The 60948-nt window shown below is 33.7% G+C and overlaps 3 protein-coding genes across 7 annotated transcripts; 2 read left to right on the forward strand and 1 right to left on the reverse strand.

The window, feature by feature from the left end:
* Positions 1-4682: 4682 nt before the first annotated feature.
* On the reverse strand, positions 4683-11642 carry LOC130623993 (dynein assembly factor with WDR repeat domains 1-like). 3 transcript variants are annotated; one of them, XM_057439551.1, is made up of 6 exons: positions 11436-11642; positions 10049-10361; positions 8218-8469; positions 7821-7984; positions 7106-7206; positions 4683-6421 (listed from the first exon to the last, which is right to left on the reverse strand). In XM_057439551.1, exons 2-6 carry the CDS (start codon positions 10344-10346, stop codon positions 6319-6321), a joined length of 918 nt encoding a protein of 305 aa, XP_057295534.1. In that variant the 5' UTR covers positions 10347-10361; positions 11436-11642; the 3' UTR covers positions 4683-6318. The 3 variants fall into 3 exon arrangements, with proteins under 3 accessions (XP_057295534.1, XP_057295533.1, XP_057295535.1); XM_057439550.1 differs by having other exon boundaries at positions 10049-10460; positions 11312-11445; XM_057439552.1 differs by having other exon boundaries at positions 11312-11436.
* A 9962-nt stretch (positions 11643-21604) lies between these two features.
* On the forward strand, positions 21605-25370 carry LOC130623813 (uncharacterized). Its single transcript, XM_057439335.1, has 4 exons — positions 21605-21764; positions 21998-23548; positions 23732-23822; positions 24342-25370. The coding sequence occupies exons 1-4, from the start codon at positions 21707-21709 to the stop codon at positions 24586-24588; spliced, it is 1947 nt and encodes a 648-aa protein (XP_057295318.1). The 5' UTR covers positions 21605-21706; the 3' UTR covers positions 24589-25370.
* A 6445-nt stretch (positions 25371-31815) lies between these two features.
* Positions 31816-48550, forward strand: LOC130623298 (splicing factor, suppressor of white-apricot homolog). 3 transcript variants are annotated; one of them, XM_057438766.1, is made up of 14 exons: positions 31816-32730; positions 33486-33729; positions 34882-35048; positions 35539-35733; positions 36584-36726; positions 38625-38841; positions 39141-39851; positions 42067-42222; positions 42993-43883; positions 44296-44472; positions 45035-45235; positions 45763-45847; positions 46745-46813; positions 47580-47869. In XM_057438766.1, the coding sequence occupies exons 2-14, from the start codon at positions 33503-33505 to the stop codon at positions 47674-47676; spliced, it is 3336 nt and encodes a 1111-aa protein (XP_057294749.1). In that variant the 5' UTR covers positions 31816-32730; positions 33486-33502; the 3' UTR covers positions 47677-47869. The 3 variants fall into 3 exon arrangements, with proteins under 3 accessions (XP_057294749.1, XP_057294748.1, XP_057294750.1); XM_057438767.1 differs by adding an exon at positions 48211-48550 and having other exon boundaries at positions 31821-33729; positions 47580-47613; XM_057438765.1 differs by having other exon boundaries at positions 31816-33729.
* The last annotated feature ends 12398 nt before the right edge of the window (positions 48551-60948 follow it).

Genomic DNA, 60948 nt, shown 5'->3' on the forward strand with positions numbered 1-60948 from the left:
AAATTTTGCTGACGTCAGCATTGCCCTGTCAAAACACAAAAATTTTTTTAGAAATTTTTATACCTGTTGCCTTCATCGTATAGATCTTGAAACGCTGAGCAAGAAAATGTATAGGATCATGCACTTTTGACAAACGGTTGCAGAGACATATTAGGATATTGTCGTTAAAGTAATGTTATTGACGTCGCGTCGTAACGTCAGAAAACTACATATTAGACATAACTTTTTCGGTGACATCATTTGAAAATGACGATATCCACTTTGCCTGTTACAAACAGACGCAGTCTCTGTATTATTATATAAGACTAGTCGATAAGACCCGTGGAAAAATCCACCCAGGCAGGATAAAAATTTCGATGACGTCAGCAACCCATCCACTAAAATAATTTTTTTTTGCTTTTACGGTGCCTGTATTGTGGATACATTAAAGCATGCAGTGTTACAATTGACCAGTGAAATATATGTGACAGCTTTAAGAAATATATGTTTCCGCTAAGAGTTTTTATTGAACTCTCAAAATCATAAATAAATTTACTGATTTGAAACTTGTAAAATGTGGTGTACCTCAAGGCTCTATTCTTAGACCGCTACTTTTTCTGCTTTATATTAATAACTATGCTTCTAAAATACTTATTTTTATTTCAGAAACGATCGCCGGAATGTACAAAAGGAATACTCACAAATTCATTAGCAAAATCATCGGGGATCTTTTGGTAGGATGAAAAGTCAATTCATAACATTATACGTAGCATATTTTATAAAAATCAAAACTATTCTAATTGTATGCCATACAAATGGATCATCATGAAATCTTTTGCCGCTTTGTCATAGCATGACCTGAAACGGTGATGTATGGAACTGTTATTGAGCCATAATAAACTTTCAGATCGTTTTTGTTTTGATACGAAACTATTCCGGTTCGTACCCCCTTTAAAAGTTGCGTTAATTATGCGAAATTATGACGAAATGAGTAAGCATTGAGCATAATTATAGTAACTAAATATTAAAATTTATGTAAAATGTTCAAAACGCGTCATGAACGACCAGAAAACATTTTTAAATCTATATGGCTTGTCAAAAATGTTAAATATAATACCCTCGCAGAGCATACTCATGGCATCATATTAGTGAATCTTCCTAATCCAAATTCAAAAGAACCAATCAAGAATTTTTTTAAAAAAATTCAAATTCCTAAACAGCCTTTTAAGCTACTTCATATGCAATTAACTGTGGGATTTTCTGCGGGAGGTAAAGCTTGGTTCCCACTGTGGTTTAACTTGGGTTTAAATATAAAACCTAACAGGTTTTAAATGTGTTTTAAAAATTAAAATAAAACCTGAGCATTCCCACGGTGTTTTAAAATCAAAAACATATAGCGTTTCTCTCTTGGTACCCTTTGTGTAATTTATCAAAAATCACTGAATATTGGCGAAAAAGTACGCTAAGATTCTCTTCCTGTACCAAACTAAGTTTTTTTTTTGCCATTTTTTATTCCCTTTTTCTGTCTTAACGTGAAAATGCGCAAAATGTGCCCTAAAATCGTTGAAAACTCCTTCGGCATTTGTCGGCGCCTTTGAACTTTAAACCACAATATCAAAATTTTTTGATCTAAGGTTTTATACACCAATCCGACATGCTGGCTACCATTTTGTATTGCAGCGCGGTCTTGAGACTGGGTACGAAGAAGGGGTGAAAAATTAGTTGAGAGAGGAGCAAACAGAGTTAAAAGAAAGAAGAAAATGATTCATACAAAATAAATATAGCCATAATCAAACTTTTATTTTTAAACCAAAATGCCCATCGTAAATTGTGCTGTTATTGGTTGTACGAATAGCCAGTATAAAATTCGAAAGTGAAAGAAAGAATTGTGTGATATACACAACAATGTTATCAAGGAATTATGTGGATGCGAACGACCATTTTATTTATATTGTTTTCCGAGCATTAAGAACAACAACGAGCAAAGGCGGAATTGGATTAAAGTTACCAAGCGAGAGGGACAGAATAAATCAAAATGGACTCCTGCTGGAAGTGACAGAGTGTGTTCATTTCATTTTGCTGATGGTGTACCCACTGCTGCCAATCCAGATCCAACTTTGAACATGGGTTACGAACTCTTACAAAAACGACCAAGAAGAGAATTATTTCGTTCAGGTGGTGTACGTAACTGTAAGAAAAAAAAATTGTCAAATGAAGAAGTTGACGAAGCAGTTGTTAATGATAATGTTGATAGTGTTGTTAATGATAATGTTAATGATGAATTACCATGTCAATCATCACCATTCTTTTCACCGGTATCGAAACATTCCTATTTTTCATCATCATTAACTCATCAATGTGAGGGATGTAGCTACAAGAAAAATGTTATCAATTCTCTTGTATCAAAAATAAATATGTTAACATTGCAAGTGAAAACTGCCAACAGGGTGAAAGTCTTTAATACTAAAAAAAAGTGTTTTTACATGGTGAAAAATAAAGACAGAACAAAAAATGAATTTTTACACTGACATAGTATCTATTGCCATGTTTGAATCAGTATTTCAACTTTTGAACCCATGCTTATCTAAGATCAAATAGCTACAGCAAATTCAAACGTACTTATTCTAATCCAGCAAGCAAAATCCTTACACATCGTGACGAATTTTTGCTAACTTGCCGACCGCTTCGGAATTTCACCCACTATTATTCGAACACTTTCACGAAATGGATACAGATTTTAAGCAAATTCTAGGCAAACTCTAGTTGTATGGTTACCAAGAGAAGCGATTAGAAACAATTTACCTGATGCCTTTATTAAAACTGGACACTCGAAATGCAGAGTAATTATTGACTGCACTGAGGTGTTTATTGAAAAACCAAATCTTTAATAAACCAAGCAGCTACATGGTCCGATTACAAGCACCACAACACAATAAAATTTTTAATTGGTATATCACCTGCAGGTTTCATAACATTTTTATCTCACTGTTATGGCGGTCGGGCGAGTGATCGATATATAAAAAAGGATAGTGGGTTTTATGAATTGTTAGAACGGGACGACGAAGTAATGACTGATAGAGGGTTTCAAATCAGAGAAGAACTACTGCTAAAGTTTTGTAGGTTGAGTGTTACACCTGGTGCTAGGATTAAAAGTCAGATGACATCAACTGAGTGCAAGAACACTAAGGAAATTGCGAATCTACGAATACATGTGGAACGTTTTACAACAAAAGTCCACTTCTGGTTTCAGTACAGCCGTGAACAAAATACTCTCTGGGGCTATTTCTTGAACAGCATTGGCAATATCGGTAAGCTGCAGCAATTTTGTGTTACAGTCAACAAGTGGATCAAATGTTTTTTTTGGTGTTGACACTAGATTTTTTTTTCCTCGTTGACCAAAGTCGTCACGATTTAACTTCATGTCTTTCACTTTTATGGTAGCTACCCCAACATGATTTGGCAGCCATTCATTAGCTTTGCTAGTACAGGCAGGGTTTGTCAGTCCCATTCTTACTGCTGCCTCAATTCAATACATTGCAGCGGCTACATGATTGCAAGTTTGGCTCATACCTGCCATACACGTACAATAACAACTTTTTATTGTAACAGGTTTTTTTTCAATAATTAGCCACAATTTATGTGGTGGATCATTCAAATTCTCGGACTTCCAGTTAAATCATGGAATAATGGTGGCTTTAACCAACCAGATATATAGTAGCTATAAGCTTTGCAATTTTTATAGTCACTCAAATCCTTGCTTCCCAGTTCTGCAGGATAAAACATTAAATAACTGAAAATGTCAGGGTACAATAATAAAGGCCAAAAGGCCATGCTCTCAGCTTCATCGCACCATCCATGAGGTATCTTGAATGGATCTGGAATAGTTCTGATGTCGAATTTTAATTTGCTTTTATAGTCTTTTTTTAGTTCGAGCTCGATTTCAGCAGCTCCTTTCACAGGCTGAACTTTATTTTCTATAGCAGCAAACACTCATGCAACTAACTCTTTTTTCTTAAGTTTTAAATTAAGTCTTAAAAAGACATTCAATTCTTCAACTTTCATCTTTGCTACCATATCGAAATCCATTCTTAAATATAAATATTGCTGGTTTTGTTAGTGAATGATGTTTATACTTCGTTTGCTCAAGTTAAAATGGCCTACGGTTTTGGAATTTTTCACTCCCTCATGGATCCCAGGCCTCCATATTGAACGCAGTCACGGCAATGTCGGATTGGTGTAGTTTATCTGTGGTTTAAACAGGTTTTATGGCAAAAATTTTAAAACAGGAACACGTTCACATTATGGTTTAACTTTGAAATTTTATTTAAAACACACCTAAAACACACTTAAACCACAGTGGGAACCGAGCTTAAAATTTTCAGACATGCTTAATGAACCATGCAGCCTAATACGATGTGCGGAAATCTTTTTATGCGGAATATTTTTCTTTTAACAGCGCTTGATGGAGCAGGGGATACTAACAAAGAATCTTTTAAAAAAAACAAAAGGCCATTGTTAAAAAAATATGAATGAACAAAAAAAAATTCAGCACAAGCCCAAGGTTTATTTAAAAACAGAAGCTGATGAATATAACGAGATTGTAAAAAGTTGGAGCTCGTAGAAGCTGATATTTTACTTGTTTATAACACATTCTTCAATAAAAATTTCTGCTAACTTAACACTTTTGGTGTTAAGTTAAAATCATTTTATTATGTATTAAGGCCTATATTTTTCGGAAATAGTAAAAAAATGGCATAAATGAACCACTGAGGACAGCTGAAAAAGGGTAACTGCCACCTTAAACAGATACTAACCTTTATTACCTCAAAGTGAAAACGAAAATACTGAATTACCTGTTGCATGATGCAAAAAAAGAAATGCTGCAATCAAGTCAAAAAACACAAATTGCATTATGTTGTTTGATTATCTTCTTGAGTAAAATAATTGTCGTTGACAATTACAAGTGCGTGTGTGTGAATACAATATTTATTATTATTACCCAATCAAAAGTCTTATTAAGCGTCTTTAAGTCGTATCTATATTACTCACTGTCTGTTTGTTAGCCGATTTAAAATAAAGATTTTTTTTCATAAAAAACGCCATTCTAATCGCAGCTACTTTGCTATGACGGCTAACAACTAGTCTACTAGTCTGCAATTCAATTATTTAATACGGAGGTTTTGTAATCAAAAACTGGCACCTATAATCATAGTAGTAACCCCCGTCTGCTTAAATTTCATTACTTCGACTTAAAGGCAAAAAAAAAATACACGAAATAGATAAAAGGTAGCGCTTTTATTGTGTTTTTAATGAAATTTCTAATCTAATAAAAAGTAGGGTTGTCTTTTATTAACGGTCTATATAGACGACAAATTAATCTCCAGCAAATGTACCCTAAACTAGTATTTGGTCCAATACAGCCCGCTACTCAATATTTATTTATTTCTACCCAGGAATGTTTCTGAAGTTTAATCATGCATTGATGTGCCTTGCTTAAATATTGTGGTTATTAAGTAACTGCATTTTATTGCTTTTGATTCCTATATTTTCCCATCAGACCAAGCTGTGTGTAGTAATAGCCGTACTGTTTGGTTGGTTTGACAACTCTAGGGACAAGATTGCCCATCGTGCTTGTCCGCCTGGTCACATTGAGTAAAAAAAATTACTTAAAGGGGGTTATTACAGTGATTATAAGTGCGAGTATAATAACCCCATTTTAAATTGGCTTACAGACCAGTAGACTAATAGTCTAATTGCTAGCCTTAAAAAAGCCACGGAAGTTTTTTTTCGTCCTAGCAAAGTAGATAAAACTATATCGCATTTGTTATTTGCGGCTTTAGAATTTCGTATGTATTTATAACGTTACAAACAAACAGACCTAAAATTACTTAGTTGATTAGTGATAAAACTTGTTTTAGTTGTAGAATGTCTTAACACAAATTCATTCCAGGTAAAACATTGAATTGACGTCATATCATAAGAAAGTTGACATCAACAGTAGTGTCACGTCCCCCCCCCCCCTCTCACCTTACCCTGTCAACCAGCTTTAACTTTAGTATAACCCCCTTCTTTCTTAATAGTTGACGTCATTCGCGGATATCTCCTATTTTCTTTTTCTATTCGTTAAAATATGTTACATTTTACTGTACCATCACAATAAAATTATCAACCAAGCTTGTAATCAGTTGTTGTTTGATTTTGATTAACTTGCGTGGTAGCATTGAGCTTAGTTTCACATACATCTACCATGATACGCCATGCAATATTTTAAAACCGTAACAAATGACAAGAAACTTATATTAGTCAGTTGAACTTCAAACGCACTTCTAAAATTGGAAGTTACTGCCAAACTAAAACTTTTCCATCAACTCCTCCTGTTACTGCCATATTTCCAGATTGTGAGAATTCGCATGCTAAAACAGGTCCTGTATGGTCACTGCCTCTAAAACAAAAGATAACAAATCAAATGCGGCATCGTTTGAGGAGAGAACTAAAGAGAAACGCTGGCTTGCCTATGCAAAACATTTTTCTCTCTGTTTCGACATCAGCGGACATAAAGTTTCTGCGAGGCATATAACCTGAACTACTTATGTTGAAGTTTTGAAACTTGGTGCAGTTATAGAGTGTCTTAATATAATTCATTTCAGGTAAAAAATAATAATTTAGTGACATTATTATAATTAGAGATGATGTCACATATCCCGAAAATAAACTTTTTCGGCTTTTACAATGTAATTTCTCTTGTTACTTAAGCTATGGTCCATGTTTCTTAGCAGACTAACAGAATAATTTCAGACAAAAGATATTTGATGGACTTCATGTTTGGCAGAAAATTTCTTATTTCATCGATAAAAAAATCGTCATTAAACTTTAAATAGCAATAGAGTATTTCATATGAAAGTGCACCAGGTTTGACAAATGATACAGTAAGGTAATTGGTATCAAAAATCAGCCTTACCACCGTCCTAAGACAAAAAATTTCCTTCTTTTTATTAAAAGCTTTAGCAAAAGATTTTTCGCGGTTACATAGCCTGTGAAACCAAGTTTATAGCCTTAGCTTCTTTGAAAAATTATATTTAATGAAAAATTCTATAATTTCGTGATTAAGAATTGAGGAAAAACTTACTTTTTAAATATCCCGGTTTTATTTGTTATGTCATAACCAGCTATCGTTCCATCCATGGAGACAACAATGAATATATTTTCACTCGGATGGCATGAAAGTGACTGTAATGATAAACACATATTCTTGTTACAACTTCTGAATATGATACTGAAGAAAATACACTTCAGACCGAGTAATGGTACGCTCTTATAGGTTAGGGATAAAATCGTTAAAGCAAACCGCACAAGATTAGCACCCAACAACAATTTGTGCAAGTCAAATTATTTAAAAAAGTCATAACGGACTTTCCAAAGTTAATATCCCCTTGTATTCTTTTCACCTAAGATTTTAATATTCTCTATGTTCCATTTCCTTTTTGCCTGTGTCCTACAAAAACAATACGTTGTCTATTTTTCGAATAAAACTAATTTCCTATCATGGAACCCTTAAATCCATTGATTATAGAGCGTATATTACTCGATCGTATATTTAAAATGTGATCGTATGTTTTAAAACTCGATGCAAACGAAGTACTCGATCGTATGTTTGAAACTCGATCGTATGTTTGAAACTCGATCGTATGTTTAAAACTCGTTACAAAATAATTACTCGATCGTATGTTTAAAACTCGATCTAATGTTTAAACTCGATACAAACTAACTACTTGATCGTATCTTTGAAACTCGAACGTATGTTTGAAATTCGATCGTATGTTCAAAACTCGATACAAACTTACTTGCAGTCCTTTATCTTCCTCGATACTCCATATTTTTTTCTTTTTGGAGATATTCCAAACTGAAATGAAGTTGTTTGTCATGGTTACAATATATCTGCCATCAGATGAGAAACGAGCATCTATTACTTTTTGCCCTTCTTCAGATAACATCACCAGACATTCTCCTAAAATATCACAAGAAATTTTCCTCATCAACCTTTCTCATGTCATCGTGTATATCCAGAGTATACACCAAATTTCATAGGTCATTCTTAAAAACTACTTAATTCTTGTGACAAGGAGAGAAAGGGGTCTGAAGACAACTTTCTTTAAGAGTATCTAAATTCTAAAATGGTTAATTAAAGTCTAACACAGAGTTTCTTCAATATATTTTAGGCCAGACATAGTTTGGACATACCTGTCTCAGTATCCCAAATTTTTATACTTCCATCCGTGGATGCTGTAACAATAGCACAACTATCATAAGAAAAACTAATGTCGTTTATTCCGTCTGTGTGACCAAGTAATTCTTTACATTGAGGTCCTTGGATGAACTCTCCATCACCACCACGAATTGTATAAACCCTTGCTGTTTTATCTTCTGATGCAGATGCAAGAAATCGACCGTCTGGTGATATGACGCATGCGTGGATAGCACCAGCGTGTACATCTATTCATTTTTATAAACAAAAGTTAATGTAGCAATATAGAAATGGTTTTTATTTTGAAGCACCATTTAAAATGTCATGAAAGCAAAATGGTTGATTAGTGAATATAGAAATATACACTAGAGTAGTAGGCTAGTAGATAGGTGTTCATAATCCTGTTTGTTTTGTTTTCTGTCATGTATTCAGTAAATATAGCAAGAAGGCCTCCATCTTGCACATTTGTGCAACAGAAAACAACTTTATATTCTTAGTAATAGTTCCTTGGGATTACGAACTACTTTTTTCTAATATTTTGTATTAAAATAAAAAAACACAATGGCTTCGCCTAACTCTCTAAGATCAATTTTTACGTTCCAGATTTCTTAAAAGAAGTAAGCATTCCAAGTAACAGTTGGTCAACTGGAAAAGCTTTAACCTCGCACCAAGGGCAGTTTGACTTTTATTTGGCAATCTAGTTATTCAAAGAGAAAAAACATAAAGGTTTCATGCGATCGAGGCTAGAAAATCGTGGCAGGTGTTGGTAGACTAGTAAAAATATGTTCGACTCATAACTTAACAACCCTCTACTCCTTTCACTGCAAAACGCCGACCGCGACACTAAGCATATTTTTAGACTTAATAATAGAATTCACTGCTAACTAATTTATAATCTACAATCTCAAAAATAAAATGATGAAAAGGAGGTCAAAATTTTGAAGAATGCCGTTTTGATTTTCCGGACCCTTTCAGATCGTGAAATGGGTTACAGTATACTCTGTAATTAGCGGAAACCATCCGTGTATAAATAAAGTATTCGTTAATTGTAAGTGTCCGCCTTTTGGAAAATTTTAAGCTGCAAATTTGAAAATAAAGCCGATTTTTGTATCACGAAGGAAAAATAACAAATGATAATATAATATTACCATAATGATGACGAATTAGATTTTTAATTTTTACAGAACTTTAAAGTCTTTAAAACAAACTTCAACAAGTGATGGACAAATGATTAAAAATCTTATTTTAAAAAGTCTCTCGTTAATGAAAAGAGTTTATAAGTTCATCAAATATTGTTAACGTTGTTAGCGTTGTTAGCGTTGTGGCAATAGAAACTTCTTTTTTTAATAACATAATCATCACCATCATCGTTATATTCCAGCTAATTGGAGAAAAAAAAACATATTTGCTCTTTGGTGCAAAAAATATTGTCCGCTAATTAGAGTGTCCGCTAATTAAGTGTCCGCTTTTTTAAATGTTTTATTAGACTTTGACTAGCTTACACGGTAGAAAGTACAGCTAGCGCTTTCATTTGGCCTACACTTTATACGAGCCAAAGTACAACTATTTGAATCTGTTTGGTTATTTAGGGAAATAGCCAAAAATAGCCATTTCTACAAATATTATATTCACGGTTGTAGATCATCCCAATAAGTACAAAGTGAAATCTTGCAGAGTGTTTACCAGATTTAAGCAAATAATTCATTCATAACGTATTGTGTAACATCAGTTTCACCACATGTTTTATTTGCCAAATAAAAAAAAAGTTCCACAACATCACTTTTCACTTCGGGATTCTTTTAATTTGTTATCAAACATCATACTTACTTATTCTTGATGTTCTTTTCCCTTCTTTGAACTTCCACAAAAATATCATTCCATCAAGTGATCCCGTTGCTAGGAGATTAGCACTAAACGAGCAAGCTGACACATCAGCTTTGTGGCCATCAAGAGATCCCGTGCAACGACCAGATTCAACATCCCACAATAAAACTTTCTTGTTTGTGGAGCAACTGGCAGCCAATTTATCATCGTTTGACAAACCACAGGCCAAAATGGCACCAGCTTGACCAAGATTTAAAGTTCGGTGTACTTTACCATGGAAAATTTCATGTTCTTTGCCCATGCTTGAAATACAATGCTGAAAACAGGTTGTTCAAAATTTAAAAACGTTGTTGATACGTCTTCGCAGTTTACCTCTGATTTTTAAACTGTAAGCTCTCCTCTTCCAGTAGTTGATCTATTGCAGACAATGAATATTACTTGGGATTATCCTTTTAAACACTTGAACAAGATAGATAAACTTCTGTGTCGCTTTTAATCAGAACTTATAGAGTAAACGTGCTTTAAATAATGTTTATTTTGAGTGTTTTTGCTCTTTAAAATTTTCCGAAAAAAAATAGCTGCGGACTTGACGTTTTAAGAGTCACTGATGTTTCTCAAGCAAAAAAGTTTTAATGATGTCTTTTATGTAGAAATACGACATTAATAATTAAAAAATTAAAAAAAAAAATCGCGTTAGAGGGCTTAAATATTTTATGAAAGACGGTTTTTCTATAAATTTGTTTTTCTACATTTCCAATCTCACGTACTGTTGATCACAGTTAATCTTCACTCTGCGAATAACAAATGCGATATACTTTTATCGACTTTGCTGCAACGTTCTATGAATTTCTACTGGTTAAAAGCTATTTAAGATATGATATTTGAAAGATAAGAATGATGCTAAAAAATGTTGGACAGTCTGGACGAAAACCATAATAATGCTGCAATACGAATTAATTTGAACTTTTACTTTAAAAGAGAAAATAATTTCAACAAATCAGTCATTGTTTTCGATTTGGTTCTATTTTAAAATTCAGTAACACTTTAAACAGAAACCCTATCGTGTTTGAACCCTAATTTTAAGGAGGTAATCAGGACCAATAAAATTGGGTCATAGATATATAATAAAGAGTATTGACTAGAACTTATCTAACTAATACTGCCTGTGTTTAGAACCAGACAATTAACTAGCAATTGGACTGAATGTAGTCAACAAATTATCAGTACGTCGCTTTTTAGACTAGCTGTTATATTTAAATCACTCACCAAGGCCACTACTTCATATATGATGCATTAAGTAATGCATGATAGGTGTCCACTTGAGTCAGAATATTTTCTTAATACACGCACGTATTCGGACAGTTGTATGTCAGCAACATCAGGCTTTTACCTGATTTGTCTGCAGTAGAATGAATTTCTTGCATAGATGAATGAGCGAGTTCTTTTTTCAGTCAGTTAGTTCTCTTTAATTGCAAGTAAGTCTGTATTCAGTTTTTATCGCAGATATACTCCTTCTCAGCGTTTCTTCTCCCCACATAAAATAACTTCTGGCGTTAGAAAGAAGTACTCCAGAAGGAGTGTGTTGCTATGATATATTCATTTGTACGATACAAGATCAACAATGTTGTTAGTAAGTAATTAAAATTGGTGGCTTGTTTACTTTTAGTCTGCTACTTTAATAAATAGCGCCCGAGATGTTTTCTTAATCTAAATTGTTTAAATTAATTTCAATAATGTTATCAAACCTTAAGTCATTGAGTTGATCACGTATGGTCTTTTAAAAGTTAATCTCACTACGTTATCGTTACTTATATGGTCTAATCCGGGTAACAATTAAAATCTTTTAAACTTGTTCACCTGTTGATCACACACGCGTGCAAGCCCAAACATCCCTCGTGTAGAAGAACCATGACCCATGTGCAGTCATAAAAAATGATTCTGTAAATCAAAATTGCTTGGTAGTGAACATGTTAGCCTTGAAATTCAATTTCTAGTTATATGATGCAAAGAGGAACTTCAAGATAAGAATTCCAAATTAAAAATTCGTACACGCGATTTAATCACACATCAACTATAAGGGCTGTGACGTGTCATATAAAATAAATAGTGTCACATTAAAAGGAAGTTAAAAGCGACGAGGAAATCATGACGGTAGTAATCAAAATATGTGAGGATTGATGTGTGTGGCGACTTTAACAGGACAAATTCAAAACATGCGTGTCAAAGGCATGACATCTTTTTTTTCAATTGGAATTAGGGTCAGAGTTTATTCAAATTCGGTTTATTAAAATGTACTAGGGAGTCAGTTCATGAATCACTACGTAATAAAAGTGTCGTACAAGTGCTGTACGGAGGAATTTTGTTGCTATTGTTTGTTGTGGTTTTTTGGAGGGAGGGAAGAGGGAAACGTGGTAGGCTAATTTTAGTGTCTCCACGAGGGAAACTATGAAAGATTTTGAAAATTAGCTCCTCTTAAAAACGCATTGAAATCCAACAAAATTGTTCTTGCATCATCTATTTTTACTTTCTTATACCAAATTTATTACAGTATGCCAATTACGCATCTCATGGCTCTCCTTACTCTCATTACTAATTTTGCCATTGGAAATCATATCCAAATAGTTTATCGTTAAAACACTCAAAATACACAAAAAAGCAAAAGTTGGTTGTAACAGATGAGTTTTACAAGGAAGAAAGAGGAAACAATCTCTTTTTTCTTTTTTAAAAAGTTATTGCGGAGGGGGGTGGGCAATGTGCTTTATATACTTCTAACCGAAGACCATTTGACAGAGGAATTCCTGCTAAAACGCATTCCATGTGTTGTCTACATCTAGGATAAAGAGATTACTGGCGGTAAGCGACAAGTGGATGTAGAAATCCGCTTAAAAATGTAATTCGAATAATAGTGTTTTAATAGGATTAACAAACGCTGTTACAGATCAATCATAAACTAATTTAATTCTTTATTGGCTTCTTTAAATATCTTGATTAATTTTATTTTTTGGTACACGAGATAGTTTGAATATTTTACAACTTTGGAAACTAAAAACATATCTGATTCATCTCAATCCTGTTTTTTTTTATTTAAGCTCTTTTCTCCTTTAGAAATGAGAATTCATCTTTATGTCCGTAAGTTAAAGACCTTGAAGATGATGAACAAATAAGTACTGGATTTAGGGTTTCCGTTCTTATGTCAGCTGGGTCCTTCACTTAATAGTGTACTTTTTTGTTTAATCTTGTGGCTAGGGATTACAATTCATAATTTGGCCAATTATATCTTCTAGTGGTTGCAACATCTCCGAAATATCAGGTATTGTTTGAATATAATTTATGCCTGTATCTGGATAGAAAGGCATAATAAGCAACTTGAGGTTGAACTTTTGCAGTTGCTAATAACCTCAGTAGTTCATTCACCCATGTATTGACCAAATCTTCTACGTAACGTCTCTTGTATTCAAGCGAACCAATTAAGGCTCTAAGGTGGTTTCTTTTTTCATATGTTATGTTGACACTACAGCTTTTGAATACTTCTCTAGCCAGTTCTTACTGGCTAGTGAAGTATAATTTAAAATCAGACAAACGAATAACGGATTTATCTAGTAAGTACGCTTTGATTTTTTTACAAAATATATTATATGAATCTGCTCAGGGAAGATTTGATGGTAGATTATTGAATGCTCTTGCTGCTACATATTTGAATGATCTTTTTTTTTAAGAATGTTGCAGGCTGATTTCGCTAGCATTTCTTAGGTTGTTGCGTTTATTTTAGAGAAGATGTGATACCTCGTTCACATCAACAAAACTAGTCTATTTTAGAGAGAATAAACACATCCCAACTGTTAAAGTTTTTAAAAGTTTTAAATTTTGAAAAATGAATATAAAATCATGCATATTGACATCATACGTCCAACAAGCCCAAAACCTTTCTCATCAGCTGTTCATTGGGAAACAAACGTAAATAATGTTGCTGCATAACCTCAATAACTTCACCATATTATGACATAAAATTGAAATTCAACATTTTTGCAACTTTTCTATTTAAATAGATGAATGAATGTGTGACTTGAAGAGTTATACATTCTATTAGCGGATCAGGGTGTGTATCGAATTAATTAAATATGTGTAATTATTACGCCCTAATTAAATATTTTAACTTTACATCAAACTAGGATTGGAAAACAGAAAATGAATGCAAAAGATAGACGAGAATGGTTACTTTATTATATGCTTGTGTAATTTTTCTATTAACAACTATTATTTGCTATTGTAATTATATAATATTTCCTTGTATATCTTGAAACAGCTGCATGGATCGGTGTTGTGGAGTGTCCTGCAGACTGCAAGTTGACAGAAGCAGATCACTTCGATTCAATCAACTAATGGCAATTAAACAACTGCAGAAGCAGAAGCAACAACAGCTTGGGAAATGGTCATTTTAACACAACTTTCGGAATACCCAAAACGTCGAGTATAAAGGGTGGTACAGTGAGTATACATGATGTTCTATAAAATTTGAGGTACCAACCTTTGTGTGATTTTAGATTAGAATGAAATCGTTTCATAATTTGAGGGGAATTAGAATTATTTAACATACGGCTCTGATCTAACAGAATAGAATAGATATATATACAAATACAAATATCTTCTCAAGTGGTGCTATATTGTCAATATGGAACCAGCTAAGAAGATATTGATAAGAGTTTTTTCTTTCTCCCAGGAAGCAATATTTGAAAGTTATTTCAAATTTCTGATACATTTTTTTTTTTCATAAGTAGTTGGATATGAAAAATTATAAAGCAACTTCAATTCTGTAAAAACACAAGCGCAAGCAACACAAGAAACTCATTTGTTGCAAAAACATCCAATAACTTCTTCCTTGCACACTTCAGTGTTTTTTTTAAGAACTTTTTTTATCAAAAACATCCTCTTTTTTTACATAAATTACGAATAAAATTCAGCAACTTAAAGTCTGAACAAAATCCTAAGTTGTTGCTTATAAAAAAATCGTGTAATTGCAAAGATTAATCAACTGTATTCAATTTCGCTGTCCCGGTAAAAGTAGTGCTGCTCTAGATTAATTGAAAAAATGCAAACACTGGTGAAATTCTCTAACAGCAAAAAAGGTTGACTGAACCCAAACATTTGAATATAATGTAAAACATATTTAAGATTTCATGACATCCTCATTACCAGAGTATCTTGTCCCTTTTTGACAACGACATATGGAGACCAGTGAACAAGGCTGTCTCCGGGCCATACATCCAAAACTATTTAAGCTTAAATCCCTATATGTCTACTCACAAAATTTGATTGCAAACCGACTTGCAGATCCTGAGTTATGAGTTCGTCAGCAAAAAATTAAGAGGCCTGGGACGAGCAAACAAGTATCATTTTGGGAAAAAAATTATGTTAATCAATTAACCTTTATAATATCTTTGCATTGATGAAGTTTGAATGCACACCCCTTAACAGGTCTAAAATTCCTGATAAAAAAAATGTCTACATTTGCTATTACTGAAATATGACATCATAATTCATGCAGCATAATTAAATCTGAAATTCTTTAAATGTGAATCTCTTGAGAACGAAAGGAGCTTTTTAAAAATTTAAAAAAGACTTGTAAACTAACTTTTTAAGCTCTATAATATAGGTCCAATATCATTTTATACCTCGGGTTCCCTTTAAGAAGTGGAACGCAACTACTGTTGTAGAACCAACTCATTTCAGGTAAAAAAATAATTTGATGACTTCATAGGGATTAGAAGATATATTTTTTAATTAATATTTATATTTTTAAAACTGATGTTACTAACGACATGGTCTTGACTCTTGGTAAATTCTTGGATTGGATACGAAAAAAAATATTCTCACACACAGAATGTAATCTTTTTCTCGCTCACGACATGAATTCGTCAGTAGTTCATTAACGCAGTTAGCAAGCATTATCATAACATGAATATTACCACTTATCTTAGATATTATCATGTCATAAACAAGCGAGTTTATTCTAGGCTACGCTTTGACAACTACAGCTGTCATCGCCGGGTAATGTTCGTAATCATCTTTGGCTTTTTATTAGTTGAGGAAATAATTAGAGGATCGACATCAACCAATCAGACAACACCAATTAAAGTAATTAACTTTTTCACAGACCCAAAGGGAAGCAATAGATTGACTAAAATATTTTATTTTTACTAAAAGTTCGCTTTCTGTTACGTTTGTCTCCAACCATTTTGCATTTTTTCTAAATTGTTTGCTTTCCGATGTGTAAGTAAACATATTTCTGGAAGATGATAGAAAATACTATTGATATGAGTAATTCTGTCTGTACTATTTTTGGTTTCTTTCACTTTTCTTGCTGTCCAACCGGGCTCTCGGTCTATAATTTTTTTATTGTCCCAGACTATAATACAAATCATTCTTCCGCCTATGGTCCGCAATCTCATTTTTGTCTGTATCTGCGTTGCGCACGGCTCTTTTGTGCTCTTGCACACGTTGTTTAAACATTTGTTTCGTTTCACTGACATAAATAGCATCACAATCCTTACACAGGATTTCGTAGACAATATTATATTGATTCTCTAGACACATTTTTTGCTTCCGAATGCGACAGTATACTACCTAGCGTCTTTTTGGATTGAAACATGATCTTTTAATACCCGGCATATTATGTTACTTGTCACTGTAGCTACTGGTTTATCTTCTGCATCCTCCCTGTCACCGTTCTTAACAGTCCTGTTCCTGACCTTTCAACCTTTTTAATGATTTTTTTTCGAGTACCCGCTTGCAAGTTGTTTATTTTTTCCATTGACTACATTGACTGCTCTGTCCAAAAAATGAGGACACTACACTTTCTTTGCAAGATATTTGGTGATTGAATTTTTCTTATTCGCAATTTTTCTATTTGTTTTTAATACACCTATTATCATGGTAACTAGCTTGTCTATCTTATGACTTGCTGTAATTAAATATTTATTTCATTTATTGCTATTATTTACCCAGTTCTTTAATTACAGCTTCTTTAATTTCTATTGGACCTGTTATCAATCAGGGTCCTGAGAAGAGGGTTCTAGTACATTCAAAGCTCCCATTTCAACTGCAGAAATCGTGAACACAGAGAAATCACTCAACCTTTTGTTAAATTGCTAAGCAGACAGGTTCCACTTGCACTATCTTTGTCTTTGGTATGACCTGGAAGTGATTTAAACCCAAAAGTTCTCGCACTAAAAGCACTTAAAGCTACCCAATCGGTATTTAATGGACCGTATGAGGATTTCAGGCTTAAAGAATTATTGCATCTGTTGATTTTAAAAATATTCTTATTACAAAAACCGTTAGCTCTAAAGGAGGCAAGAAACAGAAAAGTTACTTAGCATGTGATATCAGAATGTTGCTAGTAATGTCAAATCCTATTAGTGTTGTTTAGAAACGTAATTATAAGAAAACGCCTAAATCAGAAATCTGTCCACCTTATCAAAGTTCATTGAGTCTTTAAAACGTGAAGCTCAAATATAATCGCTGCAAGAATTGAATAAAAAACAACTACGTTGATTAAAAAATTAATTATTAAAGAAAATACTACTAAAGTGAATGGAAGTAAAACACAGTAACTTTGATTTGAAGCCTAATTTATTATGTGCATGGTGGAAAACAGAATGGGAAGCGCTAGAAACATCTTTTTCTACAACACGTACCTTTGTCACTTTCAATCTGATTTTCTGTCCTGATCTTAAACTTTTCTTATCTCAAACATGTCCCAGGCCCCTTGAACGCTTCGAGAAAGAGAGATCAGTTCACTGAATGCAAAGTGTACAAATTTTGGGATTCGAAACACGTGAGGTAAACAAGGACAAAGCGTTGTCTCGTTAGATGAACAAAAATGGAGGCGTGTTTGATGCTGAACTGAACAGCTGATTTGGATAGGTAATCCTCACAGATATCAAGGGGTTTAACCTGTATATTATGTCCAGGAGGGGCAATGGCTTGGATGGGGAGTCCTAGAGTATTTAATGCTCATTTTGAGCTACGCAGACCCAATTAGTGTCCGCGCTTACCAACAACTCCCAACGGCTCATACAGTGTCAGTCAGGGTAAACACTTAATTAGGCGACGGTAGGCTAATTAGGGCATACCACCTATTTAGGCGACTCATTGTAGCCTAGTTAGACCATATGTAACCTAGTTAAGACATTACAATATTTATATAATGGCTTTTCACACATTCCTAAGAAAAAATTGCAAAAAATCTTTGTTCAGAATGGATACGCGACCATGATTCCAAAATTGTCACCCGTGCCTATGTTCGTGCAACTAAGAATTATGTTAAAATGAAATATATAACCTAATTAGGTTAAGTGTCGCCTACTTAGGTGACGTTTTCGTCCGCCGTATTTATTTTTTCCCTGCAGCGTGAATGGCTGAAATCCATTATTTAAAACAACAAAGTGCCACACGAGGTTTGAGCCATAAGTTACCAACGTGATGCAAATAAGACGATAATTGGTCAAAAATTATCTGCAAAGTGGACAGATTTGATCCACATAAAAATTGTAGTTGCGAAACGCAATGATTTCGACGTATTTACAACAGAAAGTTTTCGTTTGCCTAGTTAGACTACAGGTAGCCTAATTAAACTACCTCACGTCGCCTAACTAAATGACTCGCCTAATTGGGTCATGCCGCCTAATTAGGTATTTACCCTGACTGACAGTGTGTCATCTCCCTAATTTCCCTCAAATGGCTTGGTTTAACCCGAGGGTATGGTAACACCCACTTGCCCATATTGAATCACTAACAAAGGGTATCAGGTTTGCTTTATTAAAGAAATTACATAGTTTTCAAATTCTGGGGATATATTTATCTTTTGTACTAGCTATACCATGAGGAACCTTTGGACATCCTTAAAAAGCTTAGAATATATTTTAGCTTAGCTAGCGAAACCACTTCTTGTTGGGCATGTGGCCACCGATGGTGCTTTTTGTCTTTTTTTGTTACAAGCATGGACTGGTTATATTAAAAGATATTCGTTTTATTTCAAATTTGCAAGCTGGACCCCTTAATAGGACAGACATGGAAAACTGCTAAGCATGATGGGGTTGCGGCCAGGCAGGCTATAGCTCCAGTCAGCCAGGTACAGTTATAATTGAAAGACCGTGGGATCAAGCTATGCATCAGGCTTTTGTCAAGTTAGGCAGCAATCTCTGGAGGCTGCCGATAAAACACATAGGCTGTAAAAAGTGCAACTGTTTTTTGGGCGAGTTCAGCATTTTAAGTATTTGCTCAAAAAAACATTACATTTTCCGGGCATTAATTGGGGTCTATCAGAGACCCCAATTAATGCCCGGAAAATGTAATGTTTAACTTTATAGTTATTACAAACAACAAAAAGTTACTTACTATGTAGTAGCAAAGTTTTTAAAAATGTTGTTTTTGAAGTTTTTTGATATAATGTACTTGATAAATAACTTATGCGTAAACTTTTTTAACTCCTTTCCCTTCAACCACCTTGTATTTTGGGAGAGTTCATTCATTCGCCTATATCATTATTATTTTAATGATATTTGCAAAAGCTATGTTAAGGGATTCAACAAATGCTTTGCAATAAAAAAATACAGTAATTATATATTTTTCCACAACTGCGAGTAACGCAAAGTAATAAAATTTAACAGCTTGTTAATTACGTAAAAGAAGACAATGAATAGCAATAAATATTTTTATATATTTAAGAAGAAAATACCCTTCCAGATAAAACTTTTTTAACATTATAGTGCTGCAAATTTAATTTTTATATTTTAATTGCTTCTGATTGTTTACAAATTCTATAGACTTCGTGTTTAAAGTATTCTCAACAATGTCACACGCAGATTATTGTTATTTGAACAATAAGATCTTTTTATTTTTAAGAAACAATGGTCTATCATGAAAGTAATTATTTAATGCAAGTTACGCGTACTCGAAGCTTACATTCTGTACTGTACTGTATATAAGTAGTATTATTGAAGTAAATATGTTTAAAATACTAAACTAGATAGGCAAAAACACATTCATAAACCCTAAAATTGCACCTTATTTATATATATCAAATACTCATGTATTGTCATGATCAAAAAATTTTAAAAAAAAAATAAAAAAAGATTCCTAATAAATTACCTTATTTATTGTGGAAAGTAAGCTTTAACACCTATTTTAGCAATTCTTCACCTAAGCAACACAAGCCTGAAACACTTAGAAGACAAAGAATAACAATTCACTAAAATTGGGTTTCGCTAGCCGAAATTCATCTGCATCACTAAATGTTTGTTTACTGATGTGAGCTCTAGCAGAATTTTTTAATTTCTGAAATTATTGGTTTCTCATCTATTTCTCCCTGTGTACTATAATCAAAGAGTTTGCAGATTTGACTTTATCTTAATTTAATCAATGATTATGTTTTTGTGGAGCTTAATTGGGCATCCCTTACCCAAATTATTCAAATTAGCAGTGTTTGCTTAGCAGTTTTTCTTGACTATAGGAGTCAGCAGTATATGAATGATCACAGGCAGATTGTTTCAGTCATTGAAATGACTTTGTTTTATGAAGGACGAAATTTATTTTGAGCAGAAAGTATTCCAACTGCTCTGTTTTGACCAGTATTATCCAGATTTCAGGCATTCTGTCTCTGCATCTTGGATCTACAAATGTCCCATATTCTTTTTTTGTGGGAAGGTTTATATACAAGGATTCTTCTGGCAATGGTGATAAGGGTGTTGATTATCCCCAAATAACTTATATACGTATGTAGCTTAGGATTATTTCGGGTGAATTTTCATATAGCATAAATTATTCCCTAAATGCACAACAGTGCTTTTAATTCCCTTGACCTGCTCTACAAAAGGAACAACCCTCAAAGTAAACATAATTTTTGACATCAGTAACTATTATAATGTTTATGTAGAAAAGTATGCCAAATATATACAGCTTTTTGGAGGACTGTACGCCAATAAACTTTCAACAAGTCTGTTCACTGTGCTATTTAAAGTGTATATTTTTACTATTGTTGTGAAAGTTATGTGCAGAAACATTTTGGATACAAATCTCTTGTCATACCATTACAATTCACACTCCTGTCGCTAAAAAAGACATGTATGATCCATGTATTTCTGGTTGATAGACAAAGAGATAGTGACATAAATTCTGTGTTCTTCTCACTTAAGTTCCTATATTGAAAGAAAGTATTTGGTAAAAAGGAAGGGAAGGTTCTAATGTTTTATCTTTTTTATGTTGCTTTTTTAAAAATATATATATACTTCCCCATACTGAAGTGGTTTATTTTTAACGGAAAAGATAATCATTGTACGTGCCAAACCCATGGGACTACTAAATAAAAGAACCTTAAAAGTAAATGCCATCATAAAAATAAATTCACACTGAAAGTATTTAAATAGTATTTATTGTGATAAAATAGAGTCCTTTATAAAAGTAATTATTCTGTTAATTATTGTATTGTACTAAGTTTTCATAAAACGTAGATCAAAACTGTATGTGAACCATTTGCCTGACGAATGCGTTGCAATAAACTTCAAGTTGCAAATAATATGTAGTTTTACTCTTGTTTAACCTAACATTATATATACCGTTACACAGATTGGTCTTTTATTTTCAGTTTTTATAAGAAAATTAGTTATGGATCATTGGACTCTACTAAAAGCCATTGTAATATGTTGCGTATTGAATACACCAGGTAAAAAAATCTTGTTGCTTTTTTAATATATGGATGGTCCCAAATATAGCTTGTCAAAACTCATCATTGTTTTATATTTCATTATTGTTTTCATTTAAAGCAGCTATTTGTGATGAAGTCCTAATCTATTCTTCTATAAATATACGTTTATTGTTCTGTTAAAAATGCTTTTTAGCATTAACACATACATTTTTAAAATTTATTCCTTAATTTTTATTATCTTTTACGTTTAGAATCATTCCAACTCCATTTGAACTCCACAAATGCTGATCACAAAGAAATCCACCAAAATTGTATTGAATGCGAGAGAGTCACCAGAATAACATTGATGCCTTTGTCTTCCATTTACTTCCATGAAATACGGAAAAACCTTTTTTTACCTCATGTTTTATCTGATCACAGCAAGCTGGAACTTATCGATTTAAAGGAAACTTGCTTGAAACCAGTATTGACAATGAACATAAAGACACATTCTAACAAAATAAAACAAAAGCCAGCAAAAAGAAAATCAATTTTTTATGTGCGTGGTAACCAGTTTAGAAGATGGTTTTCATATTTGAGCGATCTTGTAGGAGAGTATTTACCTAGCAGGAATAGCATTTGTGTTGAGTGCGTTCGGCGAAAGAAAATAATACCTGTTTCTAAACTAAAACGCACCAAGTATGAAGAGTTCAAACTGCTTCTGTATGGCCCATTTGTGAGAAGAAATACTCATTCGTTAACGTGTCAACTGCCACAAAACGGTAAAATATCTTCAAAATTTGTGCAGCAAAATTACAGTAATGTCAATGAAAACGGTTCCTTTAAGCGTGAGGAAAATAAAAGAAATAGTAATTATACTGGCTGGTTTACTGATATTAATAAATACTTTCAAAGTCACCTTTCTAGTAGAAAAGATTCTCAGGAAATTATAGTAGAAACACAAGAAAAGATTACTTCGCAAAGTAGGTTCAGTTTGTTCAAGGATGAAGAGTGGTATTACTGGTTTGGCAGAGTTCTTAGATTAACATGTTTATCGAAAATAGACTACCATCCTCATTTGAAAAAGGAGAAGAAAAGTTTATATCAAAATGAGTCTAGCAATCCAGATGCGAGTAGAAATGATTCTTCGACTTTAAGTCCTATTGCAAGTGCAAATGGAACACTTGAGACTGCACAGATGACGGATGGAGTAAGTAGAGATGTATGGTATGAACATTGGTTTTATCACTTTAATTCTTACTTTAAATCGAAACCTTCTAGAACAGGTGTAAACACATCAGATGTATTAGATGAAGACAAGAGAAGAACTGAAAGACGTATCCATCCTGATAATTTAACATCGAATTGGTGGCATAGATTTATATTATCTTTAAAATTAGTGACGAAAAATAAACTTTTTACCCAAAATAAAACACATGATTGCAAAATAGTAATCAAAAAATCTGTAAAACAGAATTGGTATGAGCAATTTTTAAGTTACTTCAGACTTTCATGCACACGACTAGTCAAGACAACACCGGTGGAAATGACACATGTAGAAAAAGAAACAAGTTCAAGTACTAATATAGACCAGGTGATTGATGCAAAAACTAAATCTGAGAAAAACGTAACTTCTCCTGTACCAGTTAGCTCCAATGTTTTAACTACAGCACAAGAAAGGCCTACTCCCTGGCCAATTGTTATGGTTACAAAACCTTATGGTAAGAATATCACCGAAAGTATATTCTCTGCTGAAAAAGAAGTCGACATTAGTCAATACGCTAAAAGAAAGATATTTCTACATACAAGCAGACAAATAAGAGGTTAGTTCTCCTGACAAAAGTTTCGGTATTTGTTGCGAATGTTTCTCTCACCCTCAGCATGAATTGTCACAGTAACTGTCATCGATTAATTTATAAAGCAGGTAGTAGTCAAGGTATGTAGCAAATGACTGGAATAACATGAAATATTGTTCCAAATACATTGATGTTTTATTTATTGTATAGGTGAAGTCGATGACGCCAGTTTGTTTTTTCTCCTTGTCGCCTGTTTTACATGCTGGTTTTTACATAAAGCAATCCCATCCATCTTTAGAAGGTGAGTTTATTATACTAAGAATAACTACAACAGAATTTCTATAACTTGCTGGTCTGTCAAGCAAATTGATCTGTGGTCTGATAGCTCCAATGAGTTTTCGGCACAAAACCACAACACAAACCATCGCTTTATTACCACCAAGAGTTAATTAGCAACAATTCAACTGGTGTATAGAGTGTCGACTACCTAAAACTGATAAACACCATTAGTGAATAAAAAAAGACAAAATAGAAAACAGTTTTTATCCATTCCTATAGAGACCAAAATCTGATTCTGTTTTTGAAAGAAATCTCACCTTCCCTTCATTTTTTACATATACTTTAGGTAAAAAAAAAAAGAAAAAACAACTTAAAAATGAAAAAACCTTGCTTAATTTTTCTTACTAAAAAATGGAAAAATATTTGCTTAAATTTCCCTTAAAAACGGTATTATCTGTCTTTAATAACCTCACTTTTTCATTATTTTCAATAGTGTTACCTTGATTTTGTTAAACATATGTATCTTTGTCTTTTTGCTTAGATCTACCTTACCACACAGTGTAGCAGTTCCAGACGTTCTTCCGCCGAAAAAAAGCGATCCCACAACTATCACGAAACCTGTAGGTGTGACAACGTCAGTCACCAAGAAGAAATGTCGCAAAATGCTTTGCCCACCAGCTGTAGTGATTGCTGTGCGAAGAACATTAGAGTTAGAATTGGTCGTTGCCGCAGTCGAAGTAAGTCCTTATCCAAACTACCGGACGAAAACGTGCGGTTTAAAGTGTTGATACGGGAAATGATGGTTGTCGTATAATAATGAAGAATGTACTTGCATTTTTTGTTAGCTGTTCACTTTTATTAAAGATATACTTTAGAGAAGAAAACATTCGCGAGTCACTAAATAACGAAATTAAGTGTTTTTCTTTCGCGAATAACCCTTTTTTTCGGGCAAAGAAAAACTTTTTCGAATGGTCAAGAATTAACTTTTGCGATAGACACAGATTTTGATTATAATTCGTTTAAGGAGGTCATGAAATAGCGTGTGTAGTGGCAATAAAAGCAACGGTAAAAAAGCAAACGATTTTAAGTCGATTAAAAGACTTGGGTAGTGATTATTACACGAAACCTTAAACAATTAATGTTTTGTTCACCTCACAAAATAATTACAAGCTGATATTTTTTACGAGAAGTAATTTTCACGAAATTTTATCGCTTGTTACGGAAGCAAGTAAACGCTAAATTTCCACTGTGCGTAAATTTAGCGTTTTCGGCCAAAAATAATGAAATCGCGAAAGAAAGATTTGAAAAACGGTGTCGACATATCGACACATTGAACTGCTCAATGTTACGAAGAAAATGTCTGTACATTGAACTCTGATTATGCCTCTTTTGCAAACTTTCATCAAAACCAAACACGTATTGATATAAAACGATTTCCATCAACTTTTTAAAAAGTGCTTATATTTATTTGTTTCGTTTGTCTTTTTATATTTATACTTTTTATAATATAATGTATACATTTTTGTAAATGTTGTTATGATAATATACATATTTACTGAATCAATTGAAAGCACTGAATTAATTAAATGTTTTTACCACCTGTTTTTGCGGTATGCTATACTCTGCTGCAGTTGAAGTACTAAAAAGGTCGCTGAGAAGATTGTTTGCATGGAAAGCGTTTAAAGTCTCGAACTCGCAAGGAACCAAAAAATTTGTTCGAGATAGAGAAAGTTCGAGATAAAGAAAGGAAAATAACTTAGGCGGACCACAAAGGGACTGAGTCTTTAGTTCGAGATAAAGAGTAGTCGAGATATAGAGATTCTACTGTATTTCAAAGTTTTTTTCCGCAAAATATTTTAATTAGAAATTGTCTCAGAGAATTTTTTACGTAAATAACGTCCATTAAAGCTAATCGCAACTAGAGATTTTAAATAATTACAAAATGCAAAAAAATTGTGGTAAAGCTAAATCGCAAAAGTTCTTTCCCTTAACATTACATATTCCCATTGAGGGTGGGCGTGGTTCGGTGGGTATACTGTTTTTTTTGTACAGAGATGAAACACCAATAACAAAGAAGAATTTATCGCACACCAACTGTTGTCTAACGAATGCAGCCGTAACATAATTCGTTGCACGACTTGTATCTATTGTGCATGTGGTGCGATTTGCTTGCAAAAAAAATTGATTTGAAATTGAACAAAAAAAGCAGAAAAAGAAGAAACGGTGGTGCGATCCAGAAAAACGTGTTTGCAGAGCATTTTGATCGTGCTCATGTAGTGGAGTATGGGGAGATCAAGTTATTCCTCTTTTTTCGATCATTGTTTTTTAGTACACACTTTATGAGCATAATAAGAATGTCCAAAGAAAAGTGGATATGCAAGCTTGTTAGGTTTGTTGCAATTATTTTTCAGTTTCTGACGGGATGCGGGTTTGTGAGAATGATGTGAGATTCACAGATGGTTTCAACAACTCCTTTTTGTTTACGTTTGCTAGTACGCAAGATGAAACCTTAGATTAATTTAAAATTTAATTTCGAATGAAATACAGTTTTACAACATAAGATATAGAAGCTATATATGTTAAACAGCAGAAAAAAAGGTTTATCGACAAGCTTTTGGGGGTAAAATGCACCCCATGATCATTTTTGGTTTATTTGTAATTGAAAAAACGTCAAAAAAAAGATATATTGACACAGTGTAAAGAATGATCGAGAATTGAAGTAACTTAACTAAGCTAAATTCCTAAATGTTCACACATTCGGACCCTAAAGTGGCGATTAGTTTTGCCATAACAAGTCGCATTGCAACCACTACACTTAAAGCAATAACCTAGGCCGGATTGTAAAATTTTTGGAATTCTATCCTTGTTGAATCGAAACAATTTTACAAATATAGTTATCAGGGGATGTTATGACGCTGTTGCAGAAATTTGCAGACAATAAAATCTCCTTTGTCTGTCAAAGAGTTTTAGAGTACTAGATGTTTTTGTGTTTAGATTTTCATGTTATTGTAACCTTATAAAGTGGTTTCATATACGTAGGCCAAATGCCAGGTTTAAAGAGATTTTTTTTAGAAATACTTTCGAATTTATCCAGATTTAGACTCATTGTTGGCTCAATTAAATTGTAGCAATTTAAGAATCATCTGGTCTTAGCTAAAAAGGTAGCATTCTTATAAGCAGAACAAAATGTCCTGTATGCTCTCGCTGCAAAAAAAACAAAAAACAAAATTGTTATTACCTAAAGCTGTGATATCATCAAAAAGATAAAAGATGCCCTGCGGACGAGGTTGCCGGGACATAACAGTGACCATTGTGTTTGTGCAATAAAGGGGGAAACCCACTTTGACATACTTACTTCGCAGTCGAAAGTCCGAGCGGATTTTGAATTTTGCAAAAGTGCTTCCAACTAATGCGCAATATTGAGCACACACAGCAGGGAGGATGTAAGGCAGCTATTCATGCAATAAATGATATCTGTGACAGGAATCAACAGATGCGCTTCTCTTGATGGATTACCAACGCTTTTAATTGCTTGAATAAGAAAGTGCTTCTACACAACATCAAATATCTTTGTCCTGCTATGGCAACGCATGTCAAAAACTGATACAGGAAAGTTTCTAGACTGTTTGGAATGCGTGAATTGGAGCTATCATCTGAAGATGGTACCACTTAAGAAGATCCTATTGCAATGCTAATCTATGCAATGGAAATAACATCGCTCTTAGCAGAAATCATTGCACTGGTTGTTTATCATGTTGACTTAGGCGTGCGGTTAAAACATGCTGCTTTTGCTGACGAGCTTTGTCAATCTCGCGCCAGCACGCATATCAGAAAGGGAAAAAGAATCCCTGGGAACGAGATTGGACCTTTGTTGGATGGGAATAATTGTTAGTGTCCATGCCTTTTAGACATAAGGGTTTTTAACCCATTCGCAAAACGCCACCTGAACCAAAATCTCGGCAATGCTTTGTCAACAGTGAGAAAGAGAAAAAACAAAAATATAAAATTTCCTTTAAACTCACAAGCTCAGCCGTGCCGCTATGCATACGTGGTTAACGAAGTTTTAGAAATTCATACATCAATTATTATAAAATGTTGAACTTGCAACTGCAATAGGAAAATTGGTGGAATGATTTGAAGTGGAAACTTTGACGTTAATCACAAAAATGTTGAGACTATTAAAGTGATAGTTAGGTTGATACATGTTAATACGATTTGTTAGTTAATAAAGAAAAAAAATTTTGAGCACACTTTGATCCGTGTGTGTTGAAATGACGTGCTGAAAGATTGCAGTGAACTTTTGCCATATAAAGATAGCGGCGATACAAACTCAATTCTAAAAAGGTAAAAAACTATCCTCGTCCCCAAGGCCCCTCTATATCTTTAAAAAATCTCGGCAGAAACCTTAGGAAGAGGGTCAGAGTATGTCTTTTTTCATCGTGCGTATTACCCGCAACCGTCACAAATGTGCTCCGCTAAATACGCAGGTAGAAAGTGCGAATGCTTCGTAAATAACCTTGGTCAATGTGTGATCTAATCTGGTCTGATCTGAGTAGATCCACATGATTTCTAATTTGCCATTCAGGCGGAATTTAGATCCAGTAGTGTCCTGAGCCGGCTGGATGCATTCCTTGCCCCTCACTCTCTCTCCTGCAACCTCTCATAGGTAGCTTTAAAAAAAAACACACTTCACATTTTGTTGAATCTTGTTTTGCTTATTATTAACTTCAAATGTATTTTATGTTTTAAAAATATCATCAGGCCTTTAGCAGCTATAGCTAGCTATTGTTGCGTGGAATTTTGTTATAGAGCGTGAAAAACTTATCTAAATGTTCCAAAAACCAAACTGGTTTTCAATTTGTTGGTTCTCACACACCGGGGACAGTGGGTTACAGGGGTTCAATTTATAACAACCGACTTGGTTTGCTGAAAATTGAGACAATCCCAATAGCTTGTGAAAAAGGCTTGATTGGTTATGAACGATGGATACTTCTTTGCGCAGCACGAAACGTGATAGTTCAACTACTTCTTTTATTCTAAAAGAAAGAAGAATGAACATCAACATCTTAGAGATTTTCATATCTTTTTAACGGTGTTAGCTTCCCCCTCCCCCCTACAACGGCCAAATGCAGCTAAAAGATACCAAAATCTATTATCGATGGCCTCTAATACAACGAAATTTAATTACTTTTTTGACATTTATATATCGCATCAAGAAAATGCTGTAAATACACCTTTACGATAATTCAATTGTACATGCGTTCCTACGGCTCTCCATCGTTTTACAATATCGAAAAAAGGAGGTAAAATTTGTGTTTTTATGAGAGTTTGTTAGAGACGAAAGCGTGTTTTCTCCAGTTTTTTAACTTCTGTTGTATCAATTTCTTTCAAATTTTCAGGAAACGTTAATAATAATAAGATACAACTTATGTGTAATTTTTTATTAAAAACAAAAGGCGTCAAGAAAAGTTATCACGAAAAACGTGTTTTCTCATTAACAAACTCTTATAAAAGTGTGATGTTTACCTCCTCTGATCGCTAAATAAGCTGCGATGGAGTGTTAGTTTTCCCGAATTATCGTAAAGGTGTATTTATGTATTTTTGCCCATATTCTTTTCTTGCCTTAACCCCCTATACACAAAACCTGATTAGAATCGTTTGAGACCCAGCATAATCTTTATCTCCAGGAAATCGGAATAGTTAAGGTGGAAAAATAGTTTAATTCTATTGTTCTTTGCTCATGTGGTCACAGGCCTTGCCATGAGCTAATAACCTCCAGAGCAATTAATTGCTCGCGTCAGAGTGTCTACGCAAGCAATTTTGCTCGCCATATTTACCGCTATAAAAACTTTACATTTATAGTCTTTCACGGCACACACCTATAACGTCAGACACATTTTCAGTTTGGTCGGACATGTCCGTAGCTCATTTTAAACTTTCGTCGGTTAAAACGTCCGATAGATTTCCGTTTTGGTCGGACACTTTTAGATCTCAGAATTATTGAATAGTCCTGGTCCTTTAAATCCACAAGCAAGCCTATTCATAGCCAACCTGACCATCCTAGCTAATTCACCGACTCCTGACTTACTTAAAAAACTACGTAGACATAAATCTCTTTTGCCCAGCCCCTTCGTCGTTGGTAACCAGGTCTTACACAAGAAATCCAGCCATGCGGTTCTTAACTAATGCGGAGGTGAACGCTGACGGAGCACGGATGAGCAAGTCTGCAAAACTGCACTTACAGGCGAAACAGACAATTTATCATGGATTTAATTGTAGATAATTTCTTCATTTAACGAAACAATTGGAAACAATAGGAGGTCCAAATTTAATGGATTATTTTCTTTATGCCACAACTGTTATTCAAACAATTTTAAAAATGAAACCCACGTGCGGTATAATTTTTTTTCTGTATAAATTTTATGTACCTGACATGTACCTTTTAAAAAGAGATTTTATTTATTAGTTTTATTTAAACCACGTGGATAAAAATTTTTTTTAATTTGAAAACGAAGCATATTTTTTCCTATATTTGCTGTGATGACCTGAAAAATAAACATTAAATTTATGAAAACGACAGTATACTCATGCATACTATTTCGAACATGTAGAAAAGGAAGTTAAGATTGAGAGAGTCGCTATACCAGTAGACGCTCGATCATCGTGTTTGGGGTTCACAATAAAAAACATCCCCCGCTTTTCTACTGCAAAATAAATGCGCAACAAAGATTACCTTAATGCCTGTATTGCACGCGTTTTATAAAATGGCGAATGAACTGTTTTGCATGATGGGTGGAAAATAATCACACTAAATATCTTTTCAGTTTCACTTTAAAGACCAATCAATTCTTGAGAAAAATGCTTACACTTATTTCAAAATGTTAATATTTGCGCGAGCAATAGAATGCTCGGGTAACGAGCACTACGCGGGCGCGAGCAATTGCTCACGACTCATGGCTAGGCCTGTGGTTAATATCGGGAAATATTTTGTTTTAAGCAAGGATGGCTTCAGCCGCCTAAACAATTATAATCAATTCCTATATTATTACAGAGGGTAACGTGATCACGTTTTCTTTGTGCTCATTGGTTGATTGGTTCATAGGGATTTGCTGTAACATTACGTCTAAGCTTTACGTCTAAGAGAAACTGAATTATAGATCTGAAAGAAAGCTTAGTTAACTAGGCTAGTTATTTAATCAATTATAATGAAACTTACTGTACAAGGTTTTGAACAAACCCATTTTTGTTAAATTTGCCTTCATTTTTTTGAAAAAGGTTTTTCTTGCGTATATATTTAAGATGTATTTTTATGCCTTACTCACTGGATTGATTGTTTTAATTGATTATTTTTTCGTAGTACTCTATTCAGTAAATCTACTCTGAAAAAATTGGGTCCTGTAGTCAGTTTTGATAAAAGAAATAAAGTTTTGAACTTTAACGTTTTTAATAAAACTTGCTATATACTTTAGATGTAAAAATGTGACTTTTGTGAACAGTTTTAGGGCTAATTTACTATATTTACTATTTGAAATGTTTATATCATCAAAATATACCATCATTTTTATAGATGTCCATTTAGCTAAAAATTTTACCTGTCTTGCACCAATGTGCTGAAATTGTCATTTTTGCATGTTACAAAATGGCCAGAATATACACCCTCCCCATGATTCCCTACTAATATTTTTGTTGATACTAGAAGTTGATGCTTTGAGTGAACAGTAAAGGAAAAGTCAGATAATAAAGTAACTGTGACCATTGGTTGTCCAGGGCTTCAAACAATGACCTAACTTTTTTTAAATTTCCTGCCAGTGTATTTTCAGGACCTGATAGCTGTTGATTTGGCTTAATATTATTTTTGATCTTTTTGAAACTAATAGTCCTTTATGTACAGATTATACCACGTTTGCTATATTCTAAAAGCTTAAATTTAATCATAGGCACTTTAAAATTTTATTTTGTTTCTTATAAAAATTATATAAAAATTATACTTTTTAGGCCACCATTATGGCCAGAATATGACACATAGAAATTTTTTGTTCCATATTTCCCATAGGACCCATGTATATTTTTGAGATTGCAATTTGTTTAAAAATTACAGGTGCTTGCTCAAAGTTGACTGAATAACTATTTCTGCCCCCAGAATTGCTAATTTATGAGAAACTGTATTACTTTGAAAACGAAGAAAAAATTGAAATTTTCAGGATTTACCCTTTTCTCATGTAGAAACCTTCCCACCAAGTTTCATCAAAACCTGAGATGGTGCATGTGGGAACCAGAGAAAGTTTGGAATTCTTTAAAAATTAACTAAAAGGATTTTCTCAAATACTTGTCATATTTTGGATCAAGTATACCAGGAAGTGGTATGGCAAATCTTTTATTTGGTGTGGATAAAGCTGTTCCAAATCAAACTCGTTGTCGGACAATGTGAAGCGCCAATCGAAGACCCAGTTTCTGATTTTTCTTCGTAATTTTATGTCGATGTCGATGGAGTTCAGCTGTCGATGGAGTTCAGCTGTAGATGGAGTTCAGCTGTTGATGGAGTTCAGCTATTGATGGAGTTCAGAACAGGTTGTCCATGGGAGTTAATGCAGATGATCTGGTTCTCATAGCAGAGTCGATGGAAGAATTAGTTGAAAATTTTGAGAAGTGGAAGAAGGGACTAGAAGAGAAAGGGCTAAGGATGAACACAGCAAAGTCTAAAGTCATGATTCACGAGCCCAACGATCGACTTGCGAATCCCTTGGAGCAGACCTCTCCAGCATATTGCCCCGTGGGAATGTTTTCACACACCGCACTTTAGCCTCATTTATCACAAAGTGAACAGAACACCCATAAGGACAGACTAAATTACAGGCGCGCTACTACTTGGAAAAAGTTCAGAGAGTTACTTCCTCTGTTGACTAGCAGAGTCTTGCTAATTGAGTTACAAGGTAGGTTATATGGGGCCTAGTGTTATGTTGTACTGTAGTGAGACATGGGCAGTGAAGCAGGAAGATCTTAAGCGTTTAGAAAGGAATAATATGAGAATGGTTAGGTGGATGTGTAACGCCAGTCTGAGAGACAGAAAGAGTTCAGATGAGTTAAGAAGCAGGCTAAGTCTCCGTAGAATTAAAGATGTTATCCAGATAAGAAGATTGAATTGGCTGGGGCATTTGGAAAGAATGGAGGGGGATAATTGGGTAAGAAAGTGTAGAGACTTCATAGTTCCTGGGGCAAAGCCCAGAGGCAGACCGAGAAAGACTTGGCAGGAGGTTATAAGGACAGACTTGATACAGAGGAAGTTGAGTTTAGATCTAACACAGTCTGGATCAGATTGGAAGAGGGTCATTAATAAACCCCGTCCAACCCATGCTAGCATGGAAAACGGACGTTAAGCCGAGAATGATGATGATGATGAATTTTAAAATAATTTTTGTGATTAAGGCTTTTTACGTAAAATGTGGAGCTTTTTTTTGCTAATTGACAGCTCTCAAAAAGAAAAAACAAGTCTAATCTTAAATAATTTTTGAATAATATAGATATCATCAGTCTGAACACCATTGCATTGTTTACTGAAAGATAAAAACAGAATTAACACAAATTGTACTATCTTAAGCCACAGTTTCAATGAAACTTTGGAAAAAGGTTTTGTATATAACAAACTATTAGATAGAGGTTGTATGTTAAAGAATAGTTTTTCTTTTAGATAGCACAAAACTAAATATGTCAATACTGTTTGACCATGATGAGGATCCCACACAAAAAAGAAAGAAAAGGTATTCTCAGAAACAACGTCAGTCGTCAAGTAAAGAAACAGCAAGCAACTATGATGACTTGCTTGTATTTGGATATCATTGTAAACTGTTTCGTGATGATGATGCTGCAGAGGATATAAACAGAGGCAAATATTTAATTCCTTGGATGGGAAACAAAGATCTTTTGATTGACAGGTACACCTAATTACTTAAAATAACCTTCAAGTTTCACAGGATTTATATTGCCAGAACTAGATTGTGCAAATTGAGCAGTTTTCTATTCTATTCTATATATCTTAAATTCACAAAGAATCATATATTTGTGACCTAATGACTTTTTCAGTATAAATGGCTTGTGTAGTAGTAATAAAAATTTTGCAAGAATTTGTTCTTGTAAATTATATATATACCCTAAAATATTTGGTGAACATTAATTTTTTTCCAATTGAGAAAAAATGCAAAATTTGCGCAAAAGACAGTGTAGCTCCTGAAAACTTCTTGAAATGTAATACACTCATGGAAAACACTCCTGGAAAACACTCCACCTTGTTAAAAGCTCCCACATGTGGTTTCATTAGGGATCACAGATTAATCTATTCAATTCATGGATTTATATTTGTTTCTTGTTGATAGTGGAAATTTTTCAAGCCACCTGACTTTTGTTTCATTTTAATATATTTGTTATTCTTCATGGACATTTATACTTAAAATTGTATATCTTTAAAGTAGCCACTTTGCAACTGAAATTTCCATAATATTCTGGTAAATGGAATGTTCTCCTGGAAAAAACTCATGAAAAGTTGCAAAAATAGGAAAAACTCCAGAAGAATATTTTTTATATATATCTATATTTTTTATATATATCTATAGTGTTTGTCCAGGTTTGGTTTACTTTTTTTTCTTATTGAAATTTCTGTTTTGTCAATTGAAATTACTCCTGGAAAAAGGTCAGAAGTCCGGTACAAGTCAGGGAATTTACTTCTGGCAAATGATTGGCCAACCTGCTGGCAATTAGTTCCCGTATTTGCATTTATAAAGCCTAAAGTTTGTACTTCAATTAGTTGTTTGTCCCACAAGTAGTGGCAAAGTTTAATTAAAGACTATGCATATATGGTCCATTTGTATATGGGTTAAATTTGTTTAGCTAGTAGCAATTCATGGCTTGCTATTTTCTCATTTCTCAGAATTTGCTCTCTCCTTGTTGATAGGCCTGAAAGTTTTTCCTTCCAGTTGGAGCCTTTTCCGCCAGCAGTACACAAGCCACAAAGTCGCTCTAAGTAATAGCAGTGAACCTAATACAATCTTAGAATACCATTAGATTAATTTAAGTTTTATCTATATTTTAAGATATGACTGCCGTGGCCATCTTTATCGACTTGAAGATTTTGACTTTAAACATTTCCCAGGAAAGACAACTGGGTTGTCCACGGAGGAGATGGATATTGAAAGTGTTTGTGATGAGGAGCGATACAAGGATTTAACACAAGATATGATAGAGGCTAACATACTGGAAGGTAAAATATACAATATCTTGTATATGTAGACTTTAGAATGTTTTTCTAATGAGTGAGAGGATATGTGGACCAAAATTATTTCTTTTAAAGATATTTAATTATTTGAGCTGTAGTCAACATTTACATTTTTTTAATTCTTGTTGGAAGAGTATCAAGATATTCTCAGGTAATAAAAGGCTGACAAAAAAATCTGATCCTTCTTATTAATAACATCACCCCCTCAACCTTTCAATTGGCCGTACACAATATGTTACCTCTTAGATTGCAGTTTAAGAACTTAAGAACGAAGAACGGTGATAGAAAAGCTTTTTTAGATCCCATTTTAAAAACTGAAGAACAAAGAATGGTGATAGAAAAATGGTAATTGATTTAAGGTGTTCCCAGGCCACATCTATATGGTGGTTTACTTTGTTACAGAGTACCGAAATTTTTGCGAACTGACTTTACTTTTCTAATTCGAACCCTGTATTATCCGTAACTGGTATTTTAGAGGAGGAAGAGAAACGTAGCCATGCACTTTATGATCCAAACACAGCATATCAAAGTATAGGATATTCATATGGGGAGAGCAATAACGATGGAAAAACATTATCAGAGTACAAGTTTGATAATGAAACATATGTTCAATATTGTCAGTACTATGGCTACGATCCTGATGATCCCAATATTAAAGCATATTTTCAAGGTAAGTTACTAAGATGAATTAAAATACTATTAATTGTAGGGCTCATTGAGAAAGTAAACATTTATAAGTAGCCAACTTTGTAAATAAAACTAAATACTTAATGATAAAAAATAATGAAATAAATTCATATTTATAATGTATATAATATATATATTAATTTGTGAATTTTGTTCAGGCTGGAATAAAATAGACAACAGTTTGTTTTGCATCTTCAAAGGAGACCTGTTAGATTTAAATAACCAAAAGCTTTTTACATAAGCAAGATAACATAATCATTTAGCAAGTGTCACATATTACTGTGGCTACTTTGCCTCCCAAACAGACAGATAGAAATTCCGTTTTAATGTACAAGACTTTATTACTTAAAAATGTCCTGATGTATTTTTTAAATGATAATTTACGCAGTGTAACATTTTGCAGGTATTGTTAATATTTGTCGTTAGGAAAAATGATCCTGGAAAATCATTAAACTTTGACAAACTGATGGCATAAATGATATTTTCATACTGAGTGGTAATCATGTTTCAAAGGGAATCTTAGTCTGAATTTTTCATGATAACAATCCCCAATCCATCAAGTGCGATCACAAAAAAATAATATATACCTCAGGTAATAGAAAGAAAACAACAGAGTAATGGTATGGTTTCTATGTCCCCCGTTTAATTTAAAGTTATTTTTAGTGCTAAGGTCAACCTGATGTAAGATATTAAGTTTGCACATCTTTTATAAGAGCAAAATTGTTTGAAGCAGCATGTAAATTATATAGGTGTATTGGCAAATTTCCCATTTCTCAGATAAGTCAAATGAATATTGCAATTTTCAACTGTTGCCTTTTTTCCTTTCTGTTTAGGCCAAGGCTATCAATATGACTATGAAAGGCCTCCTCCTCCACCAACTGTATCGACTGCTACAGAAAATGCTGATAAATCTAAAGTTGAGTTAGAAAAATTTGAACCTCCTGAAGGGCTGGAAATACCTGACAATATTGAAGTGGTACGTAGAGATTGCATCGGGCTAACTTCTTTTCCTCTGCAGTATGCGCTCTGTGTATTAAGAATATTTGCGCTGATATGTTGTATGCTGCAATATATGCTAAGACCTATGCGGTATCTGTTACACTGGCATGTTTTTGGATGGGTGAAGCTGTGCTCTTCGAAGTGCAAGACAAAATTTATTGCAGTTCATTAAAGAAGTTATCTGTGTAAGTATAGTTATCGTTTATATATTTTGTTTGACTATAATGTTGCATAATAATTTACCTGACATTTTTACTGGGATCTAAAAAAGTGATCATGGAATGTTGACCGGCCATGTAAGGTATGCTTAGTTTGTCAATAATATTTTCTTGATTTTAATTGCTGTTTTCATTAATTTGTTTTTATCTTGTTCCTTTAAATTTATTTTAGATTGTTATGGTGCATGGGCATTTGTTAAAAAAATGTAGAAGAATAATTTGAGTTGGCTAAATCTAGTGGGATGTACATAGAAATGATTTGAAAATCAGAGGAAACACTTATCATTTGTTCAATAACTCCTTTCCCTTTCAGATTACTCAAACTAAGAAAAAAAATACAAATTTCATAAGTGTTTGTTAACAAGTAAGCATAAGGTTTGTATTTCGGAAAATCGGTCTCTGTGTTCATTCTCAAACAAAATATATATTGTCTATTTTCATGAAGTAAATATTGTGACGCAATTGTCAGTTAACAGAAGTTACTGAAGAAAGTGTAAACAAAGTAGCCTAAATAGTGGTACCAAAATTTTGTGCAGTATTAAGGCACAAAAGCAATGTTTACTTTCGTTTATTTTTCAAATTTATTCTCTTTTTTCATTGAACTGAACTTAAATCAAATTTATTTTCTTCAGAGATGGCAAAAGATGTTAATAATTGCAGTATTTGTCCTCGAAATAAATCATCAAATGAAGTAGTTTGATTACTGGGAGGGTCCTGTTTTGCCTATAACAAATTCATGTTCCAAATGATTTCCTGTTGACTGTGGTTTGGTTCGATCTCATGCTAGCATTTATTTATTCATTAATATAGAGCAATCTCTGTATTGAATCTAAACAAGTTTCCATGTGAATTTAAACAAGCTACCTTACATGTAGGATTATCTAATTGACACTTGACATAAAATAACCTTTGTACGACCAAAAAAATTCAAGCAATACCTTTTGAATTAAATTCTTAAGTCAAATTTACTGGAAAGGTGATATCAACAAAAGTCAACAAGACATGGAAAACTAACATACCATTAGAATGACAGCAAAAATTCATCAATCAAGCAATTAATCAATCAATCAATCATCATGTATTGTGAAGACATGATCAAGCAAGTGCAAAGTAAATGAAGACATAAATATGAACAAAGGATCATGTTGGAGAAGTCTGCTACTGTGGTGCCATGTGGCGCAATGCAAAAAAAAAGCATTGTGAACAAAGCTACTAGTCAAATGTTTAAACCATAAAGTGTGATGTTAGAAGAGTTCAGTTTTGGTTGTTTTACTAGTTTTTTAGATCATAGAAAGGAAAATTTAAATGCGAAAGGTTTCTTGTACAGTCTTAGTGTTTAACCAACACTAAAATAAGTTTATGATCTGCGAGATTTTAAGATAAGTACATGGTTTTATTGGTTAAAATGCTAGATTATCTGTCGAGAAGCTTCATCAACACCACTAAGAAGGTTTTTGCATGCAAATTGTCTCAGAACTTTGTTTCAATTTTTTTTCATTGAAGCACTGTTACCCCAGAATCGGGTATGTAAGTATGGTACAAAAGAAAAGCAAACAGTGAATTTAATGTTGTCAAATGATGAAGCATTTTGCGAAGTTATATCTGGTTTGAACTGAAACCTTCATTTTAAAACTAACATTGTCTCTTTTTTTTTTAGCCGGAAACTCGAAAAATGCAATCCATTATTGAGAAGACAGCATTTTTTATTAGCAAACAAAGTGGACAAATGGAGATCGTCTTAAAAACGAAGCAATCAGGAAATCCTCAGTTCGCGTTTCTTAACTTTGACAATTATTTAAATCCCTACTACAAGTTCATTCTTGGAAAAATTAAGGAAGGTGTATTTAAACCAGCAGAGGAACCAGCTAAAGAAGGTTTGTGTGAATACTCTTGTTTAATTAAAATATTCATCATGTCAGCGGAGAATCCTGTGTCACCACTACAAACTTTATAAGGGTACAGAAAATTTACTTTTGTCTTGCTCTTTCAAAATGTGACATCTAGAAATTCTATTACCAGACTGTCAAAGTTATTTCTCTTGTCAATTTACTGTAACTCTGAACTAAAAAATAAAATTTACCCGTCAAAGAATATTACGATGGCTTTCTTTTGATTTTATCTGTTAGACATAATTCCGTAGCATCAGGATTAATATTTATGTTTTGTAAATTAGAATTAAAGAATCAAAAGGATTCTGAAAATGAAACAAGTGATGAAGATGATGACGATGGAGAACTGCACCCTTTGCTTCAAGCACATCGCAGACCTGTCGTGAAAAAGGAAACTTCACCTGAACCAGTAAAAAACACTTACATTCCAAAGACGAAAACAACTGGTAGGGTAGAGGATCTAGCCAAGGTTTACTTCTCAACAAAATATACCCAAAACGAGACAGAACAAGAAAAAGAGGAAAGTTATGATCAGCACTACAATGCACCAAGTCACCCATCAAACAACAATATTAATTATGATTATAGCCCACAAGCAGACCAGTTTCAGTATGGACATCAAAACTCTTATAATGAACCTGTTCCTCCTCCTCCTCAACCATATATGATGACACAACCCGAAATTCCACATATGATACCACCCACGTCACCTCCACCACGTCCCATGCAAAGTGAGATGTTTGCACCACAGCAACAAATTGATCAATTTCCACCAGACCCCAGATATTTGCAGGGAGGAATGTTTCAACATCCAACAGCATTATTGAGACCAAATCCTCCATTTCAACAAGCCATACCTCCAGCTCAACATGTATTTTCTAGTTCACAACCTGTTCTTTTACCACCTGGAGTGGATGTGCCGCCTGGCGTTCCTATAGGTCCGATGCAGCCACCTGGGCTTAACTTGCAAAGACCGACTCTACCAACTTATCAAAGTAAGGTTATTTTATTTACACAGAGTTTTCAACAGCACTTCTAGATTCATTCTCTGTTTAGAATGAATCGGATGTGCCTACGTATGCAAAACATCTGGATAAACTAACTGAGCTCATCACTAACATTTTGCAGCACATAGTATTGTGGGTTGGTCTGCTGCTCCCAGTTCTGGGGTCCCGGATTGAATCCAGCTCGCTGCCAGGCAGTATGTTAATAATGAGCAAAGTAGTTCTTTTTCAATATGACTTACACAGACTATACTCACCTGTCATGATCAGAGGTTCGATCAGGGTGAAGCATTCTCTGTTGAGAATGAAATATATGGATATGCCATGATAAAGATTCACCTATGTTGACACACCCTGAGTTCATCACTAACATATTGCCTCACATAGTGCAGTGGGTTCATCTGCAGTTCCCAGTTCTGGGGACCACTGATCAAATTCGCCTGCTGTTAGGCAGTATGTTAGTGATGAGCAAATCTTCTTCAATAAGCACTTTTAGAATATATGGGTTTTACTTTAGATTTAATAGCTAATTCTGTATTTTATGCCTGTAAATTATCGTTTAAAATCTAGATAAAAAAAATACACAACATCTAATTTGTGATTTGTTGTGGTTATGTTTATTCTTCAAAACATATGATAAAAAATTCATTTTAATATTGCATATTCCGTGTGTAATCAAAAAGTTTGAAATAGTGGCTGTTAAATCCAATTGGGAATTTAATTAAGGATCTCCCAAGTTCATTATCGTATCTGTAGCATTTTGCGTGTTTATTCCAAAGCCATTGCCACTGATTGTTTCTTCAGATCTCCCAGTAACTAAAAATTTAATAACAAGTATCCATACTTCTAATAAAACGAAAGAAACAGTATACATGATACCACTACTATTTTATGTGTAATATGGTGGTTTAATTTCCAAAATATTAAAAGTTCAAGATAAATTACAATTGAAAATTAATGGCTATGAAGAATGCTGGATTGCACTCTAATATATAAGAATTGATTCAAACGAATATTTAGTAATATCCATTTGTCCAATATCAAAAAGAAATTATTGTTTGTAGGCAAGGATTAATTACTTTTGATATAAGACATTTTCATGACTGTATTTGGCGACTAAGACAAGTCGTTGGTATTAAAACAAGTTATTGTTTTGCCATGTTTTCACTAGTTTATCATTATCGCGAAAAATATTTGAATGGAACGATTTTTGAAACATAATAACATTAGAATGCGTTGTTTAAAAACTCAAAGGAAAAAAATTTTTTAAAACAAGAAGTAAAATTGTTGAAAAACGCATTTCAAGGAGCGTTATAATTTTAATTTAACTTTATTTGTGGTATAACTATAAACTTTATTTAGAACTAACCTTTTAACTGTGGAGTTTGATGTCATGTAGAAAGTTACAAAATAGTTTTGCTTTATGAAGTTGTTTTGAACCTTTCATTGAGTGTTACATGTGTATGTTTTCACCTGTTTTCAGCAACCTTTTATCACTATTTTGAGCTATTTATTGCGTTTATCTTCTACATCACTTTGTTCACTATTTGGTAAACTAATCCTCCAGTTCCCGCCATTATGAGACAGGGTGACCACTCCTCCTTAAATTCCTTTAATAACCTTAGAAAAAGAAAATCTCCTTAAAAGTACTTAAATATACTTAAAATATGAAATTTTAGCTATTCTCCTTAATTTCTCCTTATTTCTTAATTTTTCTGATCGTAACTTTTTTGGAAATGTGTTCATGGATTGTTTATCACCAGTGAAATAAAACATTTCTCTGTTACCTGAAACCCTTTATCTTCTCTCTTTCAGGGGATAATTTATATGTATATTTGTATAATATGTATAATTTTCTTATCATAGAATATAGTATGTAACATTGATAGGGAAATAAAATTGGTTTTCTTCTTAATTATTTTTCTCCTTATTTTTTATTTTGTTTTTCTCGTTCGCAGCAAAATATCCTTAAAAAAATGTCAATTTGTCTCCTTAATTCTCCTTAATATCTTTACTTTTGTTCTCATTTTATTAGTGGTCACCCTGTGAAAGTTTTTTCAATATTTTGTGCTCCGAATATTGAGAATTGCACTCTAAATCCGAAATATGATGTATATCCTACTTCTTTTAGCCAATCACGTTCGACATATTTTTCGTACTAATAATAGGTTTTAGATAAAACAACATCACTATGTTTGTATATTAGATACACCTCCTATCGTTCCAAGACAACCTTATGTAGGCGGTATACCAGGACCTTCAGCCAATCAAACACTACCTCAACTCGCCCATGACGTACATCCTAAATTTCAACCAATTGATGATGTCAGCTTGTTGCCACCGGGAGTAGAAGTAGAAAGAAGTAAGCCCGATTTTTGTTCATTAATATTTGACCTGGATGTGAATTCGATCAGTAGAATTTGAGACAAAATTTGGATGAAAGTACTAGCATAAATTTACGCATTCTAAGAATATTCGCAAGTTCCATAACAAAAACATCATCCAATAGAAAAATTATCAATATTAGAAGTGGTGAAAAAAGTCAGGAGTATTCAAAAGAAATGCTTTTTTTGCATTTTTATTAAATTCTGATTCCTAGCTGTATTTGCACTGTTGTATTTCAGTTGTGTCGGAGCATTTCTACGTACTTTATTATATTATTTATTATTGTTCAATTGCAAATTGTCAGGAAAAATATGCAAAAGCCAAAATCTTTGGACCCTCCAGAACGGTATCAGTCTATGCTATGTTAAAACTACGTATTTTTTACTGTGTGCACTGTATTTGTAAATCAAGTGAGGAGATTTGAGTTAAGGTCGCAGCCACCTTGTTTTTTTTTTAAATCTTTGACTAAAGTTTGTTACAAAAACTTTTTTTTCGCCACTTGTTAAGCAGATAGGATTGCTAAAAGAGATCTAACCAATCTACATTGAACTTAGTACACAGATAATGTTGTTTGTTTATTTTGTGTTTGTTTTTTTTATTTTTTGGTTAATAATTGGTTAATAATTTTTGTTTGGTGAGAACATGAAACATTATACATATAACAAAATGTACCAAGTGTCAGGTGTAATTCGTAGGTGACAACATACCTTTTGTTTCTTTTCATTTATTGTTATTTCTTTTCCATAGATTCTTTGGAACAACCAAGCCTTCCGCCACCTCCACCTCTACCACCACCGCCAAGCATTGAGGAAATCAAAAAACAGGTTTTGCAAACGCCAGCTTCAAATACTTCATCACATCAACCAAGTGAGGATCAAGTGAAGCATGGCCCTACTCCTTTAGAGAAAATACTCGAGAAAAACACACGTCGATACGAGCCGTCGCCGTTACTGTCGGAGATACTACAGAAGAGAAGTGTTAACACCAATCAAGAAATTGTCAACAGCGATAGAACAGAAGACACGTCGTCGTCTTCTAAAGACGTAGAACAAGGCTATGTCCTTCATCCTGACACTTATAATGCGTACAATAAGAGATTGCCTGAAGAAACTATAGAATATGGTAATTCAACAGACAATACGAATGACTCGCCCTCACTTTTTTACCAAACTGAGGACGAGTCGCTAGATGAGACACAATTTTCTGTTGTTAGAAAACCTGTGTTATACCCTACCACGTCAAAGGAGAACTCGCCGCCACCAATCCAAAAGACTTCACATGCAGCTAAAACTCGCTCTAAAAAGATAAAGAAAGAGAGTTCTAAAACGCAGTTAGACTCTCCTTTTGACGTCATGCAGAAAGCTTTGAAAGCTATCCAACAACCGGTGGTAAATACTCCTCCACAGATGCCTACTTCAACTAAGACTGGGGAAGTGGTTCCGCCCAGTTCCGATTTGCAAAGCGTTATTGATAGACTTGCACTATATGTGGCAAAAAATGGAGAAGAGTTTGAGGCAGGGATAAAAGAGAAAAATGATCCGCGCTTCGATTTCTTGAACCCTTGGAATATATACCACAATTATTATCTACAGAAGAAAAAAGAGGATGTGAATGAAATCGAAAAACAAAAGAAAGAAGGTATTATGACGTCATGATACAGTCTTTGCAAGACTCTCCCATTTCTTTTTTCCCATTCCAATATTTCCCATTCCTAATATTTCCCATTTCCAATATTTATGTTGTCTCATTTGCAACGTGCTTTCCTCACAATTATTAAATGAATGACATGCATTAGTATGATTCGTGGTGCAGTTTGAATTTTAAACTTCAATTGAAGTTAAAAATATATGTTTTTTTTTATATTTTTACCTTTGTTGAAAAAACTGAAAACCGTCTATGTTGATAATTGTAAGACTAAAAAAAGGGATAGAATGGTTTAAAAGTAGAAACAACTATTAAGCTCAATAATTTTTTCAAAGCCAGGGCAGGAGATGCAAACCTTAGTGTAAAGGAACAGTTTGCAAAGAGGTTTATATTTTCTCCTTCATAGATGAAGAGCGGAGAAAAAGTCTCAAGGTTAGTTTCGGATTAAAAAGCAAAGTGAAGCCGGCAGTAGTAGCAAAGACTAAAGCTGTCGCTCACACTGCTGCTATTTTTAACGCACATGATGACGACGACGAAGAAGGAGATAGTAGCGAAAGTAAAGATGGCTTCCAACCGAAAAGAGGTTTGTGTTTTGGTGTAGTTTATCATCTAGCATTTTGTCTGTCTTGTGTATTCCACTTTTTATTTTTTCATATAATTTTACCCTAAATATTCTTAAAAACTTTGTGGACAATTTTGACTGACCAGACTAATGAACTGCAGAAAGAGCGTCTAAGAAACCAGAATGTTGACTTAAAATACCATGCGCGGAAGAATAAAAACCATCAAGAAACTTACTGCATAGGGGCAAACAAAAAAGTGGAAGGGGTTTGGGGCTTTTTATTTACTTGATTTGCCTTGTTTTGTTTTGCTTTGTTTCTACTAAAAATAGAATCATAATCTTTGTTTTTGTATTTTTTACTTAAAATTTTTGAGTGTGACTAAGACTACATATTGGACTTGTGTGCATGTAGCGCAGGCTACCCCATGGTGACAAACGCATGTCACAAAACGCTTAGAGATGCAAATTTGTTTATAAGAGAATGATAACATGCCTTATCAGGGTAAAGTTCGTCAGAGAAAGCCTTTATTACCTTTTGCCTAGAACGTTAATAAAATTGATATAAATGTGGAATGTGTTATAGAAACAGAAATGAAGAAGAAACTACAAAAGCAAATCGAGGAGAAAGAAAAACTTTTACGTCAACTGCAAGAGCAGGCGTTGCTGCAGCATAAAATTTCTGAAGTGAATCGACAAGCTGGTCGTTTTTCACAACAAACACTCACTCCACAACAACAAGCACATTTGAAACGAAAACTTCAGACAGATAACTTGAAGAAAGAGGGTAAGTCACTATGTGCTGAGGTTGATATGTTTCATTTTTATTCTCTGTTCATAAATATTTCTGAGTATTCCAAACACTCGTCCTCTTCCCCCTCCTTTCCTTCCTGTTCATTTTTCCACGAATGGTGGAGAGAGAACAAATTCGAAATCTTATATACCTTAAGGGAATCAATTTTGACAAAATATTTGCCTAATTTTCGCTAATATTTTGCGAGAATTGAATTTCGCGATAGAATTTGCTTACATTTTTTCTCGATTTATACCGTTGTCAGGAACTTTTTTTGTGAAAAATACAAAATAAAGACTGCTAAAGTTGAAATTTATGAAATATGATTTACCTAGCAACTATGTAGATAGTTTTAAAATTAGTGTGAATTGTTTTTAGAAGAAAAAAAATCTTCTCAGATAGCGATTTTCCCTAATATTTTTCGCAGGAATTTTGTATATTTGTATTACAGAGTAAAGAAAAAATGCTGCTCTTTGCAAAACTTTCCTTTTTTTCTCATTTTAACTTTTGTTTTATCGTAGATGCTTCACTCAAGGATAAACGACAAAAGAAGGCTGCATCGTTTGTTGAGATGTTAAAGCAGAACAAATTTGGAGAGAGTGCCAGGTTAGGATTTCCTGCTTTTTTTCCTTTTTGTCCTTAATTAGGCTAAATTTCTAGAAACTTTATGACTTATTACATTTTGTAGGCTATTATGTCGCCTGGCTTTGGTTACAGTCTAAAAATTATGTTTTTAATTTTCAAAATCTTGGAATATACTCACGAATTTTGTAAACACAATCGTAAAAGCCGTTTCCATCTAAGTAATCCGCACACGAAACTTGTCAAAAATTAGTTTTCTGTGTTTACAGCGACATTCGCACTTCAGACCTTAGTTTATTTGAAGTGGTTGGTTCACAATGCGCACGCGCCCAGCGAATTTTCGACGGGGTTTACTTGGTCTACACCCATTCCAAAGTAAAAAGTAAAACTTTTGCAGCCTGTCGCCTGCAGAGTTCCTGCCAAGTGATGCTGTTTAGTCATTTCAGTAACAACCAAAAATATTGACCAAGATCATCTAAGATCACCTAGCTACCATCTTCTCTACATAGATACATCTAGCTAGAATTTTTTCATATAGAATCATCTAGCTAAGATCTGCTCCATATAGAATCTTCCAGTTAGGATTTTTTGTTGATCTAGAATTTTGTAGGCCCACATTTTTACTTGAAGTTAAAGCGTAAGTGATTATTATAATTATCACGACGTGTACAAATCTGTCACTTTTGGAATATTTTGGTCGCCCACTTTTCCTTAAATTTTTACCAACAGTCATAATACAAAAATAGCCTCCTTTTCCTGATAGCTTTTCAAGAGTTTCCGATTATATTTTTTTTCTTTCACGAAATGTGTAGGGCCTCATGGCAACTTGAGCAATCACTTTACGTCATAGTAAATCTCGACGTTGTGCCGTTGTTTTGCTCAAAAACAACGGCACAACGTAATAAACTAGTTTGCTTATAGTGAAAACTCTACCGACGAAGATGCAACTGTTGATGATCTGTTAAGAAAACGACATTTCAAGGAGACAGAGTAAGATTGTTTATCTTGAAGTGTTTAATGTATGATTGATTGATTGATTGATTGATTGATTGTTGCTGCTGTTTCAAGAGACTACTATTATACGGCTTTTGAAGTTAAATTCGTGTTGCTTGTTACGTGTTACTTTACAAACCGTGAAAGATTTGAGAAGGCTTAATCACTGAAGGATACTGTAATGGTTCACACACATTCTGTATATTCATTATTTCTCTAAAGTCCTGGTTATTACGTATATAACACAATAAAAAAATAATCAGGGAAGTTTTGGACGTTTTAGTGGAAAAAATGTAGATTTATGACAACCTAAAAAAATTAGAATTTTTACATTTATATCATCTCATAAACAATTTAATTAGAAGCACTGAATATGTGTCTGAACCATCACAGACATATTTCCGCGAAATATGTTGAAGTAGGATATTCCGGATGTTAATTCTTACCGTGCAAGTGTAAGGCTCTAGGTACTAAATGGTAATCAACTCCAAAATGATGTGTTACTGGTATTTTGTGGTACCTTAATGCGCTATTTTAAGACGTCCTTAAACAGCGCCTGTGCCTATCGCGAAAGTTATTTCTCGCAAAAAAACATAGAAGTAGTCATTCACAATGTTATTTCTTTTGATTTTGTGATTGTTTGATGAGCGAAATTCTCTTTTTTTAAAGATTTACAAATTCAAAATGAGTTTAAGTAAGGGCAAGATATGCAATCTAGTATATATTGCATATCTACTTAAATTAGTAAATATTGTTGTTTTAGAAGCAGTGCTGATGCTTCAGGTAGCAATAAAAAGGTTAGTTATTTCTTACCATCAAACGAGATTCAAATCAAAAATACTAAGTGCATTCTTATTTGACATGAAAAGCATTTTAATCAAAACCTTGCTAAAGCGAAAACAAGTGTTTCCAAGGAAATCTGTATCCATCCTCAGAGGGTGCAAGGAGAGTCTGTATGCATCCCCAGTGGGTGCAAGGGTAGTCTATGCATCCGCAGTGGGTGCAGAACTGTGACGTAGTACAAAGATTTTACTGTTTGCTAGAGATACAACTTTCTAATGACCCTGACTACGGATCTCTGTGATTTGTTTAGTTTTTCGATGCTTTATAGTATTTTAACTGCTAAGCTAATTGGGGGAAGTTAGGTCAATGAACCCAACAATGAAAACAGGTTGTCTGCGGACCTTTAAATATTTATCAGTCTCTTGAGAAAAGTAAATTTTTATTTTCTTACATTCGTCTTTAGCGTACCTATGTATTTTCCTGGTGTATGCGTGCTTAAAAAACATAAAGTAATGCAAAAAAATTAGCAGAGAAAAGACTTTTTGTAGACAGCCTAAGTTAGAGTACATTAGTAATGCGATTTATAACGTAAGGAATATTCCATTTTTTAGAACGCGTTTTTCAAAGCCATCAATCAAGCCTTTAACAACGAGTAGCACATGTGCAGAAATATTCGATAAATGACGTTGTTGGAAACACACAAGAAGACGAGTAGAGTTCCACATAGCAATATCTGAGACAAGTTCAGATTTCCTTTCTGCAAAATTGATTCCTGGTGTCGTAGTATTGTAAACTTAACTGGCATCAGTTTGTTGGAACCTAATGCAATACATCCGTTCATGTAAATGAACTCCGAAACGTTTTATAGAAATTTTATATTTAATTTCCGAATGAATACTGAAGTATTTATATGTGGAAATATAGTTTTTAATAAAATACCACATCAATATACTACAAGTTATACATACCAAGAATAACCACTTGTTTGACCAATGGACACATGATACCCTAAGTCTGGTCGTGCCCAGCACTCAATGAAGTCGAATTCAGAAAAGTTAAATTCCATAACATAATTACAGTAACTAAATATTAAAATTTATATAAAATGTTCAAAACGCCACACAAAGTGATCCAAAAAACAGTTTTAACTCCAAAACTGTTAAATATAAAACCCACTTGAGATAGTTCATGACGTTATGCATGATTATTATAATTTATAAGTCCAAATCTACACAGCCAATCAATATTTTTTAAAATATATATAAATTTCCAAACAACTTTTCAAGTTCTTTTATATGAAATTAACTTGTTTTTACGCAGGCAGTAAGCTTTAACAAATAAATAAAATAATAAAATGTACATTCAGAAAAAAAAACAGATGGAAAAAGGATGTGTGTCTATTGTAAAGTAAAGTCGTTAAATTTAGCTAATACTTAGATATAGCAATCAAAAATGAAATAAAAAATTGTAGGCTTGTTCATGCATCCTGGTAACATTTAATGTGTTATCTCTATTATAATAGCCGTATTCCGTCTGTCCGTCTCTGCGCGGACCCCCGCTGAGTTAGAAAATGATGTTACGGAAACACCAATATCAAATGCGATATATTTTTATCCACTTTGTTGCGACGGTTAAATATAAAGGACGGGCGACCCCGTGGGTTTATCCACGGGCAACGACTAGTTATTAACATAATTATCGCTATAATGATGATGTTGCCAAATAATCATTAAGTCATGCTATAAAACCACATAAATAATATAATTAACCCCACCCTTGCATATGAATATTTTTTTCTCTTGTCATATTTTCCTTCCTCGAGATGATATTTTATTAATGCTTTCCCCGATTTATAGATTGACGCTTGTATAATCTAGATAAGCAAAAAGACATCTTCACCCCAGGGCTTTTTTGCTTTTCAATGGCTCTGTCGCGTTACCCTGGGTTACGTACGTACCCTGGGTTCAAGTTTTGCTTTTTCTGCTAGAAACCGTAGTCGAATAACACATTTGCATTATCTTTAAAGCCATAAGATTACTTTTAAAATATCAGTAAAAAGTCATGGAGAGCTTCGGCCAACTAATACGACTCATGTTAACATTTTTTCAGCAAGGGAAACAGGCGATTAAATACACCGTTGCAATTCCTGCTTTTCAGTCTGTAAAACTGTAAAACGCATCCGACAAAAAGGGTGAAACAACAGGGAAATCCAAACTTAGCTTCCAGTATGCACCCGAGGTATATTTCGAATATACAGACGACAATTCTTGTTAGTCTATACGGAGCTGCACAGAGGTTCTACATTTCAAATGACACGTGATGGTAATAGAGTTTCAAGTAAACTCGGTTGCTTTTCCAGCACTGAATTTAGCCTGAAATCTTGTTGAAATATTATTATTCACCCAACATAATATCTTCGTTTCCTGATAGAACTGTTATCAATAAGGGTGCTTCGAAAGGGGGTCCTAGTGTATTTAAAGATTATTTTATAAACGAAGGAGCTGTAGACTGGCAGTTGAAATATTTCTAAAAAACAATTTATTTTTTATGAACAGAACTTTATCTTTAGATGTCTTGTAAAAGTGTTTTTCCTAGTGATATAAAACGAAATAAAATACAATGTTTGTGATCTATGAAAAATATTCATAGTTCTAGAAAATTTTGTTTGTTATATCAAATTGCATACTTCAATTTCCCAGTAATATAGTAACAAATACAACTTTTCTTTAATAAAAAGTATTCTTACTCCTAGAAAAGATTGTTTATCATATCAGTGTAGCTATGTGCTTGTACTGGGTGTGTTGTGTTGGCGTTACTAAAATAATTGCTTCCAATGTTCTTTTGCACTGGTGTGCTATTAAAATAAGACTGATTGGAATAATTCCCAGAGATCATTGGTCGGTTTACATGCTCGTCCTTGTCGGATTGCATCTCAATATCGAAAAGCACGTCAGAAATGCCCTTTCAGCGTATCTTTGTTCACGGTTTCCCAATTTAGACAGTCTTTCATTTACGTAGGCAGCAAAGTTCGAGGTGGAATTCTTCCAGCTGGGAACATACAGTTCGTCAGTGCTCTGTCCACTCTTTGTCTTGTTCACTTTAGCCAATTCCCTTTCAAATTGTGCCCTCACGCCATTTATTTTAGTTTTTAGCGATGTTACAGCTACGGCTAAGGCACTTGCAATTTCCGTATAGGCAATATCTCTTACATCTTGTTTCGAGTATTCTTTATCAAAGCAGTCCCACAAGCAAGGTCTTTCTTCAAACATATCTATAAGGATAGATACTTCATCTTCCGTCGAATCTTTGGCTCCTTTTTTCTCTCCTTCTTCCTCTTTGGTCTTCTTGTTTTTGGCAGAAGAATTTCCCCATCGTTATCTTTGTTCTTAGCATTTGAACCTTCTCCTTTTTCTTCTTTATTCTTCTCTTCCAAAGCCATTTCTCGTGCTATTTTCTCTTGTTCTTTTCTGTGTTGTTCGGATGCTTTCCCTTTCACAGGGGATATGCCTATCTGATATGCCTGTTCTGCCCGGATAATGAACATTGGCCTGATTAAGTACGGCAGCTTGCACCGGTTAAGAACAGGGCAGAAAATACATAATCAGGGCAACATAATCAGGACAGGCCGGCTTATTACTCAAAAAATATTATTTGGCACTTATAAAAGGGACATATAATCAGGGCAAGCCAGTTTATATACGACAGTGTAATATTATTTCTCATTTATTGTAGAACGGACATAATCGGGGCAGGCCGACTTATGTATGACACAGTCAAATATTATTCGAGACTTATATAGAACGAACGTAATCGGGGCCGACCGGCTTGTGTATGGCATTTTTCTATTATTTCTCACTTATTATAGAACGCACATAATCGGGAAAGGCCGGCTTATGTATGACAGTCAAATATTATTCCAGACTTATAGAACAAATATAATCGGGGCCGACCGCTTTTATATCATTCGTCATCACTTCTGACAAGCGAATAGCCCTGATGGCAAAGTTGTTGTTGCTCTCAAATGAAACGAAATTTCGCGGCAAATACTAAATTTTGGGATTCGCAAGTTTAATAACTTTTCACCAAACTTAATTCCCGCAAAAAGAATAATTTAGGTTCCGTGAAATTTAGTTACTTCAAAGTATATTATGCTGAAATGTATTTACTACAAGATTAGTTTTAAACTAAGAATTACGTCGAGACTTTTTTCTTCCGCCATCTCTAGTTTTTAGGGGTGTTCTATCTTCCAGAGAATGTTTAATTCACAAAAGTTCGAAGAAAATGCCAATCACAGCCTGCCTGGCCAGCTATTATATCAGCGTTCATAATCCGGTCACCACTACATAACCAGCGCAAAAAAAACATAATCGGATCATGTGTACATAATCCGGCTGTCCCGGTTGTAAACAGGCCGTTTTCGCAATCTGGGCAGAACATGCCTGCCGAAATGATATTGTTTTTATTGAAACGCATCAAATTAAAAACATTTCATTCAAAAACTCGAACGTTCGAATGTTTTCGAACGTCAATTTCGAACGTTTTAACGTTTGAAATTCACAGGATTTTATTATTATTATTATTATTATTAACATTTATTTGGGTTCAATTTTGTACAAAATTGTTCTTCTCCCTAAAATGAAATATAAAAATGAAAAAAATTATAGATTAAGAATAAATAAGTGTTCAAAAAATAAATTTTTTTATATACATTAAATAAAAAAGAAAACCTCGATGAGAAAAACTGAAAAGGCTTGAAAGAAATTGAAACGCTCGAATCGACGAGAAATTAAGAAACGATATATGGAATCAACCTAATTTTTATATGATAGATGAAAAGTACCACCAAACCAATCCAACATGAAATTCACGCAATTCAGATAGTTAATTCCTTTGAACTTGCCGAAAATTTTGGATGAAATGTTTGACGGCGATCGAACTTCATCCAACATCGTCCAACACGATTTTTTTCTTCTTTATTTAAGATTTCAATTTTTTTCAAAATTTTGAAGTGACTCAAACCAGTCATCCAACATCACAAAATTCGCATGTTGGATGAAATGTTGGACTGGTTTGCCCCCGCCTTAAGGCTTTAATAACCACGCTTTTAACTTCAATTAATCGTATAGTCACATGACAGTTAAGTGAACATATGCGAAAAACAGCATGATGCTTCATGTAGGGCTGTGAGTAATTTCCACTACTCCTTCCCTTCTGTTCAATTTTAGCACTCTAATTATTAAGTGGAAGAAACGTTTAGAACTAAAAACAGATTAGCTTTATCACAGAACACTGTGTTGTATCATTATAACAAGGGTGGATGTGCCTCGTAGAAGTCGTTAGTTGACTCATCGTAAAAATGTCAAAGCGGTGATGATAGTGCCCACGTATGAGAGGAAATTTTTTTTCTGGCGTGCACTTTCGTAAAAACAGATTCAATTGTTACATCAAAGTATTAGGATTTCATTTTTATTTCTATTTTTCTATTGTCATAGCAACAGAAGGTTACGTAACCCGCATGATTGAACTATTTTCTATTTCCTCCTTTTCATGATGTATACCTTGTTATCCTCATGTCCAATGAAATAATTTTATTTATTTTACACCTATCATCAGTACTGGGGTAAAAACTGATGGATGGTCTATGGTATGCACCAGAGATGCAATATAGAAATTTCTTTTATAAAAAATAAAGTTCTCTCTTGTGATTTCAAACAATAAGTGTTAAGAGCGGAGATGTTTATGAAAATTTGGTTTTAATAAAAACATATTACAAATATTTTTATGAATGTAGAATGCATCCGTTTAGTTTTTCAAATTCCTGATCTGTCAGAAGAAACCTAGCAAATGATTGCGCCCCTCTCTCCCCTGTTTACTTCCCAGAAGCTAGTTTTCACATTTTAGGGCACCAGTCCCAAATTGTTCTATGATACAAAACATGTTGGCATGATTTCATTGAAGTAATTTTGACCCAATAATTCACAATTTAAGCGTCATTCAAACGTGATTTGCATGTGAAGATTTGTTGACAGAAGCGGTTAAAAAAATGATGGAACAATGATGAAACAGAAGATCTTGCTGATTTGCTCGATTACCACTTTTTGTTGGATGCGTTTGAAATAAGAATATATTCGTGAAATCCAGATTATGAATTGAAATAAAAAATACTTGTAATAGCCTAATTTGTAAAGTATTTTTATATAATTCAGATTGACTTTCGTGGTGAAAAATCTCAAAATTAGGGAATGGTCTAGGCTGAAATGTCTGTGTAAATGGTTAGCTTTTTCGTTTAACATATATATAGCTATATAACTGTACAATTTTTTTCATTTGCAATCATTTGCTAGTCTAACAAACAACAACAATAATGATAAATTTTTAAAGTGTTTCTAGCCCAGAAAATCACAAAAACCTATTGTTAGTGGATTATTTCCATTGGGGTCCACTGAGTCTGAGTGAAGCTAGCTTTCTCACATTTACGTTTAGTTTTAGCAGGCTTCTAGATAGAGAAAACTAATCAAGACCAACCTTAGAGCTAGCTAAGGTTACAGATCAGATGAATTATTTTTTTTTCCTTTTAAAATTTAATTTTAGTAGTATAATATCGTTTGTTCTTTGTTTATTAGCGTCTATTTTACATTTCTAATAGTTGTCAACCATTTTTTTTTTTGTGAAAACGAAAGTGAAATGTATGGTGTAGAAAAGCTCAAAATTTTAGTAGTAAAAAAAGTGGCAGCTACTACCTAATACGATAGAACGCTCGATAAGGGATACATGCAAACAGGAAAAGTAATTTTTAGGCAAAACCTTGCGTCAGAATGTTGTACAAGAGTGCTCCTGTACTGGTAAATTGTGAACTAGCCATCCGGGCTTTTGTGGACCTTGCCGTCTGTTTAGGCTGCCCCGGGTAGCAACCAAAGGCGAAATAGTAGTCTATGGTCATCCTTCTTTAGTTTTAAAAGAAAAAAATGTTAAATTTTCTTTTATTGGGCAACTAAAACAAGATAATAGAGAGTGAGGTCAATATCGATGACGTCATAATCTTATGCCGTAGGCGCTTTTTTAAAAAAAATTTTTGGCGCATGCGCACACTTTTTTTCCTTAAAATCGCGGTTTTGAATGACCGTGAGCTACGTACACATTCCCTACTCCACCTGCTATTGACTTTAGCTCTACTATGTACAAACACCTTGTAACTTTGGCGCATAAAATAAAGAAAAACAGAGAAAAATCATAACTATCACAAAAACGTGAGGCATGGACACCAGCAGGAATTTTCTGGATAAAAACTAACATGATTGATGTTAAAATTTAACACTGGTTAATGTTCATGATAGCTGCACATGGTACGGACTCATAAAGTTTACTCTTATAAATTAAATACAAAATTTCGTCCTAGCATTTTACCCATACCTCAAAACATTAAACAGGAAGTTTGTTATCTTTCATTTTTATATATGTTATTTTTAAAATTTTGTTTGTTTTTGATAAGAAGGGGTCTTTCCTTTCCATAACTATGACATGAACGTTTTATAAGCCATCCTTTTGAAGTATAATCTATCGTTGCCAAGAAATATTCAATGCTTAGGATTAGGTTATTATACTTGTGAAACAGCTGATTATCTACCAAAATAGTACTATTTGCATGGTGCTTATAAGAAGCTATCAAAAAATATACAATGAAGAGTCATCAGGGATCTGGGTTCTTTTGAAACGTAGTAGAACTCTGGGGACGAGGTGGAACGATATCTTTCCTCTGTCTTTTAAGAAGAACAGAATATATAGGTCGTTAGCCTTGAAAAATTCACGAATTCGCCCGCTCTATTTTCATCTTTAGTACCAAATCACCCACGTGACAGACAGAGCTTTCCGGCCATTATAGATACTTAAGATTTATCAACATTATTCGCGATTTTAAGGACATTGTCACGTAGTAGGCGGACATGTTGACATAAAAAAATGGTGTAGAATTTGTTGTCATGCTTTGATCGTTGACAGAAAAACCACCGTATTCTTGAGTGGTTTAAAGTCTTTGTACACTATTTATAACCAAACCATCAGTAAATTGACATCAAAACAAATATAAACCACGTAATTTCTTTACTCACCATCTAGTTATTATTTCTTGTCAGTGTCGTCATTTGTCTAAGTATGTAATAATTATGTCTACCGACAAGATAACTTAACCACAAAATTTGTTTTTAATTGGTTGGTTTTATGTCTAATTGGGCACATGCGTGTTGCTGAAGTGGTTGTACTGTCGTTCGTAATTACTTTGTTAAAGTCTCATGTGTCCCCTCTCATCATATCTTGAGTTTCCGCATGGTTTTCATCACCCTTTCTGCAAAAGAATCATAAGATTACTCGTAGTCCCATGAATACGTTCGTCCGATGTATATGTACATTTTTCGCGCTTTCTTGTTCACCTCTTAACATGAAGTAATAAAATTTACTTTCTGCTGGATCTGAAATAAAAGCATTTTGAATGCACTATCGTTCGTCACATATCCGGAGCATCGCAATTTCGCGCACCCCTGCACAGTTAGCGATTTGACTACCACTTTGAACATGCAGATGACGGGTATAATTAATAAAAAACAGACAGATTTTATTTATTTATTTATTTATTTATTCTCAACTTTCAAATTTTCTTCGAGTGACGATGATTTTTCTCTAAGAAAGTATTCCCTGATTAATTTTATTTCTGAACAAATAAATTTCTCTAAGGACTATGCTGATAGCTGATTAAAACATAAGAAACTACGGGTTTTTTTTATTTTATGTGCATTATCAAGCAAATGTCTTTGTCACTAGAAAATGATTTCGTTACTTCTCCCTTTTGTAAGTGCTATTCTTAGTTGATGGATAAATGGTTTTACTTTTTATTTAGTTTTTTATTTAGGGTTTTATTACCCGTCAGCATATTCATTAGGGGACATTTACTCGTCCAGGAATAAATAATTCAGAAAATATTCTTTTAGAGGAAATTATCGTCACTTTAAGGAAAATTCGTCACTTTCTCCTTACGTATTTTCCCCTGTAAGGAACTACTTTGTAGGCTATTCTTTTATCGTAATTTCGACATTATCTTCGTATGTTCTGCAACACTACGATTCTTTTTCTTTCTGTTTAAACAATAGCAGTCCAATACCCAAAATTAGATTATCAAATGTAAAGCACTACGTTTCAAAAATATTTGTCCTTAGACTATAAATTTTCGTTACCAAAAAATCCTTGCTTATATTTTGGAGATAAAATGATTGTCTTTCTTAAGGCAAGAGGTTGAAGTACATATGTTTCAAGTGATTATACTAAGGCGAACGATAAAATTCAGACCAGACAGGATGCGGTAAGGTTGTATAAGCTAATACCGTCATAATCAAAATATGTGGTGGCGAAAAGAACCACCTTCTTTTTACAGATACCCACACTTTTTCCTGGTTTCCATTTCCCCGTTATTTAACGGTTCCTCAGTAATAATTCTAATTGTTTTTGTTTTCTCTATTTGTAAACGCAGCTCTCCATCTTTGTGTTAAAACGTCAAGTACAAATTGCCTAATTGAATTTTAAGATGGCCAATAAAGTCAATTCTGTCGACCGTGTAGTCTGGGCTTATTCACTTGTTTAAGCCACAATATTCGAAGCACACTTGCTTGATATGTTCTTGTTTTGATACAATGATGTGTACAAAACCTACCAGTAGAAGAGATAAGTGACGTTAAAAGTACTTTGAGTTATGTATCATTTTCTTTCTTCCATTTGTTGCCCAGTTTATTAAACCTGGACATGTTTCAAAAGTGTCGTAAATTTTTATTTAATTCGGAGCATTCATGCTTTAGCTGGATTCTTTCACCGCTATATGTTGGCCTTACGTATGAATACCTTCTGATATTTATTTCATTGATTAGCTTGCTTTTACTAATTTTGTGGTTTTTATAATGAAGCTGTTTGTTTACAGAATATGTTACATCCGCCGAGTAATGGAGGTAAATTAATACCAGGGCAGGAAATAACATTCGTACCTTCATTCGTAACTCTATTTGTACCTTGATTCGTACCTTGATTCGTACCTCCATTCGTACCTTCATTCGAACCTCCATTCGTACCTCCATTCGTACCTTCATTCGTACCATCATTCGTACCATCATTTGTACCTTTATTCGTACCTTTATTCGTACTTTTATTCGTACCGCCATTCGTACCTTCATTCGTACCTTCATTCGTACCTCCAGTCGTACCTCCAGTCGTACCTTCATTCGTACCTTCATTTGTACCTTCATTCGTACCTTCATTGGTACCTTCATTCTTACCTTCATTCGTACCTTCATTCGTACATTCATTTGTACCTTCATTCGTACCTTCTTTTGTACCTTTATTCGTACCTTCATTCGTACCATCATTCGTACCTCCATTCGTACCTTCATTTGTACCTTCATTCGTACCATCATTCGTACCATCATTTGTATCTTCAGTCGTACCTTCATTCGTACCTTCATTTTCGTACCTTCATTCGTACTTTTATTCGTACCTTCATTCGCACCTTCTTCATTCGTACCTTCATTCGTACCTTCATTTTCGTACCTTCATTCGTACTTTTATTCGTACCTTCATTCGCACCTTCTTCATTCGTACCTTCATTTTCGTACCTTCATTCGTACTTTTATTCGCACTTTCTTCATTCGTACCTTTTTGCGTTTCTTCACAGTCAACAACAGTCAACAACAAGAGATCTGGAATTAGACAAACAATATTATGGTTCTGTTTCAGAAAATGACTGCTTTTGTGGAGTTTGATTAAAAAAACTAAAAACTGCATTTCTTTCTGGAAAGGAAATTAGTTTTGTAACAGCCCGAAAATAACATCATTATGTCATATAATTATATGAAACTAATAAAGTTCTAACATAACATCCGACCCCAGGAAGGTTGGGATTAGAGAAGTGATATGCAAAATTCAACAAATTTATCTCGGCCCTTGTTATGGCAGCATTTATGTAACACCAACCTTAATTTTTATTTTACGTCTAATTCCTATAGAGAAACGCAAAGGGATACAATAAAAGGATACAATATTTCAGTTGGATGTATCATCATTACCAGAAAAACTAAGAGCGTTCAATAATTTTTTTTTCACTTTTTAGTTTCTATAAAATACAAAACAGAAAAATCGTCAGGAGCGTTTATAATATCTAACCCTCTTCTCGGGCATTTAAGTTTGACAGAATCGATTAGAGATGCACAATTTCTGGATGGATGCACTTGAGTACATGGTCCGTCACATGGTAGTAAAAAGTATCCTTGCCATAAATTTCTTATTTATTTTACTTTAAGACTTTTTTAAATTATACTGGCTGTAAATCCATTTTGATGTTATGTCTACGGTTGCTACTCTTTGCAGAAAACTTAGCTCTATGAAAAATCAAACTTCCGTTAAAATATTTTCAAACAATTATTTTCACATTAGTTGATTGCCTTGTTTATTCACCTGGGAGTATAATTGCTAATAAGAATTACCTCTGCAATATTTAGTTGAGTTTAGGCCAAATATCTTCCAATTAAAATCCATTGTGTAACTTATCCACCAATCAATTATTAGCTCGTTAATACAAAATGGTAGCACGAGCACATACCAACCGGATTTCTGAACTTGTTTATTTTTAGTTAATTTTCCTATGAAATTTTGTTCAACTCCACAACAGGAAAAAAAATCAAAGACAAAATTTGAGTTTGGTCCAGAAAAAATACAATTACTTCCTAGGAAATCCTTGATTACATGCCTTGAATTATATATTTAATTAAAAGGAAATTTTACAATGAAAATATATATTTTCTTTCAACGCATGCAAATAAAAAGGATGCCATTGGAATATCAAAAATATTCTAAGTTTGAAATCGATAGGCAAAGCATCAAATCTTAATATCAAATATGAATAAGTTTATCGGTAAGTTTACCATGTGTGTTTTCGTCAACACGTGTAGCTGATTGAGCAACAGCATCTATTGTTACTGCAGCTACATGTTCTGCCATTACATGCCTTTTTATTCTTGCATTTTTAGTTTTTGGATATCTTGCGATATTGTGTTTGTTGTCATATCCATCAATACTGTCAGCAAAACCAGTAAGTATATTTATTAGCATGTCATCTTTATTGACAAATTGCATTAAAAATGCTATCATGCTTTGTCTACTTTTAGTATCTTAAAACCTGAAGATCAAATAAAATAAATATTTTTTTGAAAGTGAGATAGGAGTAAAATTACGGAAAAAATGTTTTTTTGATTCAAGATATTTTTGATTGTTTTGTTATTTCTTTGATCTGGTTACTAACCACATCACTGTCGAGCATGGAAATTTTGTCAGATTAACATTGCAAACAAATCTGATGACTAGTGGCATAATATATATGATTTCAAACAATCTAACAATCCGCATGTCAACACCGTTATTAAATTCTTCTCTATTTTTTTTAGCTTTCAAAGCATAACAATGTACAAAATGGTCACTCAGGCGAAGAATACAAGAAAGTCATGTTAAGTAGAAGGAGACGAGACACGTGCGTCCACCTTAAGCCATGCGAAATAGAAACTGATTGCTTTACATATGATATTAATTGCCCTTGTTCGATATCTTTATGTACCTGCTTGCCAGTGTTTGGACCACGGATTTGCATCATTGATTATAGAACCTAACCAAACTTTTTCTTGTAAAGTAAAAAAATAATTTATTCCTATTTATGTAAAAATGAAATGTAATATAGTATAAATAGTTAAAATATCTATAATATAATGCCCGTATACGTATGTCTGTCTGTCTGTCTGTCACGCAAAATGGTATCTTAGCTGCGCAATAGCGAGAAGTACGCAATGCGGTATAAAAAGGACAGGCGAACCCGTAGATTTTCCACGGGCTAACGACTAGTTATAAAATAAACATTGTTGGCGTATTAAAGTTTTTCGTGAAATGCATAGTACCAATGAAGAGATTTCCCTTATTTCACGACTTTTAACTTCATAGTGTTGAAAAGATTAATATTAAAGGGCACCTACTTGGTTAAGGAAAATGGACAGAGATATTCGAAAAAATAACACATCTAAGTAGAAAAATTTTTTTGGTCAATCAATTGGTTATTGTTCTTAAAAAATATCGCTTCTTTCATCTCGTTCTTCAATAAAATGTTGGTCTCGCAAAGTCTTATCTGAAATGTCAATCTTGAAAACATATCTGATAGCATTTTAATTCAAAAAGTATGTCTATAAAAGTAATATTATACCACCATTCAAATCCATCACCACTTCCCATTGAGACGGAAATTCTCCAACATCGTAAAAATGCGTCAATGATGACTGTCTTTG

This window comes from Hydractinia symbiolongicarpus, chromosome 13, assembly GCF_029227915.1.
Source record: "Hydractinia symbiolongicarpus strain clone_291-10 chromosome 13, HSymV2.1, whole genome shotgun sequence".
Taxonomy (NCBI): domain Eukaryota; kingdom Metazoa; phylum Cnidaria; class Hydrozoa; order Anthoathecata; family Hydractiniidae; genus Hydractinia; species Hydractinia symbiolongicarpus.

Coding starts and splice junctions, on each gene's coding strand:
- LOC130623993 (XM_057439551.1), bottom strand. CDS start 10,346: ATGGGCAAAGAACATGAAATTTTCCATGGTAAAGTACACCGAACTTTA. Junction 8,470..10,048: donor GAAAAGAACATCAAGAATAA/GTAAGTATGATG, acceptor AAAAATGAATAG/ATGTACACGCTGGTGCTATC. Junction 7,207..7,820: donor AGGAAGATAAAGGACTGCAA/GTAAGTTTGTAT, acceptor TTATCATTACAG/TCACTTTCATGCCATCCGAG.
- LOC130623813 (XM_057439335.1), top strand. CDS start 21,707: ATGGATCATTGGACTCTACTAAAAGCCATTGTAATATGTTGCGTATTG. Junction 21,765..21,997: donor TTGCGTATTGAATACACCAG/GTAAAAAAATCT, acceptor TTTTACGTTTAG/AATCATTCCAACTCCATTTG. Junction 23,549..23,731: donor TACAAGCAGACAAATAAGAG/GTTAGTTCTCCT, acceptor TTTATTGTATAG/GTGAAGTCGATGACGCCAGT.
- LOC130623298 (XM_057438765.1), top strand. CDS start 33,503: ATGTCAATACTGTTTGACCATGATGAGGATCCCACACAAAAAAGAAAG. Junction 33,730..34,881: donor AAAGATCTTTTGATTGACAG/GTACACCTAATT, acceptor CTATATTTTAAG/ATATGACTGCCGTGGCCATC. Junction 45,848..46,744: donor AAATTTGGAGAGAGTGCCAG/GTTAGGATTTCC, acceptor GTTTGCTTATAG/TGAAAACTCTACCGACGAAG.